The 72,089-nt window shown below is 45.2% G+C and overlaps 3 protein-coding genes and 2 non-coding genes across 5 annotated transcripts; 3 read left to right on the top strand and 2 right to left on the bottom strand.

The window, feature by feature from the left end:
• Positions 1–18,588: 18,588 nt before the first annotated feature.
• LOC135396349 (zinc finger protein 875-like) lies at positions 18,589–19,747 on the top strand. The gene is made up of 2 exons (XM_064627299.1): positions 18,589–18,688; positions 19,377–19,747. Exons 1-2 carry the CDS (start codon positions 18,589–18,591, stop codon positions 19,745–19,747), a joined length of 471 nt encoding a protein of 156 aa, XP_064483369.1.
• A 2,872-nt stretch (positions 19,748–22,619) lies between these two features.
• On the bottom strand, positions 22,620–22,722 carry LOC135379650 (U6 spliceosomal RNA). The gene has a single exon (XR_010419115.1). It is a non-coding gene; the product is annotated as a U6 spliceosomal RNA (small nuclear RNA).
• Positions 22,723–23,798: 1,076 nt separating this feature from the next.
• On the top strand, positions 23,799–23,901 carry LOC135379651 (U6 spliceosomal RNA). Its single transcript, XR_010419116.1, has one exon. It is a non-coding gene; the product is annotated as a U6 spliceosomal RNA (small nuclear RNA).
• Positions 23,902–30,892: 6,991 nt separating this feature from the next.
• Positions 30,893–37,394, bottom strand: LOC135396365 (zinc finger protein 211-like). Its single transcript, XM_064627302.1, has 2 exons — positions 37,253–37,394; positions 30,893–31,236 (listed from the first exon to the last, which is right to left on the bottom strand). The coding sequence occupies exons 1-2, from the start codon at positions 37,392–37,394 to the stop codon at positions 30,893–30,895; spliced, it is 486 nt and encodes a 161-aa protein (XP_064483372.1).
• A 6,965-nt stretch (positions 37,395–44,359) lies between these two features.
• Positions 44,360–58,370, top strand: LOC135379108 (uncharacterized). The gene is made up of 5 exons (XM_064612363.1): positions 44,360–44,530; positions 49,827–50,129; positions 50,268–50,363; positions 51,994–52,061; positions 52,331–58,370. The coding sequence occupies exon 5, from the start codon at positions 52,357–52,359 to the stop codon at positions 58,195–58,197; it is 5,841 nt and encodes a 1,946-aa protein (XP_064468433.1). The 5' UTR covers positions 44,360–44,530; positions 49,827–50,129; positions 50,268–50,363; positions 51,994–52,061; positions 52,331–52,356; the 3' UTR covers positions 58,198–58,370.
• The last annotated feature ends 13,719 nt before the right edge of the window (positions 58,371–72,089 follow it).

The following is a 72,089-nucleotide window of genomic DNA, read 5'->3' on the forward strand; positions in this document are numbered from 1 at the left end:
TCTTTCGCGTTCGTGCACTCTCCAGTGTTTCCGAAGGTGCTCTTTCAGTCGAAACGCATGGCCACAGATGGAGCAGAGGTAGTACTTCCGGCCCGTGTGAACTGTCGTCAAATGTCTGTCCAGGTTCCACTTTTCCTTGAATCCCTTCGAACAGACTCGACACACATAACGCTTCTCTCTGGTATGAGTCTTCTCGTGTCTGCAAAGATCCATGGCCCTGGCGCAGATGCGGCCGCAGAAAGTGCACCCGTAAAACCTTTCCACGTCCCAGTGCTCGGCGTCTTGGTGCTTCCACAGGGACTCCCGCGAAGCAAACGCACTGCCGCACCAGCGACACCTGAAGGAGGAATCTTCCTCAGATTCCTCACTGCTATCTGTAAGATAACAGCCTGTTATCTACATGTACGCATAGGTTCTGCTTGCAACCACACTGGTCAGAAATCGTCACTCCGCGGCCCAGCCTATCCACGATGTCGCGCGTGAAGGAGCTGTTCCATTATCGCCTGCGAGGGAAGGCCATAATGGAAGGCCACCACCATGACCTACTAAATTATAACGACCATGTCATAATCGGCAGCCCCTATGAGAAGCCCATCCGCACGATCCGCTAGGGGCGCCACTCATCGGCACGCGAGATCTGCACCACGATTGGACGATTAAAATTTGAATTTTGAACGCGCAGAAGTGTACATACGACTACCGTAGCAGACAACAGCAATAGCTCCTATGAAAACGCGTAGAATGATTATGATAATCAACCTCAGAATGAAACATCTGTGGAATATCTGCTGCCTTTACAGTAATACTAAGGTAAGCTGAAGTACAAAGTGTTGTAGAAGTTGAGGAAGCAATAACTGGGTTGATCAGTGGCGCCACCGCTACCTTCCGAAAATGTGGCGCAGGAAAGGGGTGCCCACGACACGGTCGTTATAATCTAGTAGGTCGTGACCACCACCAATCGGGAAACATCACCTGCGATAGCCTGGCGTCGTCTGCTAGCATGGAGGAAAGAGTGCTGGCAGACGACACGTTTTACGTGTCACCACCAATCGGAAGAGATTATCTGTGATACCCGGGCGGCATCTACGAGTATCATTCTCTCCACCATCCTGGCAGACGACGCCTAACTGTGGCAGGCGATCTCTCCGGACTGGTGGTGTTGTGCGAAAACGCGGCCTCCGTTCAAAGTCGATAATGGTACAGCTCTTTCACGTGCGACGTCGTCGATAGGGGACAGCTGGGCCATGGTGTGGACATTTCAGACAAGTGTGTCACAAGCAGTGCAGTACGGCACACTCACAGTTTGGATTCTAATACAAACACATTACACTTGACAGAAATCAGTATGCTAACACTAACTAGTAATAATCTGGTTTCAAGATATTACAATGCAGAGCACATAGTAACACTTTCTCTGTATTACACGTTACCTGACCAACCCACTATGCACAACAGAATTAAGTAACAGTTTCTTTCTGACAGACTATAATGCTTAACAGTGATAAATAGATAGGGTTCCGAGCTTTCGGAGTTTTCATTTTGGAAAATTTGAAGGGTGCTTATCGGAGTTTTCAACTTTTCGGAAATTTGGAGTTTCTCGGAGGATTGAACAGTCTGTAAAATGAACGGCGCCGATTTTGGAGTACATAGACAATGCAAGGAAGATGTGCAGAAGTGACTGGGACCACACGATGTAACGCACGTATGGTTTTTATACCTAGAACTGTTGCAATACAAACAAGCATATTTGCGCAAATTGCGAATCAAACAAAAACAAATTGGAAAAATCGGTCTTTATCGGAGTCTGTCGGATCAATCCGAAAAGTCGGAAGCCTATATATAGGGCCCGGATTTTTAGGCACTAACAGCTAGCGCTCTTGATTGGATAAATCATTCTAGGCCAACCAACCTTCAGAACCGTATCGTTTTATCATCCAATTGGAAGGAATGTTGACACATAAAACATTGCGCACCCCATTTCTCAGCTTATCGGGATATCAAAGCGATATCATCCGCAATGATGATTGGCATACTGCGTGCTACGCGGTCAACAGCGCCCCCCATTAGGGCCTAAAAATCCAGGCCCCAGTAATATATACTTCTTTATGTACTTCTGTGCCTGTAAGCTAATGAACCACACATTTACAAATCCTCTAAACAGTACATGATATCTGATAAGGCGTACATTGATGGGAGCACTCAGTTGGAGATTCTTGCAAGAAGCATGAGATAATACACCTATCAATCAACTTCAATAAACATGGGAGTAAAAAAAAAAAGAAAGAGATAAACAAGTATGTGCCGCAATGCAGCACCTACTGTTCTATAATTCGAGCAACGATAGCCGACATCAACTGAAGAATTGAAGGAACTTATACCACGTCTATCAGAGAGAGCACATATGTGTCTTCACAATGTTGAAACATGTCGAGCCGACGTGCACCGCACATTAAGTGCACAGCGTTCACACACGTGTTGGGAACGTTACTTCCACAAGCTGGACACTTGCAGTTCCTCTTTCCCGTGTGGGTTGTCCCAGAGTGTTGCTTGCAGAAGTTGCTGCTCCGCGCAAATCCCTTACAGCATACTTTGCAGACGTAAGGGCTTCCGACCCGTATGACATCTCTCGTGTACTTTGACAGCGGACCAGAGTAGCCACAGAAGCTGCAGTGGTGCTGCCTTGTTACTCACAGGTCCTCGAGGGACAGTTGAGGGACGGTGCTTGGCGAGAAGGCCTCGAAGTGACCTGGAAGATTAACCATGATGATGATGATGATGAAGATGATTATGAAGATTTGCTTGTGTGACAATGAATCGGGTGCTTCATCGTCATTACGAATCCGAATCCGGATCCGAATCCAAGGAAGGCTCTGCGAATCCACAAATCTTTCGAATCCCTTTCTTTAAAAAAAAAGAGTTGAAAAAGCTAAGAAAAAAAAACTTCTACTGAAAGGTATTTTGAAGCAGAATATGATACGTTCGTTTAACGAAAAACAAATTAAATAATAGTGCGGTGTCAGGAGAAAATATACCCGTATAATTCTCTTAAACGTACGTAATTTATTTAACATGTTGTTCAACGACTACGAGAAATACCTAAGTTCTCGAATCTAAATTATTTCCATAAAACTAAGCAACTATCAAAAAACAAAACCATGTTACTTTTAAACTTGTAATGTAACAGTTCCTGCCTGAACTCTTTCAGTCCAAAGCAACGTAAACAAACAAGAAAACACCCGTCGGTCAACCAGGGTTTTAGCGGACCCGACCTGAGGTGCCAATTTGAAAAACAAACAAACAAACGTGGCTGGTGGATTCGAAAGATTCGATTCGCTGTTTTGGGCACTGGGATTCGGGTTCCCGAATCCTCGAATCAATGCCTAGAACTGCTACTCGCAGCAACGTTGCTGGTGCGAGGCCACTCAACCGCCCATCGCCGTTCACGATTCACCGTGCACCGTGACAGCACTTGTCAGCGATCTTCCGCGACTTACGCTGCCTTTTGGCAAGGTCCCTGACAACCCCATTACTTTTCCGGCAACACAAAAATTCTGTGATAATTCCCTGCTTTCCAGGTTCTCGAGGTTGGTAGACACCCTGTTTACTGAGCAGATATACAGGGTATCTTTTTTTTTATACAGATTTTTCATTAAAAAAAACTATAAGGGCTCTAGCCATCCTGTTTTCACTTCTAACATCTCTGGGCCGGCAGACGTTCTTGGCCTTCTGTTGCTCAACCGTCGAATGGCTAATTACCTAAAAACCGTTAATTAACTTTTTTTAATTATAAAAGCTACGAAGTTGTCCCAGTGAGAACGTCTGTTCCTTTCGGTCGCCTGATATCGTAGCTGTTTTCCTTTCCTTTTCCTTTATTATCAATTTAAATGTAAATACAATGTAGGGATATGCCAAAAAGCGGCAAAGTAGCCGCTTGACTGGGGCATTATCCCATATGGATGCTGTTGTGGCAGCTGCAACAGTGTAAAAATATAGAAGGAGAAAACAAACGAAATACAAGTATAAGAAAAGGTACAAAGAAGCACTGTACAATACATGTTATGCGCTGGTCAAAAATAAGCAAAAAACATACATCAGCGGGTCATGTAATAACAGCCTCAGGTTGACTGGACAAATAATGCTCGCAATGAGGATCGTGAGAGTGTCTGAATATTAATATTTTGCCTATGGTAAAAATTAAATGTGCTTGGGAGAGTGTATGATAATGATTGATGACCGTAATTTGTTCGGTATAGTGGTATTTTTAACAGGTGGCTGTGACGCGAATACGGCGGAAACCACTCAAGAGGGATTAATGAGAGCATACATTCGTTGTTATGTTTAACTGCTGATAAGTAAGCCTTTAAGAGTAAGAACTTGTATAAGTGAGTTATTTTAATGAAGTTGAGAGCTGTGAATAAGTGTTGTGTGTGATGGTCGTAGGGGACGTTGGCAATGATACGTATGGCCCTCTTCTGAGTAACCAGTAGGCCCTTAACAGCGTTAGTATTAGCGGTGCCCCAGACCAACAGGCAGTACCGCAGCGTGGAAAAAATTAGTGAGTTATATACAAGTATTTTAACATGTTCTGGCAACGTATGGCGAAGGCGATTCATGATCCCAATGGGCCTAGAGATTCTGGACCTTACGTAGGATATGTGGGCGTCCCAAGATAAATTTGCAGAGAAATATACGCCTAAGACTTTGACCGACTTTACGACGTCTATGTAGTTCTCCCCCAGTCGGATATTTACAGGACAATCTGCTAATTTATTTTTGGGTCTGTAAAGTACGGCCTTGGTCTTTTTGGAATTTATTACTAAGTAATTTGCTTTGGTCCACTGGTGAATAGCTCGGAGAACAGTGTTGGCCTTAGCAATTACTTTTGCTATATCAATATCCGACACAAACACAGTGGTGTCATCGGCATAAATATAAAAATTGGCATCGCTGGCAATATTTACTATATCATTTATATACATATTAAACAGTAACGGGCCGAGGATGCTGCCCTGTGGAACGCCAGTATGTACTTTAAGTTTGTCAGAGGAGGATGTGCCAATCGATACATACTGTTGCCGCAATGTCAAGTACGAACGAAAAAAGGAGAGGGCAACACCTCGAATCCCGTATTTTTCTAACTTGGCCAAAAGAAGTGAATGGTTGAGAGAATCGAAGGCCTTGGAAAGGTCTATATAAATCCCTAACGTGAACAGTTTGCGTTCTATATTCTGTATAATGTGCTCCTTATGATGAAGGAGAGCTATTTCTGTTGACCGAAATTTTCGGAACCCGAATTGCAAATTAGTAATGGACTGGTGCTTCTCGAAAAATTTTGTTAATCGTTTGTTCACAATGACCTCCAAGCCCTTCGAGAGAATTGGAAGCAAAGATATCGGTCGGTAATTTCCAAGCACATTGGGGTTGCCACCTTTACTTAAAACAATAACCTTGGCAATTTTCATATTTGATGGGAATACGCCAGTTGCCAAGGAGAGATTATAAATGTGTACCAAAAAAGGAGCCAAAATGTCGATAACAAACTTGATAGGTCCTATCTGCAGGTCCTCATGATCTCTGGCTTTGCTGTTTTTCAAATTCACGAAGGAGGAGCAGACTTCCTCAACATTGGTAGGGAAAAGGAATACCGAATCTGCAGTATTATTTGCAATGAATTGGCAGCCTTCAGCAACGCTTGGGGTTGCCATAGGATCGTGTTGCGCTACGTTTACAAGATACTGATTAAACTGATTGCATAAACGTACACCACTTATGTGTTCCCCATCGATAATCATGCTGGAAAGACCAGTGGCTTTTGTCTGCAAGAGGTTTTGAAGCGTTTTCCATGTGGTAGTGGGATTGTTTCTGGAATCATTGAAAATGTTACAGTAATAGGCCACCTTGGCCTGTTTTAATGCTCGGTTCAACATATTACGCTGCCTTTTCACAACAAAAATCCGTTTGGTAGATAGTGCACAAAAAAATTTGTGAAGGGGCCCCATTTTTCTCTTTATTTTGTTCATTGCGCATCATCAAGGACCCGTCTTTCCTTCACCCCCAATGTGAGAGGGTGAAAGAGTGCACTGTCGCATGTACATGTCACTCCTTACAGATGGAGAGAACGGATCTGCTTCCTTAGCTCTTTTTTTTTTTTTTCGCACAGTGCCTTCTTTACGGCTGTCGTTTTCTTGTTGTTTTTTCGTGAAATGTCACCTATCAGCGAGGCTGCCCTATTGCTCTGCCTCCGAGCTTGTTGCATTGCACCACTGATGGCCACTAACTACTTCTACAGTAGTTTAACTATAACTATTAACTACTTTGCGATTGAGTAGTTTAACTAGTAGTTCAAATACTTTTCAGGGGAGTAGTTAAAACTACTTCTGCAACTACTGCAATGTATTTTAACTACATCTATAACTACTTAACGTTCTCCATCAACACCAATCCCTTGTAGTGTTCTTGGACACCCAAATATGAATCACAAGCAATGATAAACTTGTGCTCAAGCAATTGCTATGATCGTCAAACACAAAGCTTGCGGCTGGATTCTTTCTGTGCCTACACGATAAACTAAATTACAGAATTATTTCACAGCAAATGAGGCTTCATTAGACAAGAATTAAAAGTGAAGATTTAGTACACATGCACGACACAATCGCTCTGCACCTCCGTTCTCATCAAACAAGTAGCACAAGGTAAAAGTCGGAAGCACAATCGTGCCGTAAAGCTTGCGGCAAATTCGGAAGTAGCTGGCGCCTTCAGTAACCTAACTACTGTAGTTAACTACTTAAAATTGTAGTTTAACTAGTAGTTGCCACTACATTTCTGCAAGTAGTTGATAACTACTTTGTAACTACAATCAGGTAGTTTAACTAGTAGTTTAACTACATGTAGTTAACTACTGGCCATCACTGCATTGCACACTCGTGCTCCGCGGCATAACGTCATGCCGCTCGTCTGTGACTTTCTCAAACATCAGCTGCTTTTTTTGGAAGCTCCCCTAAAATTTACCCCATTTTTCCAGTCGCCCCATTTTTCCAGTCGTCATATTACCCGGACAATTTCCGATTCTCCCAATCTTCGAGATTGGTAAACACCACAGCAGAACAGATGTGGCACGTGTGTGTCTTTCCTTCAGTACGGGACCCGTACGGGGCATGTTTTAATGTTTGTCCAGTAATGGCTGGCATCTACTCGTTCTAAAAGATTTCCTTGTACGTTCTATCCATCTTCTACAGGCTCATCTGCACGCATCTCATCCACAGTCTGCGTGCAGTGCATTTATAAAGATTCGAAGTGTAGAGAAGCAGATATTTTTGGTGATCATCATTCTTTCACTCATTTACTTTCAAGGGTTTGTTGGTCTCATCCTCCAGTTATCTTCCTTGTAGCACTATTAATGTGTTTGTATAGGTTTAACCATTTGCATGTTTACTGTTGTGCCCCGTATTTGTAGTGCACCACTGCCTGGGCATGTGCTGTTTGTGGGCACGCATAAATAAATAAATAAATAAAAATAAATTGCAAGAGTGACACGCAGTGAGCCTTCCTGTGTCGTCCGGTTACCTGTAAGACAGAAGATGGAACGTGTTTTCATCAACCGTCTGTCAAAGCAGGTAACGATAAGTAAATCGATAAGGCTAGACAAACAAAGAAGCAAAAACTGCAAGTAGGGAAGCCGCTCTCGTATCACGCAAGCTCTGATAGCAGTCGCTAACTGAACAGGAGTTCGTACAGCTGCAGCACAAACATGAAGGAACAAAAATTTGGCCAAGATTTCTTTTTTTTTATGCAGTACGGAGCACTTGCAATCAATTTAGGGAGCCTAAAAAAAAAAAGATGATCGCATACAATAAATGGGAACGGGAAACAAATGCATGCAGCATGAACGAAAGCAATGGAGGACAGGCTAATGTGGGCACAACCAACAACAACGAAAGAAATTACAAGAACCAAAGCCGAGAGGGAAAGAGGACGCACTGCAAGACCTCCCACGCATTTAGAGAGAAATGCCCAAAACCGTGAAAACAGTATTTCTTCAGATAATTTGAGAAATGAAGGGACCCACTTGAACCTTTTCTGTGGACAAAACCTCTAAGCTCTCCTTGATGAAGCCTGGTCGCAGGTACCGTATTTTCACGCGTATTAGCCGCGGCTTATGCGAGATTTTTTGTTTTCACGGACGCTCTGCGGCTTATGCGCGGGTGCGGCTTATCGGATGACGATCTTTCCCTGGTATCTTCCCAATACCCTGGATGAAACGAAAGGGCAGACAGTGCGTCATGTTTTTCGGAACAGGACCGCCCTGCCATTGCACGAACAATACCGAACAGGGACGAGTCCATATTCGAGTGGTCTGACCTTCCGGATACATTCCCCCACGCAGCTTTAACAAAAGGGGTGACAGTGGATCATGTCTTCTGGAACATGTCTTAGTGAGCCGCTCTGTAATATTTCTGATGTTAGCCTTTTTTCTGTCGAATAAATGATACCCGTTTTCATAGCGATAAAGTCTCTATTGATTTTGTATGTGCATCACTGGTTTAGCGCACAAAGCAGTCGCGTCGTATTACCCGCGGCTTATCTGCGAGTGCGGCTTATCTGCAAAAAATTTTTCAAAATGTATCTAAAAAAGAGTCCTGCGGCTTATCTGCGGTGCGGCTAATACGCTTGAAAATACGGTATGTTGGTACAGAGCTGAACAAAAGGTTATGGAACACGTCCCGACGCATTCCATCCTCAGAGTCATATGCCGGCAGCGAATGGGACCCTAAGGACATACAGACACGTGCCTACGTAATCCATGCGCCTGTCTGCCAAGTCCGTACGGTCGCATTCGCTGCTAGCTTGTCATTCTGAGGGAGGAACGTGGAGGTGCGTGTTCCGTAAGCTTTTGTCCGGCACTGTACATGCTTGAAAATAAAAGTGCAAGAGGCACAATACGAATGACACACAGTGCACACTGACAACAGCTTAGTTTCAAGACAAGCATGTACAGTGCAGTACAAAAGAATATGGAACACACATCAGCACATTCCTTCCTTAGATTGACACTTTAGCGAGTGGGACCGTACAGATTTGCAAACAGGTGACTGGATAGCAGTGATGGCCACTAACTACTTCTAGAGTAGTTTAACTATAACTACTAACTATTTCGCGATGGAGTAGTTTAACTAGTAGTTCAACTACTTTTTAGGGGAGGTAGTTAAAACTACTTCTTTAACTACTGCAATGTATTTTAACTACATCTATAACTACTTAACGTTGTCCATCAACACCAATCCCATACTATAGTGTTCTTGGACACCTAAATATGAATCACAAGCAGTGATAAAAGTGAAGATTTAGTAGACATGCACAGCACAATTGCTCCGCACCTCCGTTCTCATCAAACAAGTAGCTCAAGGTAAAAGTCGGAAGCACAGTCGTGCCGTAAAGCTTGCGACAAAATCGGAAGTAGTTGGCGCCTGCAGTAACCTAACTACTGTAGTTAACTACTCAAAATAGTAGTTTAACTAGTAGTTACCACTACATTTCAGCAAGTAGTTGATAACTACTTTTTAACTACAACCAGGTAGTTTAACTAGTAGTTTAACTACATGTAGTTAACTACTGGCCATCACTGCTGGATAGTCCAGTCACCTGTTTGCTAGGCCGTCACTCTGAGGAAGGATACGAACACAGACAGCTGCTTGAGTGTCCCTACGCGGTTCACACATAATGTGTTTGCCACAATGGCAGCAATTTTCATGTGCACCCAGTTCTTGTTGATCTGCGGAACAAAAATACTGCAAAATGTTAGAACAGTGCAGGAAAGTAGGAACACTGCTATCTGTAACACATGAGTAACGAATATATGGATGTCCGTCTCCCAGCACTCCATTCCGGACAAGTCCTGTGGTGGCGACACAGAGAATCTGCAGTGTAAAAAGTGTAAAAATACTATCCAATTACAGTCAACCCTCGATTTATGAACCTTCGATTTATGAATTCCCTCGTTTTATGAACACGAGCACAGGGAACCAAACTTTTTCCATTCATTTTTCCCTCGTTTTATGAACCTCGATATTCGAATAATGAACGGAATTTCTGGGAACAAACTAGGAGTTGCCCAACGTTTTTGCCCTCAATATATGAACGGATCGTTCGGAGGTCACCAGAAACCTTCAAAGGGATTATTCCGTGGTCTTATGAATGACGCCTGAACGGACAAAATGTTTTCCAGGTACTGCACCCTCGGTTCTTAACCCCTCGAAATCCGAACAACAAACGGGTTTTCCGGGGTCGCACAAGGTGCGACCAAGTGTTCCTGACCTCAGTTGATGAATAAGGTGGTCGCTGTCACCCAGAGATTAATAAACGGAGGTTAAAAATCCCGGAGGAAATCCGAGACCAGTCCAGTGCGAATGTGGTGACATCTCTTCTTTCCAAGATTGACACAGCGGAAGGCATGGTCCAAAGCCAAATTAAACAATTTAACATTGCATAATAAACAGAGTGTGAATGCGCTAACGTCTGTTCTTTGTGAGATTGATACAGCAAAAGGCATGGTCAAAAGCAAAATTACACAATATATGGCATTATAAACACAATTCCAACTCGGAAATACTGTTCCATTTGCTCGATAGTACCCAGTTACCGGAATTTTCGATTTATGAATCCCTCGATTTATGAACGATTTCTCGGGGAACCGAGGGTGTTCATAAATCGAGGGTTGACTGTACATATTCCTCAAACACATTCACATCACAATTTGGAGAAAAAAAAATATTATTACGCGTGAACTTTCTACTGTGTCGAAGCACTCATCACAGTTTGACGCCTTGGGTTGGACGCAGCACTTGTAAGTATCTTGGGTATATACTCTATATACATAGAGAGTGACTTTTTCTGGTTAAATGCCTCTCTCAGATTTGGGGGGGTAAAGATCGGTCGCTACTTTTAAATCTGTAATTAGGGGAGAAATTGGGCGATAATTGTGCCTTGGGGTGTTTTTGTTTCTCCTCTTGTATACAGGGTGTCCCAGAAAACGTGTCATTGAATTATAATAAAAAAAACTACGCCACCTAGAATCATGCGGTCAACGGTATTTGTTCTTACTAGGTTTTTGCCACCCTGTAAAGTTAATGTCATGTACCCGAAGTTTAATTATGCAAATATTTGCGAACTGAACTCAGAAATTCGCCAAGGGAAGGTCACTTTTTTACCCCACCAATATGAAGAGCGTGCCGAATTCACTCAAATTCATTATAATTGATTGTGATACTCACGAGCTATCCCATCGGAAAAAATAGCCGAATATCATGCTTTTCGGAGCACCGGACCATAACGCGCGATGTCTTTCTGAGCGCAATCGCTCGCAGTCCGACGAAAGGAGGTTCCGAAGCCAGCCCACAGAGTGATAGTAGAAAAAGTAACAGTTCCTAAAATTGGGAGAGGGAAAGCATTATCCCAGCGAAAGTCGGACGTGATAAGCCATGCCTGCGTTATCTCTTTCTGGGATGCCGGGGTGGACTGGGTTTCCAACCTCCTTTCGTCGGGCTGACACAGATTGCGCTGAAAAATTCATCGTGCGCTATTCTGTGCGACCTCCATAGAACATGATGTTCGGCTATTTTTTCCGATGGGATAGCTCCTGAATATCCCTGTCAATTATCATTAATTTGAGTAAATTAGACACGCTCTTCACATTGGTGGGGTAAAAAAGTGACCTTTACTAGGCAAATTTCCGACTTAAGCTCGCAAAAATTTACATAATTAAACTTACGTTACACGATATTCACATGAGGAGATGGCAAAAACCCAGTAAGAACAAATACCGTTGACCGCATGACTCTAGGTGGTGTAGTTTTTTTATTATAATTCAATGACACGTTTTCTGGGACACCCTGTATATTAAGCCCTTCTTAATCTCTCTTTTTTTTCTTTTTTTTGCAGGATTGTGACCTTGCAGCGGTAATCCTCGAAGACATAGACAGTGTTGACACACATGGGTGTATTGCTGGGAACGTTAAGTGACCCATTCTTACATGTGTTACACTTGACTACCTTTGTTCGTCTTCAGTGGAAACGTCACTTGAGGATTTCATACTGACTCGAATTCGGGGAGAAATCTGGTTTAACCCGAAAAGGTCACTCCCTAAATAATACAGTATTTTAAGTACTCGTTCTGATATTTTGGTACTTTACTTAACTTTACTTTTTGCAACAGGTATTTTTAAAGTATTTAAAATACTTTCTTTCAGCATCTCCAGTAGCCATATCCAGAACACTTCTCCGTCGTATCCAGATTTCCAGCTCACTAGAACTTCTCCTCCTTTTTCTTTGTGTGTGTGTGTGTGTGTGTTGGGTATTGCTGCATATGTCATTTACCCTCCTGGTATCTGGTTTTGCTTTCCCATGTTACCAGCTACGGCCTCACGTTCCTGATAAACTAGATCACAGAGAACACTTCAAAAGATTTATCTCTTGTAAGAAATATGTTTCTGTGGCATATTTCAATTTTGTGAAAACCACACCTGACTGGATCGATCTTCCTTCATCGCTGCCACACAGTTTTGATCATTCTCTCGTTGACTAAGACCAAATGAATAAATATCCTGCTATTCATTATTTCGAACTATACCAGAGTGTACACTGCCCTCAACCTAACCACCTGCATAGTGGCTGTGAAGCATTCTGACGAATGAAAACTTAAGTTTAACGGTGAACCTAAACCAGACATGAACTTTGCTAACTACGTTTTCTTTTCGAAAAGACTGATTTTTCCCAAAGCTGCTACAGATCACGAATGTATGTTTTTTGGACGCTGTCCAAAGTGTCAAAGTTTCGGACACATTGGCATTGGCTTCAAGACATGCTCTTAAACATCGCTGAGAGGAGCGTTACATGGCAATCATACACGTGTGAATTTAAACATACCTGAGCGGTCTTATGTGATAGCCATACAGAGGCATTTCATCCGAAAGAATGCACAAAACGAAACCGTGTGTAGCAAACACAGTAGAGCAAGCAGAAGCAACACTAAGACGACATGACCTTTCTCCTCGCAAATGCAGCAAAAACAGCCTCGAAAAATGCCCATGCTTCATTCACAACATGGGAGGTGACGCTTAAAACCATGCACCTCACCTCAGAATGCCGAAACATGACAAAGATAACAGTAACCGCCCCCCATTCACAAGGAAGCATGCCCTTCAACACTATTGTCAGGCTTCCTATAGTTTTGCATTGCCGTAGTTCAACGTCGCTGTGGTCACGCTTCTCTTTAAGAGCAAATAACTGTAGTCTTCGAATTTGTATTGTTCACTAAAATACGGAAATCACACGCGCCAAAGCCCAGGGCGCTGACATTGCGGGATGACGATGTCGGTGACACTTGACTCTTTCGTTTTCTGAATGTGATGTGCAGAAGGCAATACTTTCAGGGTATTCTGCAGCAAAGTAAAATATCAGATTTTTCTTGCGAACAGTAGATATAATGTAATGAATCTGCTCATTTACCGCAGCTATTATGCTACTGTAACCCTTTCGCGCGAACACCTTTCGTTCGAACGGTTGATATGCTACAGCAGGCAGAGCTATATCGTTTCCGTAGTTTCTGTCTGACAAGTTTTTTTATTATGATCAATTATCATTGAGACATTACAAAAACCATGCACAGTGCTTATGTAATTATACCAAAGAACGCTTTTTGTACGAGTACAAGCTGTATTTCCCACGGTATTTCCCTAACGGGGATTCCCTGTTTTTTGTCCCGTATATCACGCGAAAGAACTTGTTTTTCGAATGCCCTAGTATCAGGTCCTATCCTGCAGTGCGTGTGAAGGTACATATTTTCTACGCGTTAATACAAGCATATATGGCTCGCGTTACAGCCAAAGCAATTCGTTACTTTTTCGACGTATTCTGAATATCTTCGACGCGTGCTGAATATGAAGGCCACAACTAATGCCCTGTAAGTACGGAACCCGTCTTTTACTGCTTGCGGTTGACTACTGTACTACTGGTTCTGGTTTCTCAGCACTTACTTAGGGGCGAGTTTGATAACAAAACAAAAAGCGGAACACAGAAGTCCCTTGCGCTTCGTTTCATCTGCATCGACATCAAGCAATGTCAGCTCTCTCTGTCTTTGTGGAAGACGCGGGACCTTTAACAATGCTAAATATTACTTGTATTTTGTTCATGTGCAGGTGCCATCGAAGCAGTATTGCCACAGCAGACCAGTAAGCAACAGCTCTTCACAGAAACAGACCTTTGGAGACACCTGGATCGAGTTTGTGAAGATCCTCTTCCGGGTAGCTTAGCGCTTGCTTTCGTTAGATACATCCGCATTCATGAAGCGGGTTTGCATGAACCGCATGAAATTCGCAAAAGACCAGGATGACTGTCAAACTGTAGACGTTTATGAAACGCTAACGATGCCAATCGTGCCTTCTAGCGAAGGGAAGAATGGGTTTTGTCGGCCCAGGACGCATACTAACCCCCCTGTCCCCCACTCCTTCCTGCTATCCTCTCTCCGTCTGTTCACATCTGTACGTCGCTCATAGCCATAGTTGCTTCGCGGCGCTAACACCCAATCAAAAAAAAAAAAAAAAACAAAAAAAAAGAAGAATGGGTTTGAGGCTGTATACAGGGTGTCCGAGAAAACGTTTCATTGAATTATAATAAAAAAACTATCCATAAACTATCTATAAAAACTATCTAAAAAAACTATCTATAAAAAAAAGAATCATGCGGTCAACAGCATTTGTTCTTATTAGGGTTTTGCCACCTCCTAATGTGAATGTCATGTACTCCAAGTTTAATTATGTAAATATTTGCGAACTGAACTCGGAAATTTGCCAAGTAAAGGTCACTTTTTTTACCCCACCAATATGAAGAGCGTGCCGAATTCACTCAAATCCGTGATACTTCACAGTGATAGTCACGAGCTATCCCATCGGAAAAAATAGGCAAAAACCCAGTAAGAACAAATGCCATTGACCGCATGACTCTAGGTGGTGTAGTTTTTTTATTATAATTCAATGACACGTTTTCTGGGACACCCTGTATGCTCTGATTGGGACAAATTTCGATTGATCATTTTTGAGAATTACATTGCAGGAAGTGTCTTTCGAATGGGTGTCAGTTCAAATCTTACGGATGCTGGCAAAACTTGTGGATTTTTCCATTTCTGGGGTGAACTTTATGGCATTACCGCAGTTGAGTTTCAGGCGTACCAGCCCGTTCACCTTCGGTCGGGATGCACCAGAGGTTTTGTACATCTTCGCGTGACGGGAAAGCATGACCACACGAATAGCAACATGGGGCTGCTGGTATATTGTCATGCTTAAAAGGAGCTGAAGTCCAGTTTATTTCCACGGAACTGGAAAGAGGAGATTCCCAAGTGGCTGATATATCTGCCAGTTAATTCCACCGCATTACTTTTGAATTTCTAGTATTGTCGTATCGTATTATCTTGCCTTGTATTTTTGTTGTATAAGTTGTATATCCTGATGGCTAAGTGTACCTGATGGCACAGAAACGCATTTATCCTGGCCTGCTTTATCGATTAGACACGGTTCAGAAATTTGGTGCTCCGTATGGACTTATCGTGTTAATACACACTTAGTGTCAATACATGCTAAGGATGATGTCACTAAGAACGAGCACACAGTAACAACTTGTACTTGGATAGGTGACATTAGTCAATCCCCTGTGTCCTTGCTTTTCTCAATGCACCATGCCTTTGCTTATACTAGTAGAGATTTTCTGAATCCAAGGAAGGTTCTGCAAATCCACAAATCTTTCGAATCCTTTCTTCAACAAAGAATTTTTTATTCAATTTTTATTTTTATAGAATTTTTATTGAATTGAATTCAAAAAGCCAGGGAAAACTGAAAAGTGTTTTGGAGCAGAATTTGATATCTTTGTTGTAACTAAAAACAAATCAAATAGTAGTTCACTCTCAGGGGGAACATACCTTTGTACTTCTACATAAATGTAATTTAATGAACATGTTGTTCATCTTTCTCATTGTTTCTTCTCACAAGAAATACATCAGCTCTCGAGTGTGAATTCCTTCCATAAAACCAAGAAAAAAGCTCAAAAGCAAGACCGTGTTGCTTTTAAACTTGTAAGGTAAGATTTCCTGCCTGAACTCTTTCACTACAGAGCAGTGTAAACAAACAAACAAGAAAACACAGCTGAAAGTTTTAAGTTAGTCGACCTGGGGTCCCACCGGCCAATTAGGGTTTCGGTGAATTCCCGAGGCGCCAGTTTTAAGAAGAAACGGGCAAACGTGGTTGATGGACCTGAAAGATTCAATTTGCTCTTTTGGGCACTCGGATTGGGATTCCCGAATCTCACCGAGTTTGTAGTCCTCTGACATGTCCCGTTATCCGGCAACATCGGGGAGACGCTGCACAAGCCGTTTCGACCACAATTCTTTCACTAATTTGGATTACCTTGTTAGACTTCTGCTTTTTGTGTTGATGTAGCGCAAAGATTGTTTCATGCATCTTCTAGCTGCTCGACAAACACAATGTAGTTGATGGCAATGGTGTGGGTCTTGCTTCTGTTTTCAGGCAACGGAGACAAACACAACAAGAACTGCATGGAGGAGGGCCTTCGGGGCTGATGGTGCATCAGGCACATTGGGTACTGCAGAGAGTACCTCAAGAAGCATCACCTGACTAAGCACTATTAGATATGCGTTCATCCATAGTGGTTAAATTTATGTCTGAATTCAGGGGCTGTGTGAGTCCCCCGAAAGTCTCTCCTCTACGGATTTGCTCGTGGGCTCTAAAATGCAGTGATGGCCAGTAGTTAACTACATCTAGTTAAACTACTTGTTAAATTACCTGATTGTGGTTAAAAAGTAGTTACCAACTACTTGCAGAAATGCAGTGGCAGCTACTTGCTAAGCTACTGTTTCGAGCAGTTAACTACAGTAGTTAGGTTACTGCAGGTGCCAAATACTTCCGATTTTGTCGCAAGGTTTACGGCACGACTTTTACCTTGAGCTGCTTGTTTTATGAGAACGGAGGTGCAGAGCAATTGTGCCGTGCATGTGTACTAAATCTTTACTTTTATCACTGCTCGTGATTCATGTTTAGGTGTCCAAGAACGCAATAGAATGGGATTGGTGTTGACGGACAACGTTAAGTAGTTTTAAATGTAGTTAAAATACATTTCAGTAGTAAAGAAGTAGTTTGAACTACCTCCCCTGAAAAGCAGTTGAACTACTAGTTAAACTACTCCATTGCAAAGTAGTTAGTAGTTATAGTTAAACTACTGGAGAAGTAGTTAGTGGCCACCGCTGCTAAAATGATAGCCAAATGGAGCCAAAAGTAAAAAAAAAAACCCTGCTCTACACTTTGTTATGATGCTCCCTGCCACAGTGCAAGGTGCTTCAGTTAAGCTGGCAACCAATTATTTTAGATAGTATTTGCTAGCCAGTGCCACAATGGTGCTGCTTGTTCCATTATGACCAGTGTTGCCTTTGCAGCATAAAAAGCCGAAACAAGCCATCACTCATTTCCAATGGAAATAGAATGACATGAAAATGAGATTGAACCTGCCAATGACGTTCTGTTGCATCTCAAAACGGCACTCTGTCACACCTCTGCCCCCACTGCTAACGTTGCAGTGAAACAGACACCGAATGTGAATCGGCCATTAATTTATCTTATTTAGATTAAAAACTATGTTGCTCTGTGGGATGAAAATTAGCACATCTCTTGCTTGGCACCAGGACAGGCATCGAGGACTCGTACAGAATGGTGTTTCCCGACATTATTTTGAGTAACGAAACATCTCTTGTTTTTGTTTTCCTTGCAATGTGATTGTGCTGGCATTTCTCAGTGCTACATGTTTTTGCTGTGATGGGTGTATCACATCTTTGGTTCTTATTTACAGTAATGTTCTCTGCAAGGTCGGCTCTCACTGGTGACTCTGGACAGCACTCTCTTCATGGAATCGGAGGAACTTCTCTACATTCTGGGGCTTTTATGTTTTTCCAATGCGTCAGAATTCCTGCAATTATACCCCGTTGCACTGTGCCTCTTTTGAGCGTTGAGCGTACCCTTAATCTGCATCCTTCTACCCCTGACGTCTGCTATCGTAGCTCGACTTGTAGAGCACATCTTATGCAATGCAGACGACAGGTGCAGGGAAGTAATGAAATGGTTGGGGGTGACTGAGTGATAAATTATTATCGAAACAAGTGTTAGGGAAATGTTAATGAAGCGTTGACGTTGAAATGGAGGCTCTGCCTTCTTCAGGATGAAGGGATTTTGCCCACAAGATATACTTGTTAACCTCTTATAAACAGGACCATCTGGAACTGTCGTCTGCTTCCAACATTGGAATTTTATTCAGCTGTAATTTATGCATGGATGCCGTATGCAAATTATCATCAAGTAGAGTATTGCAGTTTTTTAGATGAACGAGAAAAACAAAGAGCATTTTCAAAATTGGTTTCGCAATGATCTAGCATAAGGTGGAGAATATATATTTTTTTTAATTGCAGTACATAGAATATAATATTGCAAAGAAATCGCAAGGACAAAACCTGCAAATGCGTTATTATCTACAGGCGTCAGACGTATGTACAGCCAAGATAAGGTTGATTCGAGGCAGTTTTCAGATATCTCGAGCCGCAACAAGAAGCCGCTAATGGCGACAGTGAAAGTGCTGGCTGTAAAGTGTATTAGGGCCTGACTTTTTCGGGTTTTATTTTTGGCCAAATTCGGGGGTAAATATCGGGTGATATTTTTCATTTGAAAATTCGGGTGTATTCGGGTTAAATCCCGTTACAGCATATTCAGTCGTCAGGAATTCGGGTGTATTCGGGTGATTTTTTTTTTTGTTTATTAAAAATTTGTCTTAACATGGAACTAATGTTTAGCAATGTTACCAAACTTTATTTTAATGGACGCTTATGAGTGTGCCACGAGACCCGGATGTTTTCAGGTAGATTCGGGTTAAACCCGAATTTTAGAGATTTCGTTCGGGGGGTAAATATCGGGCGGATACGGGTTTAACCCTAAAAAGTCAGGCCCTATGTATACTGTAAAGGTGTTTCTTTCTTTTTTCTTTTCGCACGGAACGATTTTGTTTTTCGCGAAACATCAAACATTCGCGAATTTAAGTACTACCCGCAAAGTACATACACTGGCGTCAAAGAGAAACATAAGATTGCGTTTGTCGCCAATTTAAATCTCCTGCGGCAACGACGGGCTCCAAAAAAACGCGAAAATATGTTCCACGCGAAATCAACAACTCTTACGGCACTTGAACAGGAATTTCATTCTGCATTTGTTGTCTTTCCCTGCCCTTATCTACGCTTACTGATAGTGGTCCACGAAAGACTAGTCACGCCATTGTCTTTACAGGTGGCAACGTTGAACACGACCTAGACCCCTTCAGCGTCTTCCGTTGCGGCAGCGTGACCGTCTCCAGGTTACCGCTCGTGAAGCAGGCCCCCGAGGCGAAGCACTCCCAGAAGGGAGGAAGGCACCGGTGTCGCTTCTGCGATTACTCCAGCGACGTGACGACCGACGTCAGGAGACACGAGAGGCGTCACACGGGCGAGAAGCCGTACGTGTGCGACGTCTGTTCCAAGGGTTTCACGCAGAAGAGCAACCTGGACAAGCATTCCAAGACCGTCCACGAAGGGGAGAGGACTCACGTGTGCGCCACCTGTGGGCGGACGTTTCAGCAGAAGAGCCACCTGCAGAGGCACGAGGCGATGCACTCGCAGTGACGCGCGCCCTCTGGGGGTTGGAAAAGTGCAAGTGAAAAGTGAATACATTGAGAAAAGCGTTTTGCCAAAGGGCACTGCCGGGCGACCTGTAAACTACTGTAGAAGTGTTTTTTTCCGCGTGGAAAATATTTTCGCGTTTTCGAGCAGAGCTGCTTTGAGGATTGATTCGCGAGAACTTAAATTAGCGACGCAGGTTTCCGGGAGTGCTTTGCTCTTGCATATCGTGCCGTCGTCAATACTCGGGCATACTTCGGCACGTCCTAAGACATCCGTTGTTCACGTGGATTGCGGCATTCTAGGCCTATTCCTTTCTTCTCCTCACAGAGATTGGAGGAAAGGTCCTGTCAAATGGCCTTTAGGGACCCTGTAGGAGGCCATAGTACTGGCCGTGTGCAAGTTAGCCGGTCTATTTTAGCAGTTCGTATTAATTATCACTCGGGGCACTGACCAGTTCGGTTGAGATGTGGTACTATCATTCAAGCTGGTTTTGAGAATGCGGGGAAGGGCATGTTCTGGCTTCGTGGTATAGTGGTATGTTGCATGTATAGTGCGAAGCGTTTATAGGAGTAACAAAAGCATGATGAATTTTCATTTCTTTTCATCTTGCCTGATGGGATAAAACAATGTTCTGCACTTGCTTAAACTGCCTATACATGGAATAGAAAGTATCAGGTAGTCGCGGTATAGCGTCGAACGCCGGACGATTTTCGCCCTCATATGGCCAGAGTTATTCGCGGGAACTTAAATTCGCGATTTTGGAGGTGTGCGCGAAAAACGCGAAAAATAATTCCGCGCGAAAAAAAAACACTTCTACAGTATGTATAGACTCGGGAGATTATGAAGGGGGTCGACCTCTGTCAAAAAAAGAAAAAAAAAAAAAAAGACAACACTGGGCTTCCCAGGTTTCGAAATGAATAGTGAGAATAATGACCTTTCTCTGGAGCCCCATCATTCTTGACCGAGGACGAAATGGCACGCGTGGATTCAGCCTGAGGTCAGGGACGGCCTGACTGTACCACAATAAAGGACTGTATAAACATATAGACTTGAAAACTTTATACATATGCTACGACACAATAAAAGACTTCTACTCGAGCTCGTTAGATGCATAAAAATACAGTCGACCCCCGTTTATCCGGACTTCATTTATCCGGTTCCCCCGGTATCCGGACAAAAGACACGGGAACGGATTTTCCTCCATGTATTTTGTTCTCGTTTATCCGGACTTCAGCTTCCGGACTCGGACAAGAATTACAGGGAACGAAAGTAAAAAATTATTGTAATCCAGCTTCAGATATCCGGACTACCGTGAGTAAGAGGAGACGCTGACCCGACTGGGGCCGTAGATGATGCAGCGGCTTCTGACTACGTTGACGTTGATAAGGATGATGACGTGTGCAGCTATGACTGATGACGATACGATTGCTGCTGTTGCCTCCAGTGATGTGCAGCAAGACGGCGCCGATGACGCCAGTGAGAAAGAAGGCCCCGTTGTGACAGTTGAACATGCGAGATCGGCATTAAAGACTGCACTGACATTTTTCGAGCAGCGCAACAACGTGGCTCACGTCTATGCGATTAGCAAAGGTTGGCAGGAATTGAGTGCCTAAACTACCATGAAACAGCTGTCATTGACGAGCTTTTTGTGTTATAATTAAACCTTGCTCCGTAGGACATTTTTATTCCGTCGTTTCATTTATCCGGATGCCCCGGTATCTGGACGATTTCGCCGGGAACAGCACCATCCGGTTAAACGGGGGTCGACTGTATGTGAAACTCTCCGTGTGGGAGCGAAAGAACAGGTTTAAGAGGGGCCAGAGAAACAGTAAAGGCGACGAGGGACATTTTTTTTCTGGGGGGTCACCGGGGATCATTAAGACTTCTCTCAGAGCTCACTTTCGTGTGTCAGATTCCCAGGCTATAACTATACTGTTTCTGTCTGAACAGATTGGCAGTTGTTGCAGACTTATAAAGGGCCACCAGGAAAATTTGAATCTGGATTTTTATCTGAGCTGATCCTAAGCTTTGATTTTGAGAGCTGTGAAGTTGGGCCGACACCGGGAAACCGCCAGGCCAGGGGGATACAGTGAATATGTTCTCAGCACAAGGAACCAAATTTAACGGTCTTGCTACATCTGATTTACCTTGCATTTCGATTCAGGTTTTGAGAAGTGACTAGAGCGGTTGAGGTGGAAATGATTTCTGAAGAGTAGACGTACATTTTGTAAGTGTGACGGAGGTAGATTAAGATTTATGAGAAACTTTGGCAGCTATCAAGAACACTGATTCACATTCGAACCGAGATCGACAATCCCTTGACTTGAATTTGTCACTGAAACATTAATCATGTCACCAGCTAATGTTTGTAAAAAGGAATCTAGTATTCACTTGCAGTTTTAGCAACCTTTCCTCTCGGTTGAAAGTTAACCGTGCAGTGTTGCAGAAAACAGGCCTTTGTGAAGCAGCGGAACAACAACGCAGTTGAAATCCACTCGAACAGCACAAAAAACCAACGATGAAAGAATTGTATGTGTCCCTTCTATGTGTTCCAGCCCCAGAACATCAATTCCCATATCATGTAGAAAAAAGAAGCTCAGAGATATATGCAGCTTGCCTGTGCACATGCCATTTATTTTTACGAGAGCATTTCTTTGTTTGTAATTATAACTTTTATTTAAAAATTTAAAAATAAAATGTTAACTTTTCCACACCGAGATTGTCTCCCATTGCTTGCTGCTGTTTTCTAGTTTCCCATGTTTGTACACCGCTCATGACTTCAGTTGCTTGGCCTGCTTGGCGGCACGAAGGGAAAAAATAAATAAATAAATTAAATAAAACACTGTAGTTTGCAGTCACGGCGAACCATTCAGAAAAAAATGTGGAACGCTTCACGATTTTGCGTGTCATCCTTGCGCAGGGGCCATGCTAATCTTCTCTGTATCGTTCCAATTTTAGTATATGTACTTTGGAAGTACGATCTGGATGCATACTGAACCTGTATTTATACTGGGGTGAAACACGGGATTCCAATAGGACGGTGTCATTAGATTAGATTGACAATTATCTGCCTTATATTTGGCAGAATCCTTCTGTGATTAATGCAATAGACAGCCTTAGTACTACTATTCGTGTTTTTTACTCGGAATAATACGTTCCTTTAGAATAAGCTTAGGAGAAGTCAGTTTCGATGTTCAAAAGAATGCGATCGTTCCGTAAAGCGAGCTTCCCAACGTTACAGTGCCGGAAGGCGGAGGTGTTGCCTTGCGCTGTTAGCACGTACGAGGGGTGTTGCAAAAGGTCGGGGAATGGGGTGGTGATTATTACAGTTAATGGTTACACCCTTTTCATCATTTCCAACACTGAAGTTGAAATAATCCCCTACAGGCAGGGCCGGTTGCTAGGGGTGCGCGGGGCCTGTTTCACACCAGCAGTAATGAAGAGATAATAAATGATAAGATTTTCGCAGTGCGATATTTTAGCAGTACGGGAAATGGCAGCAGGAAAGAACGGTGCGAAATCCTCGGTATATAGCGCTTGTGCGGGGTTGGTGGATTTTTCTTAAAAGTATGACTTTTTCTCATCACATAACGGAATGGAACACATTCCTCTCTCATTTCTGTTTTAGTCGAACATCCCGTGTCCGATTAAGTGTACTTGATATCTAAAAAAAAGTAATCCCTGGTTGGAGGGCTTCGTACGCTGGGCCTATGCAAGCGCGGGGCCTAAGGCGGTCGCCTTACCCTATCGCCGGCCCTGCCTGGGGAAAGAAAGGAGTCAGCCTCCGAAAGGTGCATCGTTGGGAAGGTCGCTTTACGGAACGCTCGCATGCATTTGGACATGGAAACTGACTTCTCTAATACTAATTCTACAAGATTCGTAATACTCGAGTAACAAACACGAATAGCACCAGCGAGGCTGTCTATAGCATTAATCATGGAAAGCTTATATGAAATGTGAAGCAGATAATCGTCGATCTAATCTAACGACACCGTCGCATTGGAGTCACGCGTGTCATCTCAGTATAAATAACGGTTCGGGATGCATGTCTTTCGTACTTCCAAAGTACATATACTAAAATTGGAACGATACAGAGAAGATTAGCATGGCCCCTGCGCAAGGATGACACGCAAAATCGTGAAGCGTTCCACATTTTTTTCTGAATGATTCGCCGAATTTGCGAGATATAATTTCCAACTTCATTCTTAAACTTCAATTTTGGTACTTGAACCGCTCCAACAAGGCAGAAAATCTGCAACACTGTCCCCTTAATTCTTTTTATTTAATCAAGTTCAATAACATTTCTAAGGATTTTTGCGGCCGGTTCTTAAAACGGGATGCTCTCTACAGGTAGAGAAACTCATTAGTGTGGTACACCGCAGAGCCGCGTCTCCTGTCGCGTTGCCTCAGTACTAGGAGGGGGCGCGGGCGTAGGGATATGGCATAACTAACGGTGTCAGACTTATGTTATACACATTCACTTTGGAGATCTTTTGTAATCTTGACCACCTCACTCCTCCTCGAAATTTTATTCGGATTGTGGGGTAAGTGACAAAATTTCGTTCCTTTTTGTGGCCAAGAAAGATCACAAAACTCTGATTTATAATTTGTCTTCTGGCAGTTTTGTCCTTGCAGAGTGCAGTTTCGAAAGTACTCGAATATATATTCCGTTGCATATAGTTTGGTGATACGGTCGGCTTTGCGATTCATCCACTCATGCAAGGTGCTCAGGCCATCTGTATATACGTCTCATTACCAACACATTTTTTTCACTCACCTCATCAATTCGTGATCACAGTGCATCATCTTGCAATGCGAAATCTCAGGAAAATTCCTAAATTTGTGCAAGCACGTATGCCTCATACAAAGGAAACTGTGAACTTATGATGAAAGATGTCCCTTCTATGTTGTCCCTCCTCAGAACATCAGTTCTCTCATGAGAACTTATGTCTGTTTTTGTTCTTTATGTCTTTATATTTTTCAATTGTTCATGTTCTTAGGAACCGGGACACTTTTCCCTCTGGGTCTTCCATCTGTATAACTTGTACTACTCATTAACCATTGTAAAGTTTAAATAATACTCAAATTCGAAATTAAAAAAAAATTCAAAATTCAGATTCAAAAACCTTGTCGCCTTTGCTGTGTTTTGCTGGTTGTGTATCTCAGTGAGTGATGGGCAAAGTAGTGGGAAAAGCACTTCAAGTAAAGTACTAGGTACTACCTTAAAATATGTACTTTAAATACAGTAAAAATTCCTGCCACTGCCGAATGAAACAGGTAAAGTAGAAAGTAGTGAGAAATGTTCCTGAAGTACGTACTTGTTAAGTACCCTCAAATACAGCATGCTGTTTCCATGCCCAGCCTTCTAGCTCTTTACGAAGACTAATGTGCACGAACGTACGTTTGAATGCAACTTCTGAGACAAACTGCACGTTGACACTACTATAAACGCATGAGCAAACAACGCGGAAGAGCATGTTGAGGCTTGACAATAAATTCTTCCGCTCTGACAGGATTGCAAACTGGCTAAAAACAGGCCAAGACACAACGCTGTGAAAACCACGATGAACATATTGCAGTGACAGGAAAGGATAGTACTTTAAGTCCTTTATCGGAAAGTACAGCTAAATGTACTTCAAGTAAAGTAGGAAGTATCATATGGCAGAACTGCATGAAGTAAAGTAAAAGTAACCCAAAGGGTACTTTCAGTACTACTTAAGTACCAATCACTTCCCCTGCTGCCCGTCACTGGTTTCAGCCTAAGAACTGTTAACCCTAAATAGGGCCTTGCATTTTAGGGTAAAACCCAATAACACCAGTTTTTACCCCCAATTTGCATCATCATCATCACTTGGGGTAGAACCCAAAAAACCTTGAAAATGATCTTTGCAAAGTACCAATTTTGTCACCAATACCGACACTGGAAACATTGGACATTCAGCACCACTGTTCCGCGTCGCATCAGGGTTCTCCTTTTTCGCGTTTTACGATTTCATAAATTCGGGAGGGGAAAATCGGGTGCTGTTTACATACGAGCAGCGATCGGAACCGGTATTTTTTTCGGTCCGGTTCGGGTTCGGGTTCAGGCATATTGGTTCGGTTCGGGTTTAGCTCCGCTGAACCGAAATTATCAGCTTGAACCGGTTCAGGTATATCGGTTCGGTTCGGTTCGGGTTCGGCTTAGGGAGAACCCCCCACCCCCGCACATACACAGACACAAAAAAAAATCTGTCAGCGGTCGGGGCATTTACAGGGATTGGAACAGTTACTTTATTCGGCCTCGGTTTAACCGGTCCACGGGCAGTAATTTTGCTACATGCAAGCAAGCTTACGCTCACCGTACACGATTGTAAGAGAAAGGTGTGAGATAACCGTTTCAGGTGAGCAAAAAAAAAGGTCGGTCAGTAGTACGATTAATTCACCTCTGAACAGATTCCCGAACCGGTAACCGTATCAATTTTTTTTCGGTTCAGTTCCGGTTCGGCTCAGGACAAGCAAAAAAATTGTTCGGGTTCGGTTCGGTTCGTCAGAAAATAACGGTTTTTTCCGGTTTTCGGTTCGGGTTCAGTTCCGGTTCCGATCCCTGCATACGAGAGCTCGGGGACAAAATCGGACGCAACGATCTCTGTTTGATACGTCATCAGGGAACTTTCGGGTGAAGCGAAAGGGTGAAGCGAAAGGGTGAAGTGAAAGGGTGAAGCGAAAGGGTGAAGTGAAAGGGTGAAGTGAAACAAGCCACTGCTGTGACACTGGGACGAGAAGCAGGGATCTTTGTATTTCCGCTCGGAACCGGGGCAGTGGATGACTGCAGTATTCAAACCCTTGCCCGAGTTCCATAAAAGCTCGTCTTTGACTCCTGCAGGAGGGGATTATATAATAAAAGGAGGACAAATAGGTTGTCACAAATAGCTAGCTCTCTTATTCGCTGATATGTTACGATTCCCTTTTTCGACGGTTTACCTAGAACAACAAGTTGAAGGACCGCGAGGATTTCGGGTAGATATTGGGTTTTACAAGAACTCTTGAAAACAAGTTCTGGGGGCGGGGCGGGGGGGGGGGACTATCGCGAGAAATCAGGTTGAACCCAAAAATGAGGAACCCTATGCATCTTATGTCAATATGAAATTTGAGAAGCACTTTGTTTTTTATTTTCCACCCGATATATCTCCCAGTTTCACCCCGTTTTAAAGCTCCCGAAATAAAACACTATGAAAAAATGGCTAGGAAGCAAGCGAGCTGGTGAAGATGATGCATAATGAAAAACCCCCCCCGAGACTAGGGAACACGAAAGGACAGACACAAACACGAAGTCTCAAACGCAGCTGAAAATTTTACTTCACATACAAGAATTATATACAACCAGCTTTTCAGCTTTCCTTTCGTGTTCCCTAGTCTCGGGGTTTCACATTATGTAAAACACTATTTTTACCCCCCTAGATTTTCAAAATTAAAAATAAGACCCCGAAAACACAGGTCCTCATCACATCACGTTCATTAGATGCCGCTGCCTGGTCCTGTACTGTATGTACGTGCGAGAGAGACAAAAAATGTGCTAGAAAAATGTGCAAGACGCGTTCTAGAAAATCAGTTTTGAGAAGGACTGAGACCGTTTTGTGCTTCGTTTCCAAGTTTTAGGACGCGTCTTAGATTAGTGCACAGGGAACATTCAGTCACAAGTCGCAGACGACGACGGTTCTTCTCCACGGCCACGACCACTGAAAGCACGTTTGTGATTGGCCACGGCCGTCGAAAACATGACCCCCGATTGGCTAACCCCTAATTGCTACGTCATGTTGACGAGCGCGCAGGCATTCTGTGTCTAGGTTGTGTTGGTCTAGTTCCCACTGCACCGTCTGGCTTTTTTTGACGACCGCCATATTTTAAATGCTTTTCTGTGTGTTTGTATTACGACACACTTTGTTGCACCCTCACGGTTGAAATAAATGAGGCGCTCGGTCTGAAAGGTACACGTCACTTTGGTTCGGAAGTTCGATCGAACATGCACGTATTCAGTAGGGTATTCAAAAGACCACAATATTTGCGGTCCCCCAGCAATACGTCCTCGCCTGAACGCATGGCGACACTTACGGAGGAGGCAGAGCCAATAAAGACTATATATCCTTGCATTTGCTGACCACGCCTCTTGCCTATCAGATGGCGCAGTGTTACCGTTGTTTAGCCTGCCGCAAGGCCTCTGCCATGGTCATAGGTGGGGAGTAACGCGTTACAAAGTAGTGCGTTACCTGTAACGCGTTACATTCGAGTAGTGAAATATGGTAACGCATTACATTTGGGAGAAAAGTAATGAGTAACGTAACGTCATTACATTTTTACTAACTAACGCGTAACGGCGTTATGCGTTACTGCGAGTTCGGGAACATTGCTTCATCGTCTAAACTTGAAAGCTTGAGCGAGGACCGTGCCTGCAGAATCCGGGAAAATCCCAGATTTTTTCTATTCATCTTCAACAATGACAAGAGTGTCATGTCAGCACCCACGAAGAACGCAAACGAATGATCATTGACCTACAGTGGTTGAGATATCACCTTTGTTTATCACCTCAATTTTTGCACTCCCTCTGGTATTTTTCGGACGAATGGGGCAAAAGCGACAGAAAAATAGCCTCTACCCTCTGAACAAGTAACAAAATACCAAGGGATTGGCTGTTTGGATTTGTACTGTGTGAGATAAAAGGTCACCGTCTCTATCAACCTTGACAAGAAGCACTCATGGTGATTAGGCGTTTTCTCAGCCAAACAAGCGAAGATGAAAAATTTGAACATCAACTAATTTTGCGTTGCAATAAATCGTATATGTAAGTTGTGGTCATGCGTGACCCTTGTTTGTGCTCAACATTGCTGGTATTGATTTGCGGAATGCACTTATGTGACTCAACAACAAATGGTACATATTATGAGGACAGCTGGTGAAGTAATGCAAAAGTAACGGCATTACTTTTCAGAAGTAATGGCGTTAGTAACGCGTTACCTACTACTGCAATTGTAACGAATAACGTAACGCGTTACTCTTTGAAAAAGTAGTGAGTAACGGTAGTGCACTACAAAATAAAAGTAACTTCCCCACGTATGGCCATGGTGCACCAACCTAACCAACGTCTGAACGAGGCTTAGACAGGAGCATAGGCACCGACTGCGGGGGGAGCGCGGGGGCCCTTGCCCCCCCGGAACATGAACTATGGGGGGGCGCCGCCTCGCCCAGGAAGTCCCGCTAAGAGACTGACACCAACCTTTGGGGCTCGGCGTGCCCGGGTCCAAAGAGCGAAGAGGCACCAACCCCAAAAATGCATCTTGAAATTTGTAAAACATGTATCCGCCCACCACACTCATTATCACAGTAGAAGGTGAGGCGAGGAAACACAGAGGATGACACAACGCATAGCCTGAATTTCGCCCAAAGCAATCAGATCAATGAAACGAAGCAGTCGAAAAGGCACCAGCAGCTGCCAGTGAGGTGTAATGGTAGGATCTTCTTCGGAACGCGTTGGGAGCGGGTTCAACTCCGGCTGCTCCATTTCATTGACCGTATTCATTATATTGCTCGCATTTCGGGTCAAACATCGGAGGATTCAATGAATTTTGTTCCTTTTGCACTCAGTTTTCAAAGGCGTAATGCCTTCAGTTGTGCACATGTTCACTGTTTACGTTCTTTCTGTTTTTTTTTCTTCTGTTCTTCCTTCCTCTTATTTCTATACCTGTTCTGCATACATCATAGGATCCCGCCAGAGTGTGTGATTCTTCACCTTTAGTTTTGTGTTCTTCATTTTTCTTTTCCTTTTCTTTGCTTCTTTTTGTTTTCTTATTTTCTTTGCCTTTCACTTTTTTTTTTAATAACAAGCCGACATCCATCTTGCTTACCTTTCTTTTCTTTCTTTTTTCTTAATAAACATATGGACAGTAGAGCGTGGCGTGGGATGTCGTTCAGCCAGATTTCGAGGTAACTGGTTACTGTAACTAAGTTCCTTTTTTGGTAACTTGTAACTTAATTCGGTACATTTTCGCCGTGGTAACTTTCAGAGGAACTCGTTTCTTTTTCGGGTAACTTTGCCACAGTAACTTAAGCTTAAGTTCCACGTTACTTTTAATTCGCTTTTCACTCACGTCCACATATTTTCTTGCTTTCTCTCTGGTTCTTTCATTGCATTTTATGACATAAAACGTGATATTCAATCAATGACAGTACTTCTATTCAGGAAGTAAGAACCGCTGCCATTTAAATGAAGGTGAGCCATTGTGCTCCCACAGGGAGTAAGATGCAACAAAGCGTTCGAATTGCTGGACGAAACGAAACAAAACATTGGACGGATGAAACGAAAACTGTCTAAGCGCGTTGCACTCCTCCGCAGGCGACTCGATGTCGAACTCAACTGCTTACACACGCTGCACATGTGTAGTGCTATTTCGTGTCCGAAACAACTTGGATGTAACTCGTCCTTTTCTTTTTTTTTTTTAATAACTCCGTAACTGTGAGTTACATTTCACACTGAAGAACTTTGTCGATAACTTAGTTACATTTTTCGCACCGTAACTTAACTCGTAACGAGTTCCTATTGATGCGCAACTTCTCGACCTATGCTTTCAGCCGTGACGTCACACGATGCGGTTCAAGTTAGACTCCTCCTAGTGGCCAAACTCTCTCCATAAACGGCTCTGGAAACAACATTAACACTGCGCCATCTCTTATGTGAGAGCAGAGGCTTGGAATGCGCCTGCGCTCCGGGTTCTCCTATTGGCCTGCACCTCATGGTTAGGGCCTGACTTTTTAGGGTTGAACCCGTATCCGCCCGATATTTACCCCCCGAACGAAATCTGTAAAATTCGGGTTTAACCCGAATCTACCCGAAAACGTCCGGGTCGCGTGGCACACTCATAAGCGTGCATTAAAATAAAGTTTGATAACATTGCTGAACATTAGTTCCATGTTAAGACAAATTTTTATTAAACAAAAAAAAATCACCCGAATTCCTGACGACAGAATATGCCGTAACGGGATTTAACCCGAATTTTCAAATGAAAAATATCACCCGATATTTACCCCCCGAATTTGGCCAAAAATAAAACCCGAAAAAGTCGGGCCCTACGTCATGGTTGGCAGACGCGAGGAGAGATCCGTTGAACGCCCCTTCCACGGTCAGTCCTGGACCGAGTGCAGACGCTGAGCGTGTCTCTGCAGGTGGATCTTCTGCGTGAAAGTGTACCCGCAGACGGAACACCCGTAGTTCCGTTGCCCCTCGTGGACCGTCTTGGAGTGGTTCCCCAGGTTCCTCTTGGAGGTGAACCCCTTGGTACACACGGCACACACGTAGGGCCTCTCCCCCGTGTGCACCCGCTCGTGGTCCCTGACGTGCGTCGTGTGGTCGCTCGAGTATTGGCAGAAGCGGCACTTGTGGCGCCCTCTGTGGACGCGTTCCACCGGGCGGCCCTCCCTGCGCTGCCCCCTGGTGCGCCTCGCTGCTCCACCTTCTGCTTCGATGCCTGTAAAAGGGCAAAAGAAAAAAGGTAACCAGTCTCTCATGTTGATTAGTCTTAGTAAGGTTTGACGGGAGAAAACTAGGGAGTCACTAAATAAGCTGCGCTTCTGACAGGGGCGTACAGAGAGGGGTGCAAAGGGGGCCGTGCCCCCCCGCCCGGCGGAACTCCAAGGTTGCTCGTGAAAATAGTGCACTCTTTAGTCGTAATGATTATTCTCAGATGTCATAATAGGAACCTCTGGACACCTAGACAGTGTGCAGAAGAAACTCGGTATGGGGGGTGGGTGAGGGTTTGCACCCCACCCCCCCTCCGGCTTGGAAAAAATCCTGGAAACGCCCCCATGGCTTCAAAGTATCGACACTGAGGCAAAAGGGTCAAGTTGGAGCCTCCATGTCGTTTCCGTTTGACCTCCAGCGCCACCTCTACTTCGGAAGCAGAGACAGATGAAGATGAAGTTCGGTAGTGGAAGAAGGCAACAGTTCAAAAAGCGCTCCACGGATGGTGCTGCAAACAACATAGCGAGACCAGCTCGCAACCCTTTGCCTCAGTGTCGATACTCTGAAGCGTAGCTTATTTAGTGACTCTAGAGAAAACGAGAGAGACGACATATACTTTATTTCTCTCACGTTTCGCGTTAGCACCGCTGAGCAACTTTGGTTATGAGCGTCGTATGGAATTGGACAGATGGAAGAAGTGGGGGAACAATTGGGGTTAGTGCGGATCCTGGGCAGACTTCAGGAGGAACTGCATAGAGATTTGTCTAAGAAGTCTGCAGAAAGACCTCTGACAGTACAGCCGGTGCCCAAATTCGAACCTGCGTTGCCTCGCAGCCCCGGCGTAGAAGGCGATAATTTTAACTGCTACTCGACGTAATCTGGTAGATGATGATTACGCCTAATAAATTAAACTGTAGCTAATATGTTTTGGAGCATAGCATCCCTGCCACTTGAGCAGTCTTCAATAATGTCTGGAACCAATAGCGCTACCCAGTGATGGCCATTAACTACTTGTGCAGTAGTTTAACTATAACTACTAACTACTCTGCAATGGAGTAGTTTAACTAGTAGTTCAACTAGTTTTCAAAGGAGTAGTTAAAACTACTTCTTTGACTACTGCAAAGTATTTTAACATCATCTATAACTACCTAACGTTGTCCGTCAACACCAATCCATTGTAGTGTTCTTGGACATCTAAATATGAATCACGAGCAATGATAAACTTTGGCTCAAGCCATTGCTACGATCGTCAAACACAAAGCTTGCGGCGGGATTTTTCCTGTGCCTACGCGACAAACTAAGTTGCAGAATTATTTCGCAGTAAATGAGGCTCCAGTAGACAAGCATTAAAAGTGAAGATTTAGTACACATGCATGACACAATTGCTCTCTACCTCAGTTCTCACCAAACAAGTAGCTCAAGGTAACAGTCGGAAGTGCAATCGTGCCGCAAAGCTTGCAGCAAAATCGGAAATAGTTGGCGCCTGCAGTAACCTAGTAGTTATCAAGTCAAAATAGTAGTTTAACTAGTACTTAGCACTACATTTCTGCAAGTAGTTTATAACTACTTTTTAACTACAATAACGTAGTTTAACTGCTGGCCATCACTGGTGCTACCAGGCATGTACTGTGTCAACATCTCAAAAAAGCATTGGCACCAAGGCGTCCTAACAGCTAACATGTTAACACACTACGTGCCATATTGACCATATTTGTATCAGAGAGTGGTGTTGTGGAGTCGATTGTGTTGGTGTCATGTTTTGACCGCATGAGTTATGGGGACTGAGGAGGGTAAAAGGGACGCATGTACCCTCGAGATCTAATACTGTGCGTTCTATACTCTCTTGTGGTACTGAGGAGTACCCAGAGTGAATAATATAAAATAAACTATAGGACCTCCATCTGTATCGTAAATGTATGCATATTGTTTGGTCAACAATAAACTCTATTTGATTGATTAATTGAAAAGTCGCTCTCGTCATCGCGCAACAAGAACAGCCATTGCCCGAATCCAATACCATGTGTGCTCATTTTTGTTTGTTTCCGGAAACGAAGGACCGTGGTATGCATTTCTGTTACCGCCAACATATTCAATTTGAGTAATATACCGCTTCCGTTCCCGTTACCGTTCCCCAGGTTTCAATCATCATTCAGGACTGCGCTGGACTGTACACGGTACAATAATCAACTGAAGAAGCATCACTGCCAGTGTGTGTCCAAAGCTCAAATAACAAGGTCCCCCTCGTAGAGGGGGGTGCACAGTGAAGGAAAACGGGGGTGTCACAAATATTTGGGGGTGTAGGGGGGCGGGGGGGGGACAGCAACAATATTTTAGGAGAGGTTCTATGAGGACTTTACGCGAGCGAGGAGGAGGATTTCGCTTTCTTTTTCTCCCCTTCCAGAAAAAGTACCAAAGATAAGATTTTGGAGAGTTTGGACCCCTGAAATCGCTTGACTGCGCCATGAAGGGAAAGGGGGGTAGTTCTGCATAAGTCACTTGGCCAGCCCCCTACTGCTCTGCTGGATGCTGCACCAAAAACCGAAGGACAGTTGCGTGTTGTACAGGTCCCGACAAAACTTTTACGGAACACGCGAGCGGTGTATTTCCTCCTCGGTACGACACCCTAGCGGCAAGCGGAAGCTGGCGAAATCAGGCCAGTTCATTGCCTCAGAGGGGTGGACGACTGCGCTCTTAGCGACACACTGCGGTCGTTTCGGTATGATTACTGTTGTATGTGCCCGCAAAGTAAGTTGGATTTTACTGCTGTGCTCGCCAACAACACGTGATTCAACGGTTGTTGAGACAGGGAGATCGCCGCTATCATCGTGATAAGAAGGATGAATCATGGTGGCAACACTTTACGGTGTATTGCTTTTATTGGAAAGCCATGACATGTAGACAAGAGAAAGAAAGATATCTTGTAAACAGTTGCTTTATTATGGACGACGCGTGATGAGCTGATAAACAATTGACGCTGACATTGATAATTGATTGGCTGATAAACAACTGTTGAGTCACGAGTTGTTGACGAGCGCAACAGTTAAATACAACTCACTTCGCGGGCACATACAACAGTAATCACACCGAAACTACCGCTGTGTGTCGCTAAGACCGCAGTCGTCCACCCCTTTGAGGCAGTGAACTGGCCTGATTTCGCCAGCTTCCGCTTGCCGCTAGGGTGTCGTACCGAGGAGAAAATACACCGCTCGCGTGTTCCGTAAACTTTTGTCGGGACCTGTACATATGGTGTCGCTCCAATAAGTTCGCGAGAGACAGAGGGATCTCACTGGTTGCTGTGACATTTTGAGGGAATTTATACAGGCTGTTGTATTTTTTTTTCCTTTGCAGACTTTTTTAAAATAAAAAGCTAGGTCCGCTAGGGAAGTGGACGTCTTCTCAAAGAAGGTACGTAGCCACAAGATGACCAATTACCTAAAATTAATGAAGTCTTTAACTTGACGTCATTCCACATGAGAGGATGACGTGCTTTGGAGCGACGGAGACGGCTGGAGTAGGTCACGACCCGCTGGTCAGATCAACCGCTTTCCGGCCCAGATGAGCCTCCGCCGGTGAAGGTGATGTGCTTTTGAGGTGCTCAGTTCTGGTTTTGGTTCCTCTGCACAGCGAAATTCAGTGATGGATATTTGCACGTTTCAGGATTTAAAAAAAATATTCAACAGATTTTTAAAAGAAAGGCTTGCAATGAGGATAGTCTATCATTCTTCTGTCTTGCTTTTGCCCAAAATTCCTTAATAAAAAAAGTCCATTAATCTCAGGTAATCAGTCATCGTATAGTTACTTAACCACACCAAAAGAATGTTTTCCTGGCTGTGTAACTCAACTTAAAAAAAAAAGACAACTGTGCCGTGCTCATAGCTTTTTTTTTTGTAGAAAAATCTGTGAAGGATAAAAAAAAAAAGCACCCTGCATATGGTCCACCTCACAGGCAGGGGTACCACCTCAACTGCAAAGACGTTGCAGTACCCTCCCAAAATGTCTCCTCAAGGACCCCAAATGATCCGAAAAGTCAGCAGGTACAGGTGGCACCCCGACCCTCAACGAAATCCCAGCTCCCCACCACCACCCTGGGGGATGAAAACCCTGCATAAATCCCCCACTATGACAAAGACAACGGACATCACAACAGAGTAATGTGGTGCATTTGCAACATCAAACAAAGCACATAATATTGACAAATGTGAGCATAATATGCTAGAAAAAACATAGTGTTAGTATATTGAAGTTTGTAGCGTCACTTGCACATCCTTGCCATCCGCAAGCACAATCCATCGTTGACAAATACATGGCAAGAAGAGGCCTCCCCACCGTCTGTGCACACGTAATGTAATGTAGCACATCACACATTGCAAAATATGCATGTGTACATATAATGAGTACAGCTTGAATGTGGACACAGTGCACCGTCTGGAAAAAAGCACAACTGGAAAAAGTCCTTCCTGCGGTCAGTGGAAGAGCAGACGACAACAATGCAGACGACAGCTCGGATCGTCCAGTCAATCCATCATCGTCCCATTGCGCACGTTTGTATGGTTTTGTATGGTTTGTATGGTTGTAGACATGTCGTCTGTTACGGCAACATTTCAGCGGCGCACGTCATCTGCTAGCTGCAACGCCAACAGCGGCGGAATCACTGTGTAAGAGAGGGAGGGTTCGTCGTTCACTCAACAGCCATTATGTATCGATGAGGCGCTGCTTTAGCACACAGTGTCTCATTCCTGTATAGATCACATTTCTGGTGGAACCTGAGCAGACGACAATGATGCAGACGACAGCTTGAATTGCAGTAGGTCTACCATTTAGCGCAGTTTCTCACACATGCGTAGATCACGACCTGCTTGATTCTGACGACCATGTCATTACCATCTGCTAAAAGTGCTACACATTGGCCCACGAGTACATCATGATTGGACGATGGAAATTTGAAATTTGAACGCGCAGAAGCGGACGAGTGGCTATTGTAGCAGACGACAGCAAACAGCTCCAACGAAAACGCGTAAAATGATGATGATGATGTACTTTAGAAAGTAGCATCCCCCTTGGGACATCCACTACTTGTACAGCAATGCTAAGGTAAACTGAAGTACAAAGTATTTTAGAAATTGAGGAAGCAATAACCGGGCCGATGAGTGGTGCCACCGGTGGCCTCCAAATGCGGCGCCGGGAAGAGGTGCCTATGACACGGTCGCTACAATCCAGTAGGTCATGGTGTAGATCACATTTCTGCATCGTTCCATTCTGCGACCCCTCGTGACACCCCCGGCTTCCCGCCAATGGACAACCGACATTCTTCCCCCATCTACGTTGAGCAGGGTTGACCCAACGCTCGCTTTCCGCATGCCACGAAACACCTCTCGTCGAGACGCTGCGTTAATCCGCCGAACGCGACTCGATGTGGCCTTTACGACTCAGTGGCGTTACCGCTTGAGACAAGTTGACTCTCCCACCTGCTGCCACTGTGGTGCTCTAGAGCACCTGGAGCCCATTCTTCTTCACTGCCCCCACTACCAACCTTCCCGAACCGCGCTCTCCGGGTCTCTACGTCAGCTGGACTCTCGTCCCTTCTCCCTATATCGAAACTGCACGGTCCCTGGCCCAATCCAGCCCAGCAACGCTCTGCGCTCAAAGCTCTTTTGACACTTCAGGGCACCATCCGACTTTGATCGTTACTGTGAGGGGGCTCAGTATTTCATTCCCCACCAGCAATGGGGTAGAGCATCGCCCCTGGCGATGAACATCCCCGCTCTCCATCTCGAAATAAAGTCGTCGTCGTCACACTTCCGGTGGGAATGTTAGCAGACGACAGCTAGATGTGATGCAGACGGTCCATCACTTAGCGTGCACCCTCTGGTGCCTGCGTAGGTCACATTTCTGGTGGAACCTGAGCGCACACGAGGAGCACTTGTGCTTCCTCTCTCCCGCGTGGATTGCCCTCAAATGTTTCGTCAGGTTTCCCCTGAGGGTGAAACCCTTGGAGCACACCTGACACACAAAGGGTCTCTCGCCTGCATGCCTCCTCTTGTGTTCCTCCATCGCACTCGCGGTGGCGCTGGCGTAGTTGCAGGTGCTGCACAGGTAAGCCGGTCGCTTCGGGCGGTGCTCCGACTGGTTGTGTCTCTTCAGGTGCTCTTTGGATGCGAACATCATGTTACACTCAAGGCACGTGACGTTTTCCGCCGTACGCTCCTCTTTGATACCTGGGGGAAAAAATAAAAACATTATAATTAAATGAACGAAGGCTCAAATATTGTTGGTTCACTTCAAACGTGAAGGAAGGTGAGCAAGGGCGACAAACAAACAGAAAAGAGGCAGGGGCACCGTTTGAGAGGGGTGTAACTAGTGATTTCCCCTCCATGAGCCCGAGAAATCTTGCAACACCCCTAAAATATAGCTAAAAAGAAGGTCCAGGGGTGGGAGTTTGCATTTTAGTTAAATACAGAGTTTACACCAGCACAAACAGCAACGACATAAACACGCATAAAGTTGATGTTTCAGGGGTCATACGAGCTCCATCACCAGAATAAAACTTTTTGAAAGTAAAGTAAAAGTAAAAGGAGTGAAATTACTGTGATGATGCGACTCGTATGAACCCCCGAATGTCGACCTTGCGCTTGTTTTCCTGTTTATGCTGGTGTGAACTCTACCTCTAAATAAACACCCCCAAAAGTATGTGCCAAAAAAGGCCCTAAATTACAGCAGATGTGGGCATCACTTTCCTTTTGGAGTTCCAACAGCCACAACATTAGATTGACCTTTGTCAAAATCTTTAAGTCATTGTTGAAAGCACACTCATCGACATCTTCCAGAATTGTGCAAGTTAAAAGTTGCTAAACATTTCCACAAGAGGGGTCGCTGTCACTGTCTCTTTTGCGTTTGTGACGCTTCACATTGACTAAGGACTGAAAGACAAATTCAATTAAATCTGCTGTTTAGTTTGCCATAAACAATGTAAGTGTCCAAGTGCAACAAACATAACACTCTAGGAAGTGATATGGACCATTTCTTCAAAATGCTTGTACCGCTTGTAGTGAAAAAAAAAAAAAAAAGAACAGTACAGAGAGTTCAAATTGCAAAAAGACGGACAATATTTTAGCTGGTGAGAGAGAATACTGGATGTGCCTTGAAGACAGTTGCAGCAAATTCAATTGCAACAGATAAACAACAACACCCAGGAACTATTACGCGAACTACTTGTACTTACACTCGTGAGCTAATGAAGACAACGGAATCCATCAGAAGAAGACAAACCTGCCGCTACACTTGCTAACATTTATTGATGAAACTATGGGGCATCACCAACCAACTAGCATTTATGCAAAGGGAAAGGGAAGTATTGTGCTCCTCACGATGAAATGACTCACGATTCAGAAGTCACATTCATTTCTGCAAACGCGACAGCCCATCTGATTCGTCACGAGAAAGACATTACCCCTTGCACATTACAGAAATTAACAAAAGTTAGTGTTCAACAAACACGTGGCACACAAACTGGATATTTCGTATTACGGATAAAGTTAGAAGGCTAAATCTAACCCAGTAACTATAAAAGTAACTATAAATCACAAAATAATAATGTGGCACATTTGCGGGGTCGAAAAAAGCACAGGATCAATACAGGATCAATAACAAATGTGAACATGTTGCTGTAGAAGCCAATAGCGTCACTTGTGATGCTCAGTGTCTGCAAACACTACACACAAGTACACTGGGCACCACTCTAAACAAGCACGACAGAAGAAGCACTTCCCAGAACCGCGGCACTCTTCGATTGAACGTTGACAATACGTAACATAGTTTTCTTTTTTTAATCCAAAGTTAGCTCTGTGGCATAGAGATGTGCACAGATGGAGAGAGGACAGCAAGGAGGAGTGGGGGACAGGAGGGGTCAGTATGCATCCTGGGCAGACTTCAGGAGCAACTGTGCCAACATTCGTCAGGAAAGTCTCGCAGAAAACCCAAGGAAAAACTTGAGGCAGCACAGCCTGCGGGAGGAGCGCAGTCTTCAGCGTGACCTCCGCTACCTGTGATTCCCGCTGAATCCTGAAACAAAGAAAGCTCGATATAATGAAACGCTGTGCCATGCAATTCGCGGTACGGCGAAACATTTCGTGTTCCCCGCCACAACTGGCTGCAATATGGCTTAATGCAAAGAAATATTCGGTAGTACAAAAGAATCAAATAGTTGTCAGGGCATCCACCAAGCTGCAAGCCTTCAAACTCCCCTGACCTTTGCAGATTTTCACTGACTATTTGCAAGCACATTCCCGTTTTGATGTAGGCCACTCATCGACAGATCATTTACGGAATAACTGGATTCTACGGATCATGCATCACAAATTCAAACAGAGTACATCCTTCTTTCTTTCTACTGCCTCAGAGAACGAATGTCTTTCCTGCAGTAGGAAGACCCATTACTGTGCTTCATTTATAACTAGGGTCAGGAAATTGAGGCACTAAAAACGGTGGAAATAGGCAGGCGATTAGGCCCTCAAAAATACTAAAATAGGCAGTGAAACGCAAAAATAGGTGGATTAATCTGGTACGCTCCTCGGGTTTGTTGATATTTCGGAATGCCCCATGCAGGATAACGCACTCATTTAAAGGCTGTGATACCGAACAAGCTTTTCAACTTCTGGTACACGAATGCTGAGGAGGCCAAGGACCATGTATCGAACAATACTTTTAGTTCCTCGGCCTCGATGGTCTTGAAGGGCCGAGAGTGGCCATATCTTTTGATCAAATATACATGGAGCCCTTCTGGAAAATCGAGGTACTGAAGGCCACCACGCTCAAAAAAAAGGGACAAAAGGCACAAGGGACAAAAAGGGACAAGAAGGACAAAAGGCACAAGGGGCAAAAAAAAAAAAGCGAAGAAAAACCACAAACATGCAGAAATGAAATGCAAAATGCAGCACTCAGCATGAGCCTGGAAGGCGCGCTCGCACATCTAAAAAAAAGGCTGTCCTAAACCTAAAAACGTTAAAAACACACATAAAAATGTTAAAAACGCACCTAAAAACGTTAAAAGAGTGCACAACTCGACAGAGACGACAAAAGGTAGGCAACCCCGAAAATGTCACATTTAGGCGTTAATAGGCGTTTTTAGGCCAAGGCCTAAAATTCCGGGCCCTATTTATGACCCTTGTGTGTGTGACCCTTGACTGAATACATTAACAGTATGTATGCAGTATGAATGTGCCGCGCATGTAATCTCTCCTCCTTTCACAAAACTTTTTTGTCCATTTATGATATTTGCTATTGTGTCATGCTTCAATGTTTTAAGTGTTACCTCGTACAGCCACTTGTTCTTGTTGTATATGGTAATACGTTGGGGATGCAGTATCATTTTAAATTCATTCTCTGTTGTTTACATCCTATACAGTTATGTATTCAACATTGTTCCCCGTGACAACGGTTTTAATGTGTTAGCATTGCTATTTGTCATTGCTGTTCGCTTTGCATTCTGGTTGCGTCTGGTTTGTTATTTGTCATTGCTTTGTTGTATCTGTCGAGTGTACAAAGGGGGGGTCAGACCTCGTCAAGCTGCAGTTTTTGCAGCTTTTTGTCTGTATCCCCTCACAAAGTGTCACTGGTGAAATAAATTATTATTATTATTATTATTATAGGCCCCAAGATTGAAAATCGTGACCGTCTTACGGATGTGTGAAGCCTCGAGTTGAGACACAGGGTGTTAGGTACAAGGAGAGGGACCGAGATGGTACATTTAGATAGTAGGTTGTGGTGATGATATGGTGATAAGAGAACACATAAAGGAAACATGTGACGAGATAATGTATGAAATGCAACATAAAACATGCCAAAAACACAAAAGAGAATATTTCTAATGATGCATTCCCGCCTCATTAGCTACATTATTCATCCTTCAACTATCAGTCAGCGAAGTTTGGAGCACTAGACGCCATTTTTCTATTTTTACGACGTTATCAAAATCTGTAAAATTTGTTAAGTTCACCTTGTAGGTTCCGTTCAGACATTAAAGCTGCCACCATATTGTTTTCACTCCCCACCCCTGCCTTGTGATGTACTAGGAGGCTGTCAGTGCACCTAAATATACAGGGCGTTCAAAATTACGCTTCCATGAGCACTACGCAAACACAGTGATGACAGGAAACCGGATGATAACTTTACGCTACTTGTGTAAGAAACAGGTGCTGCTAATTATGTAGCACCTGTTTCTTACTCAAGGAACAGAAAAAATAGCACCAGTTTTCTCTTTTTCTGCCGATTTATAAAGTGCTAGTGAAAGCTTAATTTTGAACACCCTGTATAAAAACATCATCCTTAAGGCCAAGAGACAAATGAAAGTCACATATGTGGGTACGGACTGATGTCTTCTTACGAGGCTAGCAGCGCTACTGCTTGTCCATGAGAGATAAAAAAATTCCACCGGTTCTTAAAGTAGCACAGAAGTCATTTTTAACATCCAGTTTTCTTCCTATAAAACTGTTAAGTAGGCCAGTAAGATGCACCATTCAAAGTAATTTACACCACAGAGTCATAATTATCGCAGAAATTGATTTTAAAGTACGCCGCAAAAAGCGACCGTGCGCAACGGTGGTGAAGAGCAGTACTAGCCTGTGATCTGCCTGGAACCTCGCGCTAACGCTGTAAGGAGAACGCTCGCTGATTGGCCTAGAGAAATGTTGTCTGCTACTCGGCTGTTCTGGGTTCTGATGAAGGCTTTCTCCTTGCTCGGTAATGCTTCGGCCGCTCCTTCTATCCCCAATTCTCCGGGAGAACTGGCAAAACAGGTTTACGGCGGCAAAGGGACAAAGCGCTGACCCCCACTGACTGGCAAACCAGAACGAGTCTCCTTATGCCGTCATCGGTGATGTGGCATCACACCTCCTCATCCTCGTTACAGCTGGAGTGGCGAGTTAAGGGTGAACGCGCGGAGCTATGTTTATGTATGTTTTTTTTTCTGGGAAACAAATTGCGCACATCAAAACCTTTCGCACTATTTGGTATAATGAGACACACACTTTCATCACATGTCTTAGTCTGAAATTTTTTGGATGGCCCTCTGTACTCCTTTAAGGTTTTCGTGATAGGATTACTGTGTAGACTGTTTGTGGTCAACCTTAGGAGGATATGCAAAGATCACTACACCGAAAACAACATCAACCGTGAACGTCAGTGAATAGTGAAGTGACACCTCTTGTAGTAGAAACCTGCTGAAACAATCTGCTACAAATAAGCACATTTCATCGTCAAAGTCAGCCGGTCAGTGAAGGATAAAAGTCACTGAAAAGGTTAGCCAGCTGTAGGAAACGAACCCACATCTTCTGGATTGCCGTCAGTCAGGATTAAGTGAGTCAGTCATCACTTGAGAGTCCTTGTCGTCTGCAGAAATAACACACCGTCCCGTCATCAACGCACGTGTAAGATATTTAGGGTGCGACTTTTTCGTGGAAAACCTGATTCCGCCCAGTTATTCCCCCCCCCCCGACTCCCCCAAACTTACCCCCGACCAATTCGGGGTTAAATCCGACTTCTCCCCGAATTACGGACTTCACGATGGCGCCCGATTTCTTCTCCCCCCAGCCGTCCCGAACCCCAAAAAGGTTTTTAACCCGAAAAAGTCACTCCCAAAAAAAACCTATTGCATTATCACACTTTGTTACACGAAATACGCACGTGTCATGTGCTTGTTCTGAGCACAGATCGAGTCCACGTGTAAAGGGAATTCATTTCAAAAGCTCCATCTCGTGCTTGCGCGGATGAAATCTCCGCAGCAACGTGCATCCTCCGCGAGTCACCCTGAAATGCAACCCAAGGAAAAACTCAATGAAAACGAGAGGGGTCTTTGGCGGCATCGAATGGGATCCTCAGGAGGCAAAGATTGACGACATTCAATCACACAGCAGAAGCAGAAAAAAAAGAAAAAAAATTGTAATAATAACAATAATAAAAAAAAAAACAAGACACCTCGAACAAATTGGCGTGCTGAGGAAGACTCGAACAAAAAGAGTCACCGGGAAGAGTACCCCCCATCACACGGTAGACTGAATGACATTCCCGTCCAATGACAATCGCACCGAATGTCATTCGTTTTGTCTTACATCGAGCTACACAAAGAAACTGGATGTCAATTACACGATGTAACGTGCGTGCTTCATGTAACAAAGTGTGATAACGCAATAGGTTTTTTAGGGAATGACATTTTCAGGTGAAAATCCTTTCCCGGGTCAAATGATGACACTGTCGATGATTAAGCGGCGGTTTTCTAGTTTTCACGATTTATCCGCAGAGAAACGGACCAAATGGCAGTATCGAGATAAAATCTTGAGGCATAATACGTCCCCTAACATCTACTTTACCTTCCCGACACTGTTCTTATTTGTTTAATCTTCGTTACAAACCCCGAAGTTTATCTTGGCGAACCCTGTATATCAGAATGGGGTACCTGGCAGAACACGTTTAGTTTTGTTGCTCGCGGAAGTTGCTGGGATGGTCTCTTCCGAAAAAGCTCCCGATCTTCGTTTCCAGAATACGAAATAGTCCAGCGACACCCGTGCCTGCAAAACACACCGGAAAGCGCGAGCCTTAATTCTCTGCGAGAGCACGATTTATGGGCAAGTACTACGTGGATAGCAGGACGGTCCTTCAAACAAGGCTCATGGTGCTTCGGAAATCGTGGTGCTCCTTTACCTGATAGTCCCTATAGTCTTGTAGGAACAATTCCGGTCAACACAATAATGCTTCAATCCCAAATGTTTCGGTGCAAAGAGATAGATTCATTTGCGTCGAGTCTCCGTTGAGCAGACACTGTGTCTGTGTGGGGGCAGCCATGTATGTGATGGCGATGACGTTGAATGTTGCTTGCTGGTATGCATAACATAAAAAAAAAACCGACAGTATGGAACTCGAAAGGACAGACGCAACACGAAATCCCTTCGTTTTCCCTAGTCTCAGAATTTTTCATTATGCATCATCTTCACCAGCTGGTATATTCGTAGACATAGTGAAACCGAAACTACGCGAACGGAGACAGCCGCGGTCAAAAAGGGGAGATGTCAGTTGCTGTATTTTTGTATTAATCTTCCATAGAAGTGAGGTAACATTACTTTTTTTTTCGCTTTCATGTCTTCAGCAGCATGCGCATGTATCCTCATCGTAGCACATGAATTCACCGAATTCACGCGCGTCATTAGCGCCCCTTGGAGCCACGCCATCCAGACAGGTTTCTCGGTGGTTTCACGTTTCGTACGTCATTGCCGCTCCGGGCTCTTCACGTGAACGTCGGCTACGTCCAGAGCAAGGTGAGATCCTTGATGCGTACTTACCATCTTTCACTATTATTAATGCCGTGTTGTAGTTTTTTACTGTCTGTACGATTTTCCCCCCCACTGTTCTCACTGTATTTGTAAATTGTTGATCGTCAACCGTACGACGTAGTTTTAGCCGCCGGATTTTCTTGTCTCTACCTTTATACTGACCGTGTAACTTCTCTGCTGATGAAGGAACGAATAATTAAGAGACACGGGACACGAAGACAAGCACAAGAGTTCTCAGTCTCACGGTTATTCGTTCCTTCATCATCATGCATCAGTGTCCGTTATTTCACGCGTATTAGCCGCACCGCAGATAAGCCGCAGGACTCGTTTTTAGATACATTTTGAAAATGTTTTTGCAGATAAGCCGCGGGTAATACGACGCGATTGCTTTGTGCGCTAAACCAGCCGCGGCTAATACACGTGAAAATACGGTAGTCTGCGCCCTATCTCTTTTACTTCTCTGCGGCTCGTTATCTATTAAGCTGAGTCGTCAGAGTAAATAACGTACGCTGCGTCCGAATGGTGCCATATATGTTACCTATGGACCACCGATAAGCGTGCCCCTTGCTTGTCGTTGGATTAATGCCAAGTATGACGTTCCTGTGGTAGGCGGTGTCATTCTGCAAGTCGGCTTCACCTAACTACCGTGTGCATTGAGGGGAAGCCAGCTTTAGGAAAATCTCGATGTTGCTAGACTACTTCTTTCTTTTGCTCTAAATTTAGCGAAACATTTTCTAATCGTTCCGTTTTATGGTTTTACTGTGGGGAAGCCGACTTTACAATAGTGTTGACTGCGCCTTTGTTGCTTTGCTGGGCTCCCCTCCCTTTTTCGCTTTGTTCTAATAAATATATCCCCCTTTCTCGTGTTGTTTTTTCTTCTTTTTGTAGCAAATGATCCTGTGCTGGCCCAGGGGCGCATCCAGACCCTCGTTTTTTTTTGGGGGGGGGGTTCTTTGTGGGAGCGCGTAGTGGGGGAGGGAAATCCAATCTATAAACTGACGTTTCGGGGGGGCGATCGCCCTCCCCCCCACACACACTGCATCCTATGTGCTGGCATTGTTTCGAAAGAAGACCGTTACTTTGCTTTGTTCTCTGAGCGGGTTTTCTTCATAGGACAACACGTCAGAAACAAAAACGTATTTTGGAGACGTCATCAGCGTCCTGTTCGGAACGCCACCGGCATTGATATAGTAACCCCCCGATGTGGTTTCGGTTTCCTGGAATATGGCGACGGCGTCTTCGTGGTTTTCTGTTGTTTCGTGGCACTCTTCGCATTCGTCGCGTCACATTCTGTCAGTATATGATACCTTTGCCACATAGCTGACAGGCGGGGTCCACTTCAAAGAGTTCACTCGTCCGCCTGGCATTTTACTAGCCCTAACGGAACAAAACTTCCAGTAGTGTTCCTGAGGATATCCTTTCCCGGAAATCCGGATCTCCCTGGGAGACGGAAATTTTTCCGACAGACGTCCCCCACACATCTCCGAGTGGCCACGGTTTGGACTTCCCACAAATATCCGTCGTTTGTCCTCGCAGGATGTTACACGGAGATGGCGGGACGTTGCACGGACTTACATGCGTACGTGCTCACGGCCCTGTATTTTCTTATTATTATTGATACTGTTTATTGAGCTGCTGCGTAAGTGGACAGATTCTTACTAGGCGTTTTTTTTTTTCTGTCATTTTGTTTCATCTTCCTTTTTCAGTTGCAGTTCTTCCTAGTATTTCTGTTACTGACAATGGGCACGAAGATTTAAAAAGAAAAGAAAAAAAAAAGCTCTTAGAACGATGAACTTAGAAAGGCAGTGGCATACCTTTCCAAATCGAAAACAGATACTAGATATTGCTTGTCTCGCGAGCTTCCACCAATTCGAGAGTCCCGTTTTTGTCTGCGAGTCAAACTAAAGCGTGAAGTGTTTAATTTTTTAAATTTTTTATTTTTTAATTTGTTTGTTATTATTTGTGATTGCGTATACCGATAACACTGGACTGAAGAACTGGTTGAAGTATACGTCAAGCAGTTCTTCTGCTATCATCTCTGGGCCGGCGGACGTTCTTGGCCATATGTTGCTCAACCGTCAAATCACTAATTACTTAAAAACAGTTAATTAACTTTTTCGTTATAACAGCTACGAAGTTGTCCCAATGAGAACATCTGTCCCTTTCGGTGACCCGATATCGTAGCCGTTTTCAGAACAAAAATCAAGTCGGTAGATCGGTCGGTAGCAAAAAATTCGTGAAGGAACACCATTTTTTTTCTTTGTTTTCTTCATTGCGCACCTTTCGAGACGTGTCTTTCCTTCACCCCCAATGTGAGATGGTGAAGGAGCCTCATCCGTCGAAGATGCTGCCTCAGTGCCGCCTCATGCGTCGAAGGTGAGCTTTAACTTGTGGAAACAAAACAAATACATATGTATCGGGTGACGCGATCGGAACTGCCCTTATCTTGGGCTGCGACAGTGTGCTCTTTCCCCCTCTCACATTGGGGGTGAAGGAAAGACGGGTCTCCGAAGATGTGCAATAAACAAAATAATGAAAAGAAAAAAGATGTTCCTTCACGAATTTTTTGCAGATGATCTACCGAACGGATTCTTGTTCTGAAAACAGCTGCGATACCAGGTCACCGAAAGGAACAGACGTTCTCATTGGGACAACTTCGTAGCTTTTATAATTAAACAGTTAATTAACGATTTTTAGGTAATTAGTGATTTGACGGTTGAGCAACATATGGCCAAGAACGTCGGCCGGGGGCCCAGAGATGATAGAAGTGAAAACAGCTTGTCTATATAGCCCTTATAGTTTTTTAAATGAAAAATCTGTAACCGTCGATTGCAAGCATCGATGATCGGGGCGGGTACACAGTTGCCAACGGGTTGCATAAGTGTAGCTGCAGATGGAACAATACGACACTATACCAGGCGCCCACAGCTCCCCATAGAGCCCATATTTTGAGATAATTCAGGCAACACTGGACATACGACCAATGAAAATGCGTCGTGATGCCTAGCAGCCAACCAGTCAGCAACCCCTCAGCTTGGCTCGGCTTTCGGCCGGTTCTGGCTGCCATTGACTTCTACTGGTTTTCATACCTGGCGCCCGTTATTCCAAAATAACTAAGACATTTTTGATAGGCGAAATACATATTTATTGATGTAACGTATAAGCTCAAATGCTTGACTCATATATTCACCGTGCGTACAGGACGTTTCGTTCCTTGAATAGACAGCAACCAAACCAAGTTCGAACTTGCAAAGCACTCATGCAATCTACTTCTGGAGGCGAGCGAAGTCCACGAGTGTGCGTTTCACAGATGAGCATCTTCTTCTCATTCTGGCGATGCAACGTAGGTTACACAGTCACGGGAAATACTTTTGTCGTTACGAACACTCTCTTCTTAGTCACTGTATTTGACAATGCAACAGCGCTCGAAAGTGTTCCTCAGGCGTCAGCCACCAAGCATTCCAGTTCCGACCCGGCAAGAATGTCCGTAGGTTGACACTTTATCGGAGATCAGTACATGGCCAGAGTCACTATAGCTCACTCTCACGAACAAACCCGCGCGTACACTTCCTCTTTGGTCGTTGTGGTCAACCGACACCGGCGAGCCGCGGAGACGCAGCGACCTTGCATGGAGCTGCCCGACTGCCGAGACTGCCCGCTAAAAGTGAGCTGTCACATATTTCGAAACTTTATCAACCAATCCCGGAGCGCGCATCCTCCTTTGGCCAATGGGCATCCGTCATGATGCCTGACGATGTAATACCAGGCGCTCATAGCTCCCCATAGAGCCCATAGTTTGAGATAATTCAGGCAACACTGGACATACGACCAATGAAAATGCGTCGTGATGCCTAGCAGCCAACCAATCAGCAACCTCTCAGTTTGGCTCGGCTTTCGGCCGGCCCTGGCTGCCATTGACTTCTACTGGATTTCATACCTGGCGCCCGTTATTCCAAAATAACTAAGAAATTTTTGATAGGCGAAATACATATTTATTGATGCAACGTATAAACTCAAATGCTTGACTCATATATTCACCGTGCGTACAGGACGATTCGTTCCTTGAATTGACATCAACCAAACCAAGTTCGAACTTGCAAAGCACACATACAGACTACTTCTGGAGGCGAGCGAAGTCCACGAGTGCGTGCGTTTCACAGATGAGCATCTTCTTCTCATTCTGGCGATGCACCGTAGGTCACACAGTCACGGGAAATATTTTTGTCGTTACGAACACTCTCTTCTTAGTCACTGTATTTGAAAATGCGACAGCGCTCGAAAGTGTTCCTCAGGCGTCAGCCACCAAGCATTCCAGTTCCGACCCGGCAAGAATGTCCGTAGGTTGACACTTTATCGGAGATCAGTACATGGCCAGAGTCACTATAGCTCACGAACAAACCCGCGCGTACACTTCCTCTTTGGGCGTTGTGGTCAACCGACACCGGCGAGCCGCGGAGACGCAGCGACCTTGCATGGAGCTGCCCGACTGCCCAGACTGCCCGCGAAAAGTGAGCTGTCAGATATTTCGAAACTTTATCAACCAATCCCGGAGCGCGCATCCTCCTTTGGCCAATGGGCATCCGTCATGATGCCTGACGATGTAATACCACGTGACTGTGACGTGATTTTATTTTTCTACTGCCGCAAATGCGGAGAGCTGTGGAGGCCTGGTAATACCACGTGACTGTGACGTGATTTTATTTTTCTACTGCCGCAAATGCGGGGAGCTGTGGAGGCCTGACTATACTATCCTCCTTGACATGCCTTCAAGACAGCTCACAACATTCTCGACTCACGCTGGCTTATTCAGATACAAACGCCTCAATTTTGGCATCAGTAGCGCAGCTGAAATATTTCAGAACACTATCCGTCAAGTCCTCAAGCACATCCCACTTCTGACACCATTGTTGTGTTCTTGTGGTTATGTTACGAACGGAGTTTCATCAAAACTGCGCGCGTTCGAGCGCCATGTTTATTTTTTGCAACCATCGATGATCAGGGCGGGTACACAGTTGCCAACGGGTTGCATAAATGTAGCTGCAGATGGAGCAATAGGACACTACAAAGAACATTAGAGGCATGGGAGGGTGGCATCTAAAAGTTGAATTACGGATTGCTTATGCGTACGTTGTGGATGCGATCTTCATTAGAACGCGCTGACGGGCATGGCCTTATGAAACGTCTTTTCTTCCTTGAACACTCAGCGCATTTGTTATTGTCCTGCTCTTAAAGTGAACCTCGGCTCTCCATCATTCATCGTCTTCTACATTCTTTGTTCCAGATATCCCTTGCAAGGTCAAGTGAAGTATGTAACTACAAAGCATTAAGCAGGCATCATATGGAATTTGAGACAAGACTGCTTCCGCTTCCGCCACACTTGTGACGTCACGTCTCACCCCTAACGATGGCGGATCATTGGGTGCCTTGAATGTCACGTGGCACGTTGCAGGAGGGCCATTGGTCCGACGTGGCGATCGTACCGAAAGTGATCGACGGAACTAGGAAACGATGAGCGCGGGGACCAAGGACTGACAACGGTGATCCGCAGGGTACGGGGACAAATATCACGTGATGTCCAACAAAGGTTCGTAGGACTCTAACACTACTATAGGCTCCGTGATGGCGATGTTGCAGTGAGCCACACAGCAGAGTTGGTCGCTGTGACCTTGGTGAAGCTCGCATTCCCTCGACATTTATTTCTTTATTTTTTACTTTACCGTAGCAGGCATTCGTTGAGCCATTCAACGACACTTTTCATCCAATCAAGGGCACCCAGGGAACTGCGACGCTTGTACACTGGTATAACGACGTAAATAAGGTAAGTTTCCTTCAGAGCCTTCTGTCACTCAGAATGTTGTTTCGTCTTCTGATCTGTTCTTCTATGAGAGTCTTCCGCCTCCCTTTTGAGTTAGAGAAATAAAAATATCATCTGACGTCACGGGTTCCTTCATAAAGGGATACAGTCATTGACCTTTATAAAGAGTCCATAATCTGAACAACGGGACGACGCTGAAGTAAACAATGTAGAAGTAGATCCTTGTAAAGAGACTCTCTTTTGAGCAAAGGGGTTTACCGTGACCAGGTATTTTTGTATAAGTGTCTACAAAATCGTGTATATTGTACTGGTGTAATTACGAGGCTAGCTCTCTCCGTCCCAAAGCGCAACACCAGGGCGCTGCGAATGTTCCATGTTTTTTGTAGCTCTACAGAAAAATGTCCCTCATTAAGAATACAGATTTTAAGTAACATTAATTCTGCTTGCGTTGACTCGTTTAATAGTAATATGAGAAGTGTCCAATCAGCTCTTCATCGCGCATGTGAACTCTGCTGTTTGTATAAGTATGGCCAATGCGAGCTGCTTTTTCATTGTGCTATGAACGTTTCATTTTATTGTATGTATTAATACATTCCTATGTTGTGTGTTTTTTATTGTGTACTGCTGGTAAGGCTTTAGGCTCTTAGCAGACACATAAATAAATAAATAGACTGAAGTGTGTTGTTATGGGCTGGGTAGGAAGTTAACATGGCGCTGCAGCAGCGGAGGCTCCGGCGGTATCACGTCTTTAAAAGAGCTTTAAAGGGACTATGAAACGATTTTTTTCTTCGTTTCGTTCGAAAGAAGACATTGTTCTGAGTCTAGAACCGAAATTTTACTTCCGTCGCGCGAGCGGATTTCTCGGGAGCGAATTTAAACGGAGCGGCGAAGGGAGGACAGCTGGCGCCGCGCCGTGACGAGCTGCCGAGAGGAGACACAACGGGTAACTTGACGCGACCACGGCCGGCTCAGCAACACGTCATCGTGACGTGTTGCCGAGCCGAGGTATCCCGCCAGGAGCATGCGCCGTAGGATCCCGCGTATGCGTTCATCGGGAGTGGAAACGGTGACGTAACGGGGAACCGAAGAGCGGTCCGTACAGTTACACCATCGGCAGGGAAATATGCGCGGGAGAGGAGGAACGCGGAAGAGACATTTCCAGCGCGCGCTCCTCGCAGAGTGGAGCGATTTCGTCCGGAAAAATTTGTGGCATATTAGTTTCTCTGCGGGAAGAACAGTTTCCATGGAAAAAAAGTATGGGGGTTCGGGAAATTTCATAGTCCCTTTAAAATCTCTTTATTTAATATCGTAGCTCTTTTCCTATGAGAAAAATTTAAAAAAAAGATAGCCATGTGGATTGTCGACCCATACCGGGCATAGTGGTTCCGCTTCCACATACGGGTTTCTGGACACGAGCGTCCTTTTAAAAGAGCAGTGAATTCCCGTTTTTTTTAAATTCATCAACCAAGGTAGTTCCAACCAATCCTCCTGTTATTTCCCTGTTTTGGTTCGTTAGTTCCCAAATGTTCCCAATTCCCCTGGTAGTTCCCAAAAAGAAATCACTGATCTCGCCGGACTTCAATGCAGTCTATACAGTGTTTTGCAGGACACTTTTCTGTTTTTCCGGTTCCAGATACCGTGCTCGTACTCTGCTACCTGAGCTGCCCAGGACCTTCTCCTGTTTCCTTGCCCTGTTGTAAGGTAGGTAATCCTTTTATTTAGCCCCGACTCCAGAATGCGTTACCCAACCCTCTCTCACGTTCCCACACAGTCTATCCGTGACATCCTTTCCACGACCTAGCGTACCTGTGACAAAGACAATTCCTTTGCTTTTTGAGTCCTGTTCTGACCCTCTGTCTTGTATGTCTCACACCCTCGGAACAGGGGTTCCGTTCCAGACGAATTACCGCACTTCACCTGCTTGTTGTATTTCAATTAGTCTGTTCCTAATTTCCGTCTCAAAATTACAGGAATTTCTCGCTACATCTCCAAAGGCATGGCTTCGACACCTGAATTTTATCTCAACATGGAAAGGTCGCCACAGTGGGAAGACCTCAGGAAGGAAATGCACGAAGCCATTGCGGCGAAAGACGAGGCTGGTGTTCTAAAGTGCCTGGATGCTGCACCTGATTTGAAACTGTGGTTGGATCCTGTCACAAAAAGGTCAGCTCGTTACAAAGCAGTCGAACAGAAAGCCATCCGTATACATGGCATTTTAGTCTCGCGTGAATGTGGACTCAAGAACACAGAAGAATCTTCGTGTTACCAACATCTCACACCCCTTGAACGAGCTGAGATTCGTCGCCAACGATATTACACCACGGAATGCGAGAGCTCTTACATAGACTATTTGAAAAGCAAATCTGTGAGCGTCACCAGATGTGATGACTTCGGTGTACGATGGGAGAAGATGATTGAGCGGCTCTCTGGTGATGAATTAAACAGGATTATTCTGAAAGTGGCTGCAAGAACGCCACACCTAGAAATAAGGTTCGACTACAACAGTGAAAATGTTCAAGGGACCACGGGAAGCTCCAACAGAGGTGACATAGGCCTTACTTTCTGCAGAGAACAAAGAGTGTTCGTCGCGGGTCGTGCTGCAGAAGCCAAAGTCTGTGGAACACTTATTCATGAGTTATGTCATATGGCACTTTACCTAGTGTACAGGAACGATGGTAAGCCATATTACACCAATGATACGGAGAGCGAACAGCGATACAAAGACATTCTGAATGACATAAGACCAAGGCAGAGAGAACTGAACCTTCTCATCCAACAAGCTTTTATGGACACAAATGAGGAAGAAGAGTTAATTGTACGGATTCCTCACGTTCTGGTTCAATATGGTTGCGAGGAAGGTCGTAGGGTTCTGGAACAGGAAGTTCCAAAACTGCTAAGGTTTTTCAAGGACCATGTCATCCCGGACATGCGAGAATACATTAAGAGTGGAATCCCCTCGGCAGACGCCGAAAGGATCAAAGAAGAAAACGCCAGGCTCCAAAGATCTTTCAACATTGGCAAACTTAACGTCAATTTCGAAAAGCCATTAAAGACCAGTATCTTGAAAAAAGGGTCGCTTCACGTACTTACCTGTCCAGAGCTGAGCCTTCTCGAAATAATGGTTCACAACGCTGTGCAATCTTCGGGCCAGCCATACTTGTTTTTCGAGACATCCCAGACGGACTGGACAGATGTGTTAGTGGACTACAAATGTGCATTTGTGCTCGTGACGGTCCGTCCTAACACAGACTTCGGACAGGACCTCAGATTTTTGAGTGAAGTGTCCCGTGTGACTGGAGCGAAAGTCATCTTGCTTGTGGAAGACAGTGGCAAGGATGACTTGTTGAAGCAAGTGGAAGAAGAAGCACATTTTGACAAGAAACCTTTAGTGTCTAACGTCCATGAAGCGAGTTTGGAGCATGTCGCGAAGAGGTGCAAAACAGACGTTTTCGAAAAATCTGTCCTAAAACTTCAGGGCGAATATGTTTCTGGCTTTCCTAACGTAATGAATATCGACACCTTCTTACGTTGTGTAGACACTTCGGTTTTCCTAAAGCTATGTGAATCACTGGTCATTGACGTGGGACCTCTGCTTCATGAACTAGAAGGAAGTGTTAAGAACTGTTATGTGGAGCGAGTGTTTACAAGGGCTGTGGAAGTTGACCTGAAAAAGTGCAGAATGGACGACGAGAATGAGGCTTTCGCACTTCTGGGGTGTCCGCATGATTGTGTTGCAGAACTTGTACCTCAAGGTTATGAGGCAAAACATCAAGATAATTTGACGCGTTTTGAAAAGTTTGTGGTCCTCCAGGAGACATGTGACTACGAAGCTCTCCTACGAAATGATAATTACAGAGGGAAGGTAGTGCACTTGCTAAGGCTAAACGAATCCCGTAATGGACTCTTGTGGACCAAATCAAACGGACGTCTCAGTCACCTTCCAATGACGGGAAGTGGCGATTATACGACAGAGACGTTGCTGAACGTGCCCGGGAAGGTCGTCCTCGTGTCTGGCGCACCTGGTATGGGAAAGAGTGTGCTGGCATCGCGGTTGTGTACAGAGTTGAAAACTCAAGACAAGAAGCGGTGGGTGCTCTACGTCGACCTTCCTCAGAGAATGGCATTAGTGAAAACTGCGTCGCCTAGTCTGGGATATCTCGCGGATCTGTGCCAAGTACGAAATGATGGTCTGGAGTTCGCTTTGTTCGAGGAAAGCTTGAAGAATGGAAGCCCTTTCGAGGTCGTTGTCACGTTGGATGGCTTCGATGAAGTCAACGAGGAATGCCGCAACTGTGTGCTGCAACTTGTATCGTTTCTAGCCAACAGAAAAGTTTACAAGGTGTACCTCTTTACTCGCACTGTGTTTAAACCTTATGTACAAGATGCCTTGCACACAGTGTCATATGATCTCGTTCCTTTTTCTGATGAAAACCAGAATGATTTCCTCACAAAATATAGGGCCCAAAGAGAAACTCTGGCCACCAGGAATGACGGACTTGCGCAAAAATTCCAGCAACTGTTCGGGACATCGAAGAAGAAAAACAAGACAATCCTGGAAACCCCTCTCCTACTTCGTATGATGGCTCAGATGGAGAGTGGGGAAATTACAAAGTCTGACGATTACTCTTCGCTCCTTAATATTGCTGACATTTGTGGCGGCAGGATATATACTGTACACATCTACATGATGTTCGTTGAGTACAAGCACCTTGTGCACCGAAAGGAAAAGGTGAAAGAAAGCATCTCCCTATGTGCAGTGCGAGGGGACAACGATACCGCGAAGTCTCCATTCTACGCAAACCACGGTCTCCTCGCTATGAAGTGTATATTTCATCAGGATGACTTGGAAGTCTTACTGAATGAAGATGAACTAGACCAGTTAGATCCCGAAGGAAAATTCATCGAGGGCATTGCGGACAATTCTCTCAAAGAAGGTTTTGTGAATGGAATTAACGATGGAGGAATTCCGGAGTTCGTTCACAAGACTTTCGCTGAATTCTTCGCAGCTCACTACCTGTTGGAAAGGACAAAAGCCAGAAAAAGGCCGAGCTTTAGGAAAAATGTCGTCGGACTGTACGGTAAAAAGGACTACGAGGCTGTAATGCTGTTGTTCGATGGACTTGCGTCGATGTCCTATCCACTTCACTCTGCCTTGATAAACAACGACGCTTCATATTTTGAGCAACGTGATATCCAAACAGAAGACATGCATGTTGTCGATGAACTCCGAAGGACTCCATTGCACGTAGCTGTCCTGCATGCTGATAAAAAGACATTGGAGAAGCTTCCAATGAATGATGAACTAATCAAGGATGATTTGTTCAAAATGTCACCATTCAAGTACGTGGAACTCTTCCCCCCATGGAACGTAGACGGGATGCAACGGCTGATAAAATATTTGAAGGATAAGCCTTTTTTAACAAATATTTGGTGGGCTAAGCTTCGGGCGCACGATTTTCAGCGTATCACTCAAGCTGGGACTCAAGCTATAATTCCAGCTATGACAGAGAAACTCAACGTATTATGCGCTCGATGCAGTGAGGAAGCAGTGAAATATTCTACCGAAAATCTGCGCAGATGTGAAACCTTCGAGCTAAAGAGAAGTTTTCTAGAGCGAGCTATACTCACAGCTGTGATACACGACCTACCAGACATTTTAGACGTGTATCTGAGCTATGTGTCCCCGAGAGAGAGCACAGTAAATCTAGACAAAGACACCATGGACCAATTAGAATCACGCAAGAAACGAAGCTTGAGATGTTCTGCAGAGCCTTCGGTAATTGGAAACCTTGATCGTATTAGATACAATGACAATAGAACTGTGCCTTTTTACTCAAAGTCGACAGTTGTTTGCAAAATGCTCCTTCCTTACTGCGATATGGGAATTCTTGATAAGGATGGAAACACAATGTTACACATTAGCGCGAAGGATGGAAATCTGGAAGGAACAACGTTTTATCTCGCACATTTATCCGTGAGCAATAGAAATAGATACTTTCAAACTCCTTTGCACTTGAGTGGAGATGCAGAGATTGTGAAGCTACTTCTTCCTCTTTATCCCTCAGTGAATATTTTGGATATTAATCAACGAACTCCGATGGATATATGTGCAAAGAGAGATGATTTGGAGACCATGAAGTTGTTACTCCTTCGCACTCGGACATATGACACACATCACATGAGACCTAACACAACACTTCATGTGGCTTCGTACTCTCTTTCCCTTAAAGCTGTGACGTTTCTTCTACCTCACACAAATGCACACGTGCTTAACTACGAAGGAGAAACGTGCTTAGACGTTACTTGGAAAAGTCTGAAATATCAGTTGAGTTTGAAGTCTAACGTTGTGAGATGTCTCATCCCACACTTGCTGTTGAACTCCCCTGAAACGTTCGGCTCATCACCGTTGTACATCTGGGCGCAAGGTGGTAGAAGGAAAGTGATGCAAACTCTATGGCCTTATTTGCGACACAGTGACCCTAGGCATGCACAGAGGATCAGCAGAAGCTTCGTGCATGTGGATGTGAAATGGGATTTCGAGGAAGATATTTGGTGTTTGAAACTTCTCTTCCTCCATTTAGATGTCATCGCTGGTGATCCTTATAGCCGTAAACTGCTACATAATATGGCCAAGGATGAGCTATGCGTGATAAAAGAAGATTACATTAATTACGTGAAGCTGTTAATGCCGCATTTAAATCTCAGTGAGCAGGATTATGTAGAACGTGGAGTAAAAAATGAGGACATTGCTACGTTATATCAAGGATGGTCGGACATGAATAAAACCGATGATCCCCAGATTGACGATGTCGACACGGAAATGGTCGACGACGATGGCAATACGAAGTTGCTAATAGAAGCAGAGGAAGGTAATGTGGAAGCTGTGGAACTTCACCTCTCCCATTCATCCGTGTGCTTTACAGATAAAAAAGAGAACACTGCATTGCACTTGAGCGCGAGGAAGGGACACACAAATGTGGTGAAGCTTCTCATTCCTTTTTATACGTCAGTGGACGTGATCAATGTGCTTCGGAGAACGCCCATGCATGTCTGTGCCTCAAATGGACACCTAGACGTTGTAAAGTTATTATTACTCCGCTCTAGAATGAGTTCCCGTGACAATTATGGAAGTACACCTCTTCACTTGGCCTGTGAAAGTGACGCCGTTGATATCGTGAACTTCCTTCTTCCCCACTCCTTCCCTAATACGCGCGACACTAGGGGTTACACGTGCTGTGCTCTTTCCGCTAAAGAAAGCAAAATGAATGTTCTGAGATGCCTCATCCCTCACTCTCTTATAAACTATCCTAATTGGATAGGCGAATCAGCAACGAAAACCTGTGCACAACGTTATATGATAGGAATGCTGGTGACATTATTGCCATATTCCTGTGATTATGACGTTGCGAGTTTATTGACGCCTTCCCCGCTGCCATTTAGTACGGACAATATCAGTATGGGAAAGACATCTTGTCTGAAACTGATGGTTCTCCACTCAGATGTCAGTGCAGTAGACGTGTGTTTTCGTGAAGCACTCCACGACATTGCACAGTCTTATGGAGGGAGTAATCCACATCTGCCTCTAGGACAGACAGAGAGATCATGTTACTTGGATCATATTCCTCTCTTGCTTCCTCATACAAATGTTTCTGCTGAGGACGACGAAGGCAAGGAACTATTACAAGACGTCATCGAAAGTAGTAAAGTAAGCTTGGTTCAGAAGGAGCGTAGCTTAGTTCAGAAGATGTTCAGCTTAGTTCAGAAGATGTTCAGCTTAGTTCAGAAGAGGTTCAGCTTCCGTCAGATATGGACTCGCTTGAGTGACTTTCATTCATGATGCTGACGATTGCTGGCAACGGTTGTGGTTAAGTACCAAGTGGCACCGAGTTGTCAGTGGACACGAGCTCTTAAGAGGATATGGCTGTTTTAAGAGAGGCATCAACAGCAGTATACTGAGTCCTTGCCTTCCTCCGTGAAAAAAAAAAGTAAAAATAAAAAACTTTTGCAATGGCCATGGCTACTGCCTATATCTTTTTTTCCCTTCTTCATGTTATAGTGCTCTAGTCACCAGTTTCGCTACCAGCAAAGCTGGCTGGTTTAACTTTTTGAAGTATGTTCTTTCCATAGTATTTATTTTAATTTATCTTTGTATTTATTTAAACTAGATTGTTAAGTTTGTTACCTTTGTTTGGCGCTGTATGACGAAAGTTCCTTTGGTGCACTAAAAGCTGAATCATCATTATCATTCTTTGTGTTACCAACCACTGTTCGGTAGATGGTCCAGAAGACGATTCGGAAATGTGTAAACACATTTTTTTAAAACTCCTAACGTGTTTAGTTATATGGTTAGCCATTTTATACAACAGTACCTGTGATTCTGTTTATATCGTACACCCCACCTTTAGATAACTGTAATACAGCGATTTTGCCCCACATTGTTTTCTTAAAAAAAAAAAAGAGTCGCGCAGTGCTACACCTTTTAGGGTGGTAATGGCTTTTGTGACAATGTTAGTCCAAAAATGTGTGAAGTTCACCCTGTACCTGTCACCCTGACCCACGTTCAACCCTGGACATATATGGGTCCCGACTTCACCACCCTGGGTTTCAAAATGTATATACCGAAATATCTAAAAATGTAAATAAAATACATTGTTCTTTCGCACATTGGAGAAGGCTTAATTCAAATCATCTCGGAACTCTCGCTCACTTCGCTGCAGAGTTGTGTAAACTAACTATATTGTCAGTTATACATTCATTACAACCGAATTGATGTATGAGTTCCAGATTGCTCTGTCAGCTATGGTTACAGATTACAGTGTAGTTACAGATTACGGAAGATATTACTTTGATGTAATCAAGGTCTGTGTAAAGGAACCACGTCTGACTCAAAAATGCACGTCAAAAATTCGATTTGTGTGCGTGTGATTAGATGATTACGTGCAGTTGTCCTTAAAGTAATGTGTCCAGTTGGATGTCATCAAGAGATGCAGAAGGGAAGAAGCTCCAGTAAAGAAATATGAGGGGAAGTGTCTCAGAAGGAGAGTCGCCCATATTTCGAACAGAGACAGCTATTTCTCTGGGCCCTTCTTCTTGTCGTTGGAGATTCAGACACAAAAACTCAGACCAGAAGAAAGCTCTATCTACTGTGTCACTTCCTCAGAAGGCATGGCGGTGCACGGAAATAAGATCGTGATAGACTCTTCGCAGTTGGACAGTGAATGTGACAAGGATGTCAGGGAAGACCATGTCGTGGAACGAATGTCGAGGCCAGAGAGTAGGCCCAGGAGAATTTCATCAGCAAGGATGTCTCCTGGAACAGAGAACAAGAAGACGTTGCGGCGGACACCGCAAGCGAAATATGCAAAAAGGAAAAAAAAAAAGGACGGCAAGAACGCACTTAGGATTCTTTCATCTGCAAAACCTGCAAAATATGCAAGTCATCGTTTGAGCGAAGCACTCTGCTGTAGCAGCGAAGAAAATGCTGAACTCTTCAGTCAAGTTCAGACCATTGGAGCGACATCTTCCACTGTAACCGCTCTGACGTTGCGACCAATAAAGATGAGAAAAAGACGATGCGTTTCAGTACCCCTTGCGTTTCTCACGGGGTGCGCACGTTTAATCAAAGCGCGAGACACTTTAGTGTATTGGGTTAATTTACCAAGTACCCAAATATAGTACCCTTACCGTGTACCGTTCTGGGTACGCTCTAGTCCTTATTCCTCGTGCGTTGAATACCTAAAAATCGTGGCGTAGTCAAATTGTGACTCCATAGATTGCATAGGGTTCTTCGTCTTCAGGTTAAACCCGATTTTTCACGGTAGTGCCTCCCCCCGAACAAGTTTTCCAGAATTCGGTTGAAACCCGATAACTACCGAGAATCCTCGCGGTCCTTCAACGTGTCGTTCTAGATAAATCGTGGCAAAAGCGGATCATGATATCGGCAAAGAGAGCTATTTGTGACAACCTATTTGTCCACCTTTTATGATTCCCTCCTGCAGGAGTGAAAGACGAGAGCTTTTGCGGATCTAGGTCAAGTTGTTCGAATACCGCGGTCATTCACAGCCCCAGTTCTCTCTTACAGGACTTCTCTCATAGGACCCAGAGCCGTTTATAGAGAGAGTTTGGCCATTAGGAGGAGCCTGACTTAAAGCGCGTCATGCGACGTCACAGCTAAGCCACCTCCCTCGCCGTGCTCTATTGTTGTCCCGTTGCCAGCCGGTCGCTGACGCCATATTGATGCTGATCGTTGTTTACGATGGAAGGCGGAAAGACACGTGCGTACATTGTCCTTCGAAAGCCCTTCGTCCTTGAACTCTTTCAGTTTGGCAACAAAACCCCCCTTATCACAGGCGGCTGTGGGTCATAAGCCGGTTATTCCTGTAGATTGCATTCATTGCGACAACAAAGCTGACGGACAGCATCAATATGGCGTGCACCAGATGGCTGATAAGCGGATTCTACTTGGATTCATGCTTTTTGGGCGGCGCAACGACGACTCTGACGTCAAAATAGGCTCCACCCACGAGGCGACATTAGATCAAAGAATGGCCAAACTCTCCCTATAAACGGCTCTGATAGGACCGCATGACAGGTTCCACCTCGCGGTCCTATCACAATGTCATGTATGAAAATCACGACCTACTAGATTATAACGACCACGTCAGGCGCACCCCTTCTATGCGCCGCATTTTTGGAAGGTAGCGGTGGCGCTTCTCATCGTCCCAGTTATTGCTTCCTCAACTTCTACAATACTTTGTACTTCACCTTACCTTAGTATTTCTGTACAAGCGGTGGACGTTCCACAGATGTTTCATTCTGAGGTTGATTATCATCATCATTCTACGCGTTTTCATAGGGGCTATCGCTGTCGTCTGCTACGGTAGTCGTACACACGCTTCTGCGCGTTCAGAATTCAAATTTCCATCGCCCAATCGTGTTGTGCCGATCAGTAGCGCCCCTGGCGGATCGTGCGGACAGGCTCCTCATAGGGTTTTCTGATTGTGGCATGGTCGTTATAATCTAGTAGGTCGTGATGAAAATAAACCTCTACCCAAGAAACGACGTGGCCATGACGTTGGTAGACATACCGGAACAAAGCGCCCGATGCTCGCCGAAGGCGCGCTTCAGACACCTGTCGCAGACGACTTGTGCTAGTCACCTTTGTGTGCGTGGGAAGGCGGCCTACTAGTCTTCTGCCTGCGACGAAGACAAACAGGAATAAAGCCGTAGTGCTCAAACTGTCTGCCGTAAATCCGTGTGTAATGACCCAGAGAACCAGCAACGTCCCGAGGACATCCATGTTTTGTCCTAACGTCCAGATCCATGAAGGATGTCCATCTGACATTCCATGGATATCCAAAAATATCCATAAATTTACTACATTCATCCAGGGGTGACGTTGCAAGCGGGATGTCCCCTGGATGTCCTGTAGATATATATTTCGGACGTGTCGTGAAATTGACAACGAGGCTAACAGTTTTAAGGTGTGGTGCATTCTGGTCACAGCTAATATTAACTACGTGCCTGAAATGACATGACGTATATTTTTTGTTGCCCAAAGACGACCTACATCGCGGACAAATTGTGTGTACTTTGCGTTGGAAAGAGATGAGTTTGTTCAGTTTTATGTGGCATTTTCATACATGCGTAACACACCTCGCTACGCCGATGTCTGCTGTGTATGCGAAGTACCCTTCCGAAAAACTGATGAGAGGCGGTATTGTAGAATACCAGCTGACAGGGTGTGGGAATGGACGACGATCATACGAAAGTTGTCGGGTATCGACTGGATTCCTGCCGCCGATGCCCGGGTTTGCAGTGACCACTTCCGGTTTCAGGTCCGTATATTTGCGAATTAACTTTGTGACGCATATAGTTTATGGTTTTCGCACTTTTTGCGCCATATGTTCAGGTCAGAAGTCAAATAAGACAACTGATGTTGACTGGCTTCCGACGGTGTTCGCCAAGAAACGGAAATTCGGAAGCGAGCTTCAGAACATCGCATGTTGGGATGGTCCTGACAGAAACAGCAGTATAATAAAATGAAGGATAGCACTGGCTTACATAACAAACAAAGTAACAAAATTTGTCTGGACGTTTCGACGTCTATGCAGACGTCATCATCAGCAAAGACTGCAGGAGTGTCTGCATAGACGTCGAAACGTCCAGACAAATTTTGTTACTTTGTTTGTTATGTAAGCCAGTGCTATCCTTCATTTTATTAAACATGACTCCTGGCTTCTGGTCTATTTTCAGAAACAGCAGTGAAGCAAACAAAAATGTAATGGTTGAGCCTTGTAATGGTATGACGAAGTTAAGTGAGGCTGATATTAAAAAAAAAAAAGAAACAGTTGCTCAGACGACTCCGAAGAAATCTGTCTTTTTTTTTTCAGCTACCGCACTAACATCTCAAGCATCCTTGACAAAGGAAACAGCAGCTGTGGCAGAATTCCAAGATAACAATGAATCTGGTAAGTGTAAAAATGATGAATCCTTCACAGGGAAAGTGACTATACATTCATCACCTCTTAGAAGTAAAATTTAATGCAGATCGAGTACATGTCACCATCCCTTCTTCATGCATGTGAACGGTGATGTTACTTGTGCAAAAATATTTTTTACTGCTACGTTTTACGTCCTTCCTTGCAGTTGTACGGCACGTCTCCGACGAAGCTCAACGTTTCACAGATACTTCTAGCAGCAGTGCGTATGAGCTTACACTATAGAGTAGTCATTATTATGCTTTGTTCAACAGATCTGACATCAACTGAGCGTTCCATTCAATGTACAAAGTATGACAAGTTAAATGCAGTGCAGTACATGAATACGCTATACCGAATTTTCAGATCTGGAGGATCAAGCTGAAATGGCCCATGAAACTTCAACAGAGGTGTGTCTGAAAACTCCCCCGAAGCTACCATACACTGTAAACTTTTTCACACCTTTAAAGGTGTGCGCTATGAACATTCAACGTGGTTGCGTAACATTGCCTCTCCAGGATGATATTTTACAAAATTTGGAAAGCATTACTAAAGATCAAGTGTCAGTGCAAATCTTGCTTTCATTATGTCTTGGATGTCGTAGGTACGAGCTAATGCATATATGCATCGCTATCGATAATCGAGCACGCGCAAGTGTCTACAATACTGTTGAACAATGTTGAGATTTTGCAAGACTGAATTTTTGGAGGACAGTCAACACTCGAGTAAAGAAAATTTGTGCGAAACTGTGCTCCATTATGATGTTACCAAAATTACACCTAAAAAGGCGTGCGCCATGCACGTTGTTACACCTTTAAAGGTGTGAAAAGATTTAGAGTGTAGGATATGCCAACATGCTGTATATATGTCTCATGTGCACACATCTTGTGTCTACTATTCATCCTATGGACATATATTCTGTGCATATACATACAGGATGTTCCACGAGAGGATGTTATTAAAACTAAAAGCTTAAAATACGCTCATACAGACTTTTGCCAGATTGAGACAGTTTCCATTCGTAACACACATTGATTAAGCTAATTTGCGTAATTAAACTTGACACACAAATACAAATTCAACAGGCATGCTTCGGCCAGCGAGTGAGTTTCGCCTCTCAAATTTTTGTAGAAATTTTGGAAAAGTGCAGGATTTTGATTTGAAAAGTGTGTAACTATCATGCGAAAAATGCTACTTTTGCTTTGCAACTTTTTTGAAGTTTAGTTATGCAATACAATACAAAGTAAAAAGCAACGCCAATGTCCAATCAGCTGTGATTACACTGAGGAAAGTAAAACGGGTAGGAACACCTTATTATAATTACGATGAACAAGGCTTTCGTGCAGAGCATGCACTTCATCAGCTCTGCACGAAAGCCTTGTTCATCTTAATTGGGCATGGCTATAACTGGCATAATTGAGAGCATGTCGAGACTAGCTGAGGCGGCTGTGTTGCTTCACTTTTCCTAATGGAATTGTTGGACCAGGATTCTCTGGGTCGTTCCACGGCTGTCGTCCACGCTTATGATTTAGAGGGGACAAACTTGTGTAGGCCAAAAAGCTGCTGCGAATAGTCGCCCTTTTGTATACAGCCCTCGTCCACTTTAGGTGCGACAATTTGCATAACCAACAATACCCGACTAGCACCCGAGTTTACCCTTCCGAATCTTGATGGGGGGTCATTTAAACCGAAAAATTCATTACGGTCGTAATCATATAGAAACCGAGAGAGTACTGCAGCAGACTTACCTGTGGTCCTGGGGATTGAGTCGCCTAAAATGTTGATCATAGCGGCAGAATTGAGGCGCGTACACCACTAGAAGCTCTCTACGGTGGCAGATGTCCCTGAGTAATGGATGTTGTGTTATGCACTGCACGGCGACACTGTTGCACATTTCTACCACCCTGGCAACAGAATGGCAACACAGGCGCTCGTCGGGCTCCAGTGGGTCGCAGACTCCACACAGACACCTGCCGATTTCAACATCCTAAACTGTTTCGCAGATCCGACGGCAACCATGCAAAGAGATACGTCACCTAAAAATGTCATCCCGCGGGTTAGCCGCAGCCACATCTCGTGGATGGTCGGCGGGTTCCAGAGGCATTGGGTCCATAGTGTATGGGTCATCCTCCAGCATTAACTCGTCGCCGCTACCGCTAACATGTCAGAATCTCCCCCAGACAGAGAAACATCACTCTCGTTTTCCGACTCCATGTTTGCTCCCTTCGCTTCGCTATCGCCAAACAGGCGCGCGCTGATTGGCCTTATCCGCGTGACGTTTGCTCCCACTTTTAGAGAGCGAGGGCGCAAGGATTCCGGTTTCTTTTTCATCGAATTGCGCGAAAAGTACGCCGCGGATCGAAATGGTATTTTCGGGCCCACTTCAGTGGTCGGCAAGGAATTAGAATTCGCATTAGTTTCGAAATTGACCTCGGAGAATGCGACTGTCCCCTTAAGGACGAAGTGCTTGTGAGTCGGCAGAAAGCTTTGCGTTTCGGCATCAGCAGGCACGACTGCGCCGTACAAGGCGGCAAAGTGGTCACGAAAAATTGACCGAACGGCTTCAGGACTAGCCTGAAGAAACCCGCCAGAGGTCACCAGCTCCGCAACAGCATTTGGAGGGCGACGAAAAAAGCGGCCAAGAAGAAGGCGAAAGCAGCAGGACTCCTGCGACCAGCGCTCAGCTGCCTGCAACTCCGCAAAGTGTTCCCGGGCACGCATCTTTAGAGACGCAATCCGTCTCAGAACGTCCTCGATAGCATCGTCGTTGCCAAGGCCCATCGACCCCGGATGACACAAAATTGACAGCACTTGCCGGAGGTGTTGCATTTCCTCTCGATCCCCGATGACTTGAAAACCCGAGACGAGGCAGGGACAAAAACAGACAAACACGAACACGGTCTCAAATTCAGCTGACAGGTTTACTGCACAACAACATTTAAATAGACACTAGGTGGGAGAGGGGGGGTAAGCTAACAAGTTCTCGAAAGCGGGAGACAAGGTCAAAGAAGCTCTCCCGCGCCCGCCGAGCCCGCCACTGACGAAAAAGCCTCGCGGTCCCAGTTTTCGTCTCCTCCAGGTCCCCCAAACTCACCTCGGAAAAGCGTGCAACGAAGAAGGCCGCCACTAGATACCCCACTGTTGCCGTTCCGGATCACTTCAGCGCGCTAAGTTTAGCGGCAAAATGTTTTTGTTGTTTTTGCGAATGAATCTAGTCTTTATATGTCAAAATAAAACGCGTATGACAACTTTCTGTGTCGTGTTTCACCTTTTGGTCCCGCTTTTAAACGTGTTGAGCGATCGGAAGGATCTAGTGCACGGCTGCGTGCATCACATGGCGTACCTGTCGTACCAGGCGCCGCAGGCGCAGTCGTCAATTTCTCCTTCGGTGACTTGGCCTGGCTTGGATTGTGCTTCAACTGGATCTTTAGATCGCTACAATCAAACGCAAGCCAACGTCTGGTAACAATGGGGTATCTAAGGGCGGCCTCCGGCATTGCACGCATCGGGATAGGAGCAAATACATGGGAAAATGGCGACCTTGGGGGACCTGGTCTCCTCCCACCACAGTTGCGAGAAGGAAGCCGTGGCACGCCGAGCCTCAAGCCAGCTACTTACACTGCCGAGAATTTCAACTTCACTCAAGGGAGAGCCGTCCAGCCTCCAATAACCGGAACCACCACGGAGGTGCAGAAACCTACCAAGGCAGAGGGAGAACTCTCTCATGGTCCGACAAATCCGGACAGACAAGCAAAGCAGTCCCTCATATGCGACACGAGCCCGGGAGAAGCCTAGAAACGATCTGTGCGCCTGTGTGCACCACGGGTATTGGACCACGTGTGCTGGTATTGCCGTTTATTCAGATGGCTGAACTTGTCGACCAGCACGAGATCATCTTCAATTCCTGCCAACTCGAGGATCACTGGCCGATGTCTTCTGCCGGAACCGTCAGTACAACAGTTAAAGTCACCCGCAAGCACAATATTGCGGTTACCTAGGAAAAAAATCAGTCGACGTTGCGAAAAAATTTCCCACGCGGGGGCGTGCAGATTAATAAGACGCACCAAACACCCCGTCATGTCCGCCTCCAGCATGACCACACGGCCGTCACTGTCACGGTCGTACCAACGGACGTTACCAAAGAAAGAGGGGAACAATACAGGGTGTTCAAACTTAAGCTTTCACTAGCACTTTATAATAAATAGGCGAACAAAAGAAAACTGGTGCTATTCTTCTGTTTCCACGAGTAAGGAACAGGTGCAACATAATTAGCAGCACCTGTTTCTTACACAAGTAGCGTAAAGTTATCATCCGGTTTCCTGTCATCGCTGTCTTTGCGTAGCGCTCGTGAAAGCTTAATTTTGAACACCCTGTATAATTGCTACTCCTGCCTGATAAGGCGACCCATGACTGAAGAAAACCCTGACAGTATGATCCGCCTCTAACAGTCTGACTGCGCGAGCCGACAACAGGCGGGTCTCCTGCAGAAGAAGAACGTCAGCGCGAAAACTTTTTGCCCATGGCAACACCGAAAACTGCTTGCTGTTACCGCTAAACCCCTACAATTGAACGCCACTATTTTCAGCGACATCAGGAAAAGAAGGAAGAACAGCCCCCTCCCCCCCCCATTACTATATCAACAGAGGGGACACAGAACGCACTGACCGGGCTTCGGACAACAGGGGGTCTGATACTTGTCGTTTCACACCTGTGGTGTCGCTGCTCATACCCTCCAACCAGAGCCGTTTATAGAGAGAGTTTGGCCATTGGGAGGAGTCTAACTTAAAGCGCGTCATGCGACGTCACGGCCGAATGAACTCTCGTCGTCGTGCTCTATTGTTATCCAGTCGTCAACCGGTCGCAGACGCCATATTGATGCTGATCGTCGTTTACAATCCAAGGAGAGAAGACACGCGCGTACTTCTTGCTTCGAAAACCTTTCGCCCTTGAACTCTTTCTGTTCGGCAACAAAGTCCCCTTATCATTTACGCCAGTGGGTCATAAGCCGGTTATTCCTGTAGATTACATTCAACACGGCCACGAAGGTGTCGACCAGCTGGCGGACAGCATCAATATGGCGCGGACTAGATGGCTGATAAGCGGATTCCGCTCGGATTCAAGCTTTTTGGGCGGCGCAACGACGATTCTGACGTAAAAATAAGCTCCTCCCATGAGGCGGCAAAAGATCAAAGAATGGCCTAACTCTCCCTATTGGAGGCTCTGCCTCCAACGAAGAGCTACTAGGGAATCAAGGAACCTCACCACAGTCAGGAACGACTGGCGCACCGTGAGCCGTGACCTGTACCGCAGCCCGGTCCACAACGGGGGCGCAGAGGAGCCCTCCGCGCGATCAGCCAGTGGCGCGACGTCGGAAGAATGCTGGAGCGGCACTGTGGCCTCGCGAGCAGGGCCCGAAGGAACATCAACCTGTGGCGCAGCGGCATCGACAGCAACTTCAACTTCAGTTGCCGCAGCCGCAACCACGTCAGACTGTTGAGGGGAACCAATTGGATGATGAGACGCGCGAACATCGGTCTCAGAGTCGTTAGAAACGGCTGCCACACGACTCGCCCACGTCTTCACCATACACGACGTAATGGAGTGGTCACCACCACATCTACGACAGGGCCGAACACAAGTGCTACGGCCTACCTCACCACATCGCTCACACGCCGGTGTCGTACACGCCTTTTTGAAGTGTCCAGTCTGGCCGAACCTGAAGCACACTCGACGCATGCCAGGGTAGCGAATTATAATTCGCTTCCCCCTTATACGCAGGAAATTAGGCACCGGTGACCTCATCTCCATTATCATCCGGCGATTGCCGGTCTCAATTATGCATTGGCATCATTGTGGAAGACCAGCCAGTCGGTCTCAATGTGTGTGTATTGGCATCGAGGCGGAAGACCAGTCACAACGATTGGCTCCCATATAACTATCTCAACAAGCTAGGACTAAACCTAGAACTAGTGCAATGCCAACCCCTGCTTGTGAAATCACGTCACGTTAAGGATTGATGTTCGTGCTTGTCGTCGCCATGCAACAGACCAAGACTGCGGAGAGTTGCGTACGGGATGACGGCACGAAGGAAAGTAATGCTTAGTAGTGAACAACGTACCTTCCATGAGTTTCTTCGAATAGCACAGACGAAGTTATCCAGCGTCTTCCGAACTCCATAGCACCAAGGACTGCTCTCTCCCTTTGTAAAACTCTGCGAACACCCGCTCGAACGAGGCTTAGAACGCGTGACGGCCCCCGAGCGCGACCGCCGTGTACTGCTGAGCAGCGCGCAATTCACACTTGGTAGTTTATCTCTACGGCTAAGAGAATGAACTGCCGTCTATCCCGGATTGGAACGGGGGGTTGAATGAGCGTTTGAATGGTGCTCCAGCGAATCTGTGGAACCCCATACAGCTCCTCAACTCTGTGCCACAAAACGTCCGTAAGAGACACTCATGAAAAGCGCGCTGCGCAGGTTCATGGGTAGAACAGAAAGGCCATCGAGGCGAGGTGAGACCATAACGATGCAAACGATCCCTTAGCGGCAGGACATCGTGCTCAAGTCTCCACTGCACACTTGCGCGACGAGAGTCCAACCATCCTGCAGTAGCGTAGCGCCACGCGATTTGACGCGGAACAGATAGCTCCGGTGCACCCGTGGGTGCCGGAAGCAAGCCCAGCAGGGACGCATAGAACCGCCTCACTGACCATGTAGAAAGATCAGCGTCCACGTGGCTCTCGCGGAGGTGACGGACTGATGACACATACTCTTTTAAGTGGGGAGCTGCAAACTCTGAGCGAGGCCTATTTTGCTGAAAGGAACAAAAGAAACGAATCTCCGGGCCAATAAGGCAGTGCAAAAGGTCGTGTGCAGGATGGTTAGGCTCACTCTGAGCATCAAAAATTGCCTTTATACCTAAAGCAAGGCACTTGTGGCACTCGCAAGCCACCAATCTCCCGCGACTGGTACAGACGGCGCGCGTGACACCCATTCCACACTGTTTCCCCATATAAACTGAAAAGCAACACGGGTCACAGTAACAAAGATCTGAAGTGTCGGAAGCGATATGGCACCATGGTACCAGTAATTGCTTAAGAACAACGACGCCGCTAGCCGGGCCTTACAAGTAAGTGGAAGAACCAGACCCTTCAATTCACGGAGAACAGGAATGCTACGCTGGTGAAGGCGCATCCACGATGATACTGCGATTCTCCGACTATTGAAATAGTATCCCAGTATGCGAAATTCGGTTTTAACAGGTATCCCGAATGGAGACGCACAGGAGGGAACTGAATTGATAAAGAGCGCTGCACTCTTATCCTTGTTTATCTGCGCATTCGATGCTCTACCTTGACAACCTAACACTTGCCTTACCTAACCTAACCTAACCTACCTACCTAACTTACCTAACACTTGACCTATCGCGTCCTCACTACTAAGGATTAAGGATAAGTCATCTGCATATGCACACAACGGAAGGGCTACGGAACCCGGCAGCTGTAGCATGCAAGTACGAAGAGAGGTTGCGAGAGCTTCCAAGAGCGGGCTAAAGACCATGGTATAGAAAGCAGGAGATAAGGGACAACTCCGCCGCACCCCCGATTTGATGGAAAAGGTATCAGACATTCCCCCATTGACTCCAATGCAGGCAAAGGCCTCAGCATAGAGAGCTCTTATCCAAGATACCGCCGCACGATCAAAACCGACAGCTCCCAACACCCGGTACATGTACTCGTGGTTCACTCTGTCAAAAGCTTTGTTCTGGTCAAAAGAAACCAGCGTTGCCGACTGGTGGCGACTATGAGCCCAATAAATCGGGTCTCACAAAGCCTGAGTGTGAAGCCCAAGGGACCGCCCAGGGACGGCGCAGGCCTGCGAAGCAGGGATGACAGTACTCAGGACTGGAGAAACTCGATTTATAATTGTGGTAGAAATGATCTTGTAATCTGTATTTAGATAGAGATACCGGTCGGTAGGCATTAGGGTCACGACTCCGTGTAAGCATGTGTTTGCAAAGCATAGACACTATACTCTGCCTCATGGAAGGGCAGAGGAGGCCAGCAGCCAAGCAGCTGCTAACTAACTCGGTCAGGGGGCGTCGAAGTACCACCCAGAAACACTTATGGAATTCAGCAGGGAGACCATCAGACCCGGGAGACCTACCAGCTCGCACCGGCCTCGGTGGCTCAGTCGGTAGCGTGTTCGCCTTCTGATCCCGAGATCGCGGGTTCGAACCCGGCCGACGACGCCAGCAACTTGGTGGCAGGGTACAAGGTGCTTAGACGCGCCGTCTTCCGCGAGGGACGTTAAATTCGGCGTGCCGTGTGATGAGCTTTCATCGCACGTTAAAGAACCCTCAGGTGGGCAAAAGCAATCCACAGACCGACCGCTGTGGCGTCGCTCATGATCTCAGTTGTCTCGCGACGTAAACACCTAATTATTACCTACCAGCTCGCAAAGCCTTAACAGCTGCCGTATACTCATCCTGAGTAAATCTCGTTGTGCTTAGAAAGAAGTCTTTGGGCTCTGGCAAAAAAGTCTGGTGTTCTGCATCAGAAGGCACCACCAACTCGTACAGGGCGGAAAAGTGATCACGAAAAAGTGACCGCACGGAGTCAGGCTCCGTCAATACCGACCCATCGCTCGCCAGTAGCTCCTCGACAGTGCTTCGAGGGCGGCGAAAGTAACGGCCAAGAAGAAGGCGAGAGCAACATGCTTCTCGTGACCAGCGTTCGACCGACTGCGAAGCAGCGAACTGTTCCCAGGCACGTAACTTCAAGGACGTCATCCTCCTGAGTACGTCCTGAATAGCGTCGTCGTTTCCAGAGCCCCTCGAACCCGGGTGACGCAAGATAGAGAGTACTTGCCGGAGATGCTGTATCTCCTCCCGGCTCTCACGAGCACGTCTTGCTCGCCACTGGCGAAAAAGTCTCGCGGCTCCGAGCTTCGTCTGTTCCCACCATTCTGGCGAAACAACAGACAGCGCACTGACTCTCGAGCAGGGGCGGATTTAAGGGGGGGCGGGGGGGTGACCGCCCCCATACGGTCGTGTTCCCTATGTAAAAACCCTATCTCCTGGACGATGCTGCGCCGCAAAGCACAAAATTTCCTTAAGACCGCCCCCCCCCCCCCCATGACAGACCCTTAAATCCGCACCTGCTCTCGAGCCACAGTTTGACTTCATTACGTATCTCCGACTCACTCAACAGGGAAGCAGCCAGCCTCCAACTGCCTGATCCAGCGCGCGTA

The sequence above is a fragment of the Ornithodoros turicata genome, chromosome 1 (genome assembly GCF_037126465.1).
Source record: "Ornithodoros turicata isolate Travis chromosome 1, ASM3712646v1, whole genome shotgun sequence".
Taxonomy (NCBI): Eukaryota; Metazoa; Arthropoda; class Arachnida; order Ixodida; family Argasidae; genus Ornithodoros; species Ornithodoros turicata.

What these genes read in the sequence shown, in the direction of transcription:
- LOC135396349 (XM_064627299.1), top strand. Translation starts at nt 18,589, where the DNA reads ATGTACAGCCAAGATAAGGTTGATTCGAGGCAGTTTTCAGATATCTCG. An exon ending in GAAAGTGCTGGCTGTAAAGT is followed by an intron (nt 18,689 to 19,376) that starts GTATTAGGGCCT and finishes TTGTCTTTACAG; the next exon opens with GTGGCAACGTTGAACACGAC.
- LOC135396365 (XM_064627302.1), bottom strand. Translation starts at nt 37,394, where the DNA reads ATGATGTTCGCATCCAAAGAGCACCTGAAGAGACACAACCAGTCGGAG. An exon ending in ACACAAGAGGAGGCATGCAG is followed by an intron (nt 31,237 to 37,252) that starts GCGAGAGACCCT and finishes GCCCTTTTACAG; the next exon opens with GCATCGAAGCAGAAGGTGGA.
- LOC135379108 (XM_064612363.1), top strand. Translation starts at nt 52,357, where the DNA reads ATGGCTTCGACACCTGAATTTTATCTCAACATGGAAAGGTCGCCACAG.